We start from the raw sequence: 72,089 nt of genomic DNA on the forward strand, positions 1-72,089 counted from the left end.
CGTAAAATTTCTATAAATCGAACATTTGTCGTAAATTTTCTATAGATAGAAAATTTATTGTATATTTTCTATAAATCGAAATTCTATCGTAAATTTTCGATTTATCGAAATTTATCGTAAATTTTCTATAAATCGAAAATTTATCGTAAATTTTCTATAAATCGAAAATTTTCTATAAATCGAAAATTTATCGTAAATTTTCTATAAATCGAAAATTGTATCGTAAATTTTCTATAAATCGAACATTTGCCGTACATTTTCATAAAAATCGAAAATTTATCGTAAATTTTCTATAAAACAAAAATTTATTGTAAATTTTCTATAAATCAAAAATTTAACGTAAATTTTTTAAAAATCGAAAATTTGTCATGATTTTTTTAAAATTCAAAATTTAAGTAAATATTCTAAAAAATCTAAAATAAACTTAAATTTTCTAAAAATCGTATATCGTATTTTCTCCAATAATCAAAATTGTATCGTATATTTTAATCCTAATTTTAACGTAAACATTGTAAAATTGAAACTAATTAATTTAAAATTCAAAATTTATCTTTAAAAAAAATATCGTAAATTTTCTATAAATCGTAATTTCTTTTAAATTATAATATTCTATAATATTGTCTATAATGAATTTTATCGTTATTTTTTACCTAAATTTTATCGTAAATATTTTATAAATAAAAATGATTGTAAATTTTCTCAAAATCGAAAATGTTTCGCAAATTTTGCATAACTCGAAAATGTATCGTAAATTTTCTAATCGGAATTTTTGTAATTTTTATAGAAAATTACAAATTGAAATTTTACCGTATAAATCGAATTTTTTTTGAAATTTTTAATTTTTTATTAATTTTTATTATTATATAAATTAAAAATTTATCAACAATTTGCTGTAAAACGAAAATTAATCGTAAATTTCCTTTAAATATAACATTTTTCGTAGATTATATATAAATATAAAATTTATCGTAAATTGTTATAAGTTTATCGTAAATTTTCTATAAATGAAATTTTTTTTTTGCAAATTTTAGAAAATTTTATAAAAATTATAAATTTTTAAAATTTTCTAGAAATCATGAAATTTTTTTATTATACGTTAAAATATTTTAAAAATCTATAATTTTAAAAAAATCATGAATTTAATAGACACATAGTTTTTTGTAATTAAAAATATAATTTTTTTTCTTTTCAGACTAAGAATCTGCAGCTAATTTTGGTAAGTTATTAATTGAGGTATTTAAAAAAAATATTTATTATAAAATTCTATCGTAATCATACCCATAGTGAAGTACTGTATACAAATTTATTTACTCATTATTTATTAATTACAAATTATGTCTCCTCCAATTATACGTAAACAAATATTAAATTTATTTGTCACTTCTCTTTTCAAAGTTTTCGACTGTTACTTGCCTCTGGTATTTTATTGCTTTTTATTGTTCTTCTGTGTTTTTTTTTTTCATTTTTATTATTTGATTGTTGACGATCAGTTTTATTTTTGTTTTGTTTTTTATTATTATTTTTGTTTGTTATAAAATTTTTGTTTAATTTTAAAACTTCAAAATTCATTTTAATAAAAAAAGGTTTTTTTGATAAATAAAAATACGTACGCAAGAGCAGAAACAAATTAAAAGTGCAATAATTTATTCAATGATTTTTTTTTGTTGTAATTTAAAACATTTGACGGCGACTTAAAAAACAAGTTGGAATAACTTAAACAAAAAAAAAAAAATATTTCTTGGGCTTAATCCCATGATTTCGTCATATAAATTTGTTTCAAATCAATTAAAAATATTGGCCAAATATTTAAAATTAACGGCAGGCAAAGTTATTTGTTCTCTACTAAATAACGTAACAATTATAACAAGACGTCGTATTCTATAGAACAATGGCAGCACACGAGAGACCTTGTCTGCCTGGGGCCCAGAATTATAGGAAACTTTATCAAAATCTTAATGACCTCAAGTAAGTATGTATACACTCATCTTCAAAATTAGTTAATAATTCGCAGAAATTGCATATTGAAGCTAAAAATGACATAAAAATGTACAAATATTTATTGCAACAAAAAAATCCCCCGTTTCTTTAAAACAAAGTTTGTCCAAAAATAAAAATGTCATTGTTAACTTAAACCATTTGGAAGGTTACTTTGTATTTATAGCTCGACTTTTGACGTCACTCTGGTTTAATATTTAACTTTTCACTTTAAAACCCAAGTTCTGGCTTATTCACTGTGTCAACAAAAAAGCCGCCACTAATTTTGTATTTTTTGATTTCAAAAAAATACAATTCCCTCATTCAAATATGATCTAACGCATGTTCTGCGGTTAAATACGGTAAATTAAAAGTGTTAAGTAAAATTTTAAAGCCTAACAAAAGAGAGAGAGAAAAAAGGGGTGTTAGAGAGTTCAGAACAAACATCTGGTTTTATTTATTAAAAATGGCAGTGGATCTGTCTGACGATAAAATTGTATAATCAAATTGTTAGCACCTTTTTTGGTGTCTGTGGTCATGTTTAGAAATTATCTTAAATTCATACGAATCTGTTGGGAAAACCACAATTAGACTTCGTTTAAAGCAACTGTTTTTTTATGAATGAAAAGTGTTTTTTTTATTATTGTTATTAGCACTTTATTAAATAAGTTCTAAATATATCTAATGAATTGAGATGGTTAGTAATTCTAATGTGAGACACATAATGATTTATAACCAATAGTTTTTTTAAGGCATATTGGTTCAATAAACTTGGACTGTGAATGTTTTAAATGTCACGTACAATAGTAGAGCTAAGTCTATTAATCAGTTGTCTGTAAATAAAAAATGTTATGTTTTATGATTGGCTAGGAAAAGACTCTCAAAGATTGTGTGGGTAAATTGTTATTCATGCTAAATAATGAAATTATATGAATAACTAGCATACCCTGGGTGCTTCGCTACCCTAATTAAAATTAAATACATACAAAATTTTGTTTACTTTTACAGAAAATTAAAATTGATAAAATTTTTTTTAATGTTTTAGTTTTTTACGTTCAATGTCACGTGAATAAATTCGCATTCAGTAAGAAGTTGTATTTTTAGTTTCATGAAAAATTAAAAAGTACCAAAAGTCCCTTTCAGTAGATTCTCATTCACTAAGGTCCCTACATTTTAAATTTTATATTTCTATGTTCAATATCTTAAAAAAAAGCACCATCGGAAAAACGAAGAAGTGCAAAAATTTCTCTCAATAAATTCTCATTTAATAAGGACCGTGCGCATGTGTTCCGGTAACCATTATAGAGAATTCAAAAGGTACCATATGAAGAATGGAAAAGTACCAGAGTTCCCACTTACAGAATATTATTCAGTCAAGACCATATATGTTAAAATTTGTATTCCTAAGTTGAATATTTTAGAAAATTCAAAAAGTACTATTTATGAGATAAAAAGTACTAAAAAGTTCTCTCTTAAAGAATCTTATTTAATGACGACCGTGTATGTTTAATAATCATGTGCTTTTAATTAATTTTATAGAACATTCAAAGAATATCATTTGAAGAAAGAAAAAGTACCAAAAGTTGAATAAATTCTACCTTAGTGGAAAGTACTAATAAAAAGAGTACAATTTTTCTCCTTTTCGCTTAGAGATATACTTTTTCGAGAATTAAGTTTACAAAATGTTCCGTATTTAAATATATATATCACAGATACAACTCAAACGATTCAAATCTGCATTAATTTGCTTCAGAAAAATTGTGCTTTCAATAAGTACCAAACAATTTACAATTTACGAATTTGGCCCTATATATCCCTTAGTACCCGAATTCCAAAATAATATACCAACAGCTTATTTTGTGTGAGTAAATAAACTACTTTTTCAAATTTTATAAAAATTGGCTCAATGAGTTTGAATAAAATAAAATTTCCCGTTTTTACCCTTTTTGGTACCTTTTTCCCCAGTGAAATAACAAACATTTTTTTTTTCAATAAATATTACAGAATTAGTCTGTAATTTAATAGGAATACTTCAATAAATAGAAAAAGTTTTCACATTAGCTAAAAAAAGTACCAAAAATGCAGTTTTCTACCTTTTAAACCCAAAAAGGACTGAATTTTAAAAAAGTACGAAACGGGTGTCTCGTAATTTTGGGAGAAACATTCAAAATATTTACAAAAATGTTATTTTGTTTATTAGTTAACAAGTTATAAAAGGCCAAAAAAGGTACCAAAATCACCTTTGTTACACATTTTCACCCCTTAAAAGTACAAATTTCAAAAAAGTACCACACACCCATCTGATTTTAAGAGTATATACAGGTGCATTTAAAATTCTTCTTGTATCACTAATATTGGGTAAGATAATTAAGAAAACCTGTTTTACCAGTTTTTTCCCCCTTTTTACCACTAAATGTACAAATGTCCAAAAATTCCTCCTTAGTGGATCTACATAGCCAATAACACATCTACTGTCAAAATTTCATGATTCTAGATTCAGCCGTTTGGGCTGTGCGATGATGAATCAGTGTTTCAGTAACGCCCTTAAAGGAAATTATAGAAGCTTTCATTTGAGCAAAAAATGGAGTTTTTTTAAAAAAAAATATTTCAAAAAAATATTAAAAAAAAAATAAGAAAAATTAAACAAATTATTGTAAATAATGAAGAAATAACTATCTTAACCCCTTTGGACAATTTTTGCTAGGACCAATAGGTGAAAAGTTACACTCATTTGAGTAAAAATCTGTATGAGCAAAATGTCTATCTTTGGCCCCCTCTAAGTCTGGTAGTTTTGGACCGATAGAGTAAAAATTTGTTTCTGTCCTACTATCCAATAGTACTAACCTTGGTGCAAATTTCATCAAAATCGATTTTTTGAGTTGGGTCAAGATACGACAATTTTAACTGAGATCAAAATTTTCAGTCGCTAAGAGGGATCTGAAGTCCTTTTCAAAAAAATATTTTTGATTTTTCTCGTGTTCAATACATTAATACGCATCGATTGAGAGATATTTCTATTTGAGAGTGTTAAAGTGGCAGTTTCCTGGGACACTCTAATACCCCTCTAGCGAAAGTGGAGTCTTTACAAACTTCTTCAAAGAACATTTGTCAAACATGCTCTGTACAATAGATATTTGATGTAAATCGAGGTTTCAGTGTATTTCATTCACAAAAAAACACCATTTTTACAAAACGTCATAGAATTTATAGCAATTACCCAAACGTACGATTCGTGGAAGAACATAAAGAGGATATAGCAAGTTAAACAAAATTTTGTTTATTTTGTAATCACTTAAAATTTTTGAAAAAATTTAATATTTTCAACATAAAAACGATATGATGACACAATACATATTTATCTGCTAGACATTCCAAATGAATTTGTTTTTATTATAAAAATTCCGCATAATATTTTGATATTAAGACAAAGAAATGTAATAGACTTAAGATATCTTAATGCAAACAAATTTGATTTTAAAATAGATATTTTTTAGAAATATTCAAAATTAGAGAATCCTTAAAAAATTTTAACAATTTTTTTTGATTAGCGAACTACTTTATATCATTTCTTTTATGCATGAACCAAGATTAACAAATGATTCAGTGCAAAAGATTTTTTTGTTAGAGTTTTTGTAAAATGTATTTATTTGCTATTGTAAATAAACAAACTAATATTTATAATACAAAAAAGCAAAGTTATTCCCTAGCTATTAATACACTTATTAAAAATAATTGCTATTATTAGCGTTTCACACCTGTAAACAAATCTGTAGTCAAAATCTATTTTTAAAATATAAATATTCTAAAAATAACTATATATTCGCATAAATTCATTCATATTTCGTTAAAAATATTTTTTACTGCAGATTTATTAGTTTAGGAATAAACATTAAAACAATTACGTTTAAAAATTATAAAAATACGACGACTAGTATGACGTTATTGTTTTATGAGCAAAATTGTTTTTGTTTAGAAGCGAAATTATTTAACACATTTTATGATTTACAAACAAATTATATATTTTCACACATTAGAAAGAGGATGGAAATAATAAGTTGAAAATTTATTTGGTAAGTGATGAATTTGAGACACCCTGCTGAAATCTGGAATGGATAAAACTTATGAATCAAATACGGATTTTTTATAAAAAATTGGAAATTAAAATATTTAAGTTTAACTTGTTCTCTTTGATTTAAACTGAAATTTGTTAACCATAACTAAAGAAGTTGGTTGCTCTAACTATTCAGTTGTTATATCAAAAAAATTTTAAATTGATTTAGGTTTCAAATGGGAAGCTAAATATTTATGGACGAAGTTGGTTGCTCTAACTATTCAGATGTTATATCAAAACAATTTTAAATTGATTTAGGTTTAAAATGAGAATTAATTAATAAATGGACTTCATTAAGTTATAAAAAACCAATTACGTTGTATACCCAGCAAAAACTAAAAAATTAAGAAGTTAAAATGCTAAAAGTTATTTACACAATAGCATTTTAAATCATTATTTTAACACGGTGATGACATTGGAGGCATATATTTACAACGGTCGCTTACAAGTAGGGAGTTTGGTAAGTACTTACTATGATACGAATTAGTTTTGTTTTAGACAAAAAAAGCCTAGTTTTGACAAAAAAAATATTTTTATTAAAAATAACATTTGAAAACAAAACGTCAAGACTAGTAAGTAAGTACTTCTGAGCAATATAGGCTGTATGTAGTAGACATTGAAAAGTAAGTTCTTAAGTTCATTGCCATGTTTTAGCTTCGTAATTTACGAATCATTTCGATATGTTTCAAATCGTATGAAAAAATCAAGATAACTTCCAATCTAGTTAAATATATACGGCTATTTCTTCCCTCTTTTTCACACTAAAAACAATAGAAAAATACAAGAAAAAGCAAACAAAATTTTTGTGACGTCTTTGGTTCATACGTATCAATAATATGTGTAAGTGTTAAATTTACTAATTTTAAATATAACTAATTCATCATTATGTTATGACGATGACAATTATATGACGAATATACAAATAAGTATGTACTATTTATGTGCTCGCATGTATGAAAATATTGTATGAATGACTGAATGAATGAACAAATTAGCACCAATTATCCAAAAAAAAGGAAGAAGATAAAATAACAAAAACTACTAAAAATAACTAGGAAAGTGGGATTAAGTTAAATTAAGGTTATGGAATATTTTTGTGTAGACTTTTTCTAAATTTACTAATAAAAGTATTTTTTTTGTTACAAGAAACTAAAACTACAATTAATTGTTTATAAACAATAAATAAGTTAAAAAGAATATTGTTTATGCATAAATAATGCATTGTATGATTTCATGATTAATAACAAATTTTTCAGTAAAGTAAATAAAATTTTTCCCGTATTACCAAAGGCGTTCGTTATACATAGGCAGAGTAAGTAATCTTGCTAAAACATTCTCCGAAATGTGCAAACTTTCCAAGAATGCTGGGATCGCTTAAAATTATACAAAACAAAAAAAGAACCAACCACCTTCTCTAATACACGTCAGACATTTAATTGTCTCTTTTTAATGTTAAAAGTTCGGGGGAAAAATTGTAACGTCACAAACAATTATTTTCGATCAGGTGGTGGATGCTGATAGGTGCTTTTGCAACTCATGACCTACACCCATTTTTTTAGAGAACTTGATTTTAAAATGAAATGACATGACTGTATTATTTAGTATCGAAATGGGGAAATTTTAAAACAAAAAAATCATTATGAAATGTGTGTGTTGAGAGTGAATTCTAAAATTTTTAATACATATGTATGTATATGTTTATAAAGAATGTATGTATTGTTATAATATTACTGACCTACATTCTTTCCTTATTATTGTGGAGGGTTAAAAAATCCATGCAAATTTCTAAACATTATGAGTAATATATTATATATAAAAATAGTATTAAACCAGATAGTTGATATTATTCAGTTCAGTTCTAGTTCTAGTTCAATCAAATCTAGTTCAGTTCTAGTTAAGTTCTAGTTAAGTTCTAGTTCAGTTCTAGTTCAGTTTTAGTTCAGTTCTAGTTCAGTTCTAGTTCAGTTCTAGTTCAGTTCTAGTTCAGTTCTAGCAAATTTCTAGTTCAGTTCTAGTTCAGTTCTAGCAAATTTCTAAACATTATGAGTAATATAAAAATAGTATTAAACCAGATAGTTGATATTATTCAGTTCAGTTCTAGTTCTAGTTCAATCAATTCTAGTTCAGTTCTAGTCCAGTTCTAGTTCAGTTCTAGTTCAGTTCTAGTTCAGTTCTAGTTCAGTTCTAGCTCAGTTCTAGTTCAGTTCTAGTTCAGTTCTAGCAAATTTCTAAACATTATGAGTAATATAAAAATAGTATTAAACCAGATAGTTGATATTATTCAGTTCAGTTCTAGTTCTAGTTCAATCAATTCTAGTTCAGTTCTAGTTCAGTTCTAGTTCAGTTCTCAGTTCTAGTTCAGTTCTAGTTCAGTTCTAGTTCAGTTCTAGTTCAGTTCTAGTTCAGTTCTAGTTCAGTTCTAGTTCAGTTCTAGTTCAGTTCTAGTTCAGTTCTAGTTCAGTTCTAGTTCAGTTCTAGTTCAGTTCTAGTTCAGTTCTAGTTCAGTTCTAGTTCAGTTCTAGTTCAGTTTAGTTCAGTTCTAGTTCAGTTCTAGTTCAGTTCTAGTTCAGTTCTAGTTCAGTTCTAGTTCAGTTCTAGTTCAGTTCTAGTTCAGTTCTAGTTCAGTTCTAGTTCAGTTCTAGTTCAGTTCTAGTTCAGTTCTAGTTCAGTTCTAGTTCAGTTCTAGTTCAGTTCTAGTTCAGTTCTAGTTCAGTTCTAGTTCAGTTCTAGTTCAGTTCTAGTTCAGTTCTAGTTCAGTTCTAGTTCAGTTCTAGTTCAGTTCAGTTCAGTTCTAGTTCAGTTCTAGTTCAGTTCTAGTTCAGTTCTAGTTCAGTTCTAGTTCAGTTCTAGTTCAGTTCTAGTTCAGTTCTAGTTCAGTTTCTAGTTCAGTTCTAGTTCAGTTCTAGTTCAGTTCTAGTTCAGTTCTAGTTCAGTTCTAGTTCAGTTCTAGTTCAGTTCTAGTTCAGTTCTAGTTCGTTCTAGTTCATTTCTAGTTCAGTTCTAGTTCAGTTCTAGTTCAGTTCTAGTTCAGTTCTAGTTCAGTTCTAGTTTCAGTTCTAGTTCAGTTCTAGTTCAGTTCTAGTTCAGTTCTAGTTTCAGTTCTAGTTCAGTTCTAGTTCAGTTATTCAGTTAAGTTCAGTTCTAGTTCAGTTCTAGTTCAGTTCTAGTTCAGTTCTAGGTCAGTTCTAGTTCAGTTCTAGTCAGTTCTAGTTCAGTTTCTAGTTCAGTTCTAGTTCAGTTCTAGTTCAGTTCTAGTTCAGTTTCTAGTTCAGTTCTCTAGTTCAGTTCTAGTAGTTCTAGTTCAGTTCTAGTTCAGTTCTAGTTCAGTTCTAGTTCAGTTCTAGTTCAGTTCTAGTTCAGTCTAGTTCAGTTCTAGTTCAGTTCTAGTTCAGTTCTAGTTCAGTTCTAGTTCAGTCTAGTTCAGTTCTAGTTCAGTTCTAGTTCAGTTCTAGTTCAGTTCTAGTTCAGTTCTAGTTCAGTTCTAGTTCAGTTCTAGTTCAGTTCTAGTTCAGTTCTAGTTCAGTTCTAGTTCAGTTCTAGTTCAGTTCTAGTTCAGTTCTAGTTCAGTTCTAGTTCAGTTCTAGTTCAGTTCTAGTTCAGTTCTAGTTCAGTTCTAGTTCAGTTCTAGTTCAGTTCTAGTTCAGTTCTAGTTCAGTTCTAGTTCAGTTCTAGTTCAGTTCTAGTTCAGTTCTAGTTCAGTTCTAGTTCAGTTCTAGTTCAGTTCTAGTTCAGTTCTAGTTTCAGTTCTAGTTCAGTTCTAGTTCAGTTCTAGTTCAGTTCTAGTTCAGTTCTAGTTCAGTTCTAGTTCAGTTCTAGTTCAGTTCTAGTTCAGTTCTAGTTCAGTTCTAGTTCAGTTCTAGTTCTAGTTCAGTTCTAGTTCAGTTCTAGTTCAGTTCTAGTTCAGTTCTAGTTCAGTTCTAGTTCAGTTCTAGTTCATTTCTAGTTCATTTCTAGTTTAGTTCTAGTTAATTTTTGCGCCCCTATTTTAAAAACATGTCTAGCTAACTATAAACGAATAAAAAAAACTAATATCACATTGTTTACAAACAAAACCAAACCAGAAAATAAATCAAATTAAATAACAAAAAAATCTCTCATACACTTGTTCAGACTTTCTGCTAAACTTTCTGCTAAGCTTAGAAATAAACAAGTAAGAAATTATAGTCGGGCGTGGCCGACCATATGATACCCTACACCAGTTATGAATATTAAATGTGATTTATTTTTCATAATAAAGCATTTATCTTCAATATTCCCTTGTTCCGATACATTTAAGCAATTTATGGATGAAAAACTAATTTTCTGAAAGAGGCTTTATATGGGGGCTAGGGGCAAATATGGACCAAGCCCGATAAAATTTTGTGAATATATTTATATTGACATAATATTTTATTGTGCTGAATTTCATCGGGATATTTGTGTTTATAAGCTAATTTGGGACATTCAAGTAATTTTCTGAAGGGGACATTGTATGGGAGCTAGGGTCAAATGTGGCCCGATCTTTATGAAATTTGGCAGGGTCATCAAGACTTCTATAAAACTTAGTTGTGCCGTATTTTATCGATATATCTGTATATTTAACATAATTATGAGCTCAGAAGCCCTTTTCGGGGGTTCTGTTGTATGGGGGCTAGGTGAAATAATGGACCGATTTTAACCATTTTCAATAGGCTTCGTCCTTGGGTCAAATAAAACGTGCGTGCCAAATTTCATCCAATTATCTTGAAAATTGCGACCTGTACCTTGCGCACAAGGTTTACATGGACAGCCAGCCAGCCAGACGGACGGACGGACATAGCTTAATCGACTCAGAAAACGATTCTAAGCCGATTGGTATACTTTAAGGTGGGTCTAGGACGAATATTTTTGTATGTTACAAACATCAGCACAAATCCAATATACCCTCCCCACTAAAGTGGTGTAGGGTATAAAAATCCAACAATTAAACGTCATTTGATTACGATAAAAAACGTTTACATATTAAAAAATAAATTAAGTAACATAAAGCTTAGCTTGTTTAAACGATAAAATAATGAAAACAATTGATGAATGAAACAGAGGGAGTGAGTGATTGATTGATGATAAATTTATAAAACCGCGTGTAATAAGTAATTAAATTTATATTAATTTTAATGGTTAAATGATTTTATTAGAATTTATCTGTCATATGATTTCAAAGCAACAACAAGATACGATATTTATCTGTAAATAAATTTATCTTGAAAATGTTTTTTATATTATAAAGAAAAATGTAATGTTTTTCATATTAAATTCAAGAAAGTATTAATGATGATTGTGGTAGCGGTGTACATAAGTATGTATGTATGTATATTGGCTTGCGTTTGCTCCTATTATAGTATAATAAGTTGTTTGGTTTTATTAAGCTGACGATTTAGTTTTAAATATGGAATTTTTCATTTGGCTTTAAGCTCATTGGCATTTCATAATATTTAGTAATTGGAAATTTCTGTACAATGTTTCTGTAGTTTACTTTGCTTCATTGACGTCGGTACTTTACCACAAAAATAATATATGAAATTGTTTAAGAAAACCAAATGTATTAAGATTTATTTAATAAAGTTTTTAAATATATATTTCCCATATAAAATTATGCAACTTCAAGTGGAAATAAGTACAATTAGTGATTTTTTTTTTGTGTAGATATGGCTTTCAAATTTCCAAATAGATTTTAGGTTTATTGTCATTATAGTTGAATAACAATTTACAGCAACGATTTAATAATGTCAATTAGTTTGTCTAATAAAATTTTCTATTTACACTGATTTTAAATCAATATTAAATTAAGTGATCAAGAGTTATGAAAGTAATGAAAAGTTAAAAAATTTTTTTTGTTTATTATCTGACAAATGAGCAAATCTTTCGATAAATTTAATCAGTTATGTTTTTATACAATTTTCATACATATATTTGTTATATGATTAAATGTCTAAATACAATTATATACACAAAATGTTGCACATAACAAATGTGTATATAAATTATTAAAAACACAAATAAATATGATCAAATTAAAACTTCAATAGCGACTAAAAACGACACTACTTTTAAATTTAACTTAACAATACTTCAAAACTTAATAACGTTTACTATCATTATACAAACAACATCTGGACACCTGTCCACCAAACTTTGCGTACAATTGAAAATACCATTTATTTGTGGTATTCTATGGTATTGGTTGATTATTGAAACATTTGCATTAAACATTTTCATTAGCATTTTTTGCAACATTTTTACAAACATATGTAAATACTACATACATATAAATAAATGTATGTATGTACGTACGATTTAATGAGGAAGAAGAGTAAGAATTGGTAGGAAATGCAGAGTCGTCATGTTCGAGGTGCTTCAAAATTCTATAATATACAAAACGATTGTCAAGGTATGGCGGTAGTTGAAGTGTGCCTGTTGTGCGCTGGTTGCTCAATTAAAGTTGCAAGTTCTTTAACAATTTTAGTTTTACTTTGATGATCGTTTAAGAAAGGTGTTTAATAAAACTTACAACAATGTCTTCTATATTATACAAAAAGTGCATACATATATTACAAAGAAAAACTAAATAATTTCAAATCTCTAAAAAGAAATTAAGAAAAATTAATAATTAATAATTAAATAATCCACTTTATAGTAAAGTCATACAAAGTGTTTGATAAATATTATTCCAAAAAAAAATATTATGAAAATTTTATTAAAATGAAGATTAGTGTTTAAATTTTCTCTACAAAGTAAAAAAAATATATATTATATAAATTATGTATACAAATATGCAGAAAAAAAGTGTGAAAATGTCATTTGTTGTGCTGCTCTTCCTTGTTTTATGAATATTAATTTGTTTTGTTGAGAAACATCGATTAATCATGTTGTAAAGTTGTTGTAATTCTGTGTTTCTAATACCAAATATTTAACACTTTTCCCTTTCAACCTGTCTAACGATCTATCTTGTTAATGCCACACAAGAACTTGTAAATCATACGAATGAATTTAGAATGAGTTTTAAAGGAATGTAATCGTGGGCAATAATACAAAATAAAAAATATAACATATTAGAAGTCATTAAATTAAAAGTACGAAAATTATAGTAGTATATTTCAAATAGTCCACAATTAAAATCAAATGTAAAAAGTTATTCTGTAGATAGATTTTGAGAAAAATATTCAAAATTTGTGTTATGACAGTTGATTAATTGTTTTCAATATGATTAAGATGTAAACAATACTAAAACTTATCACTTATATATAATTATAATTTATAAAAACCCAAATTTATCAAAAAACCGTTGATTTCACAAAAAAGTTTAAAAATAAATTTTTATAAAGCTTAACCTGTTTAAACAAAAATATTGAATGAAACAGATATTTTTTTAAAACAAACCCGTGGGCTGGTAATAACGTTCAATTCCCACTAAATTTTAAATGCTTTCAAAAAGCATCATTTCTAAAGTATAAATACGCAATTTTCGCTTGTTTAACGTAGTTCAAATTAAACTTTTTTTGAGATATAAGGCCATAATAATAATTTTGTTTCCTTTCTCAATTTTTTTTGAAACACCCTGAAAGTTTAACAATTGTTTAGATTAACTGAAAATCTTGGTTTGAGAACCAAAAACTCTGTAGACTCAGACATATTACATTGGCATTGATATCCGATATGTTTATAACCAACATCAAGCATATTATGTTATTCTGTTTGAAACACATCGAAATATTGATCGTAGACCTAGTATATTATTAGGTATGTATGTATATGGGCAATTTCATATCAAGTGACCCAACTCAAAAAATCGAATTTGGCGAAATTTTCACCAAGGTTAGTACTATTGGATAGTAGGCCAGCGCTATCGGTCCAGAACTGCCGGACTTAGAGGGGGGTCAAAGTTGGAAATTTTGGTCATACAGGGTTTTATTCAAATGAGTGTAACTTTTCACCTATTGGTCCTAGCATAAATTGTCCAAAGGAGTTCAGATACCTATTTCTTCATTGTTTGAAAATTTAAGTGCCAAATATTGAAACAAATCTTATTCTTAAGTTAAAAATTAATTTTTTTGATAGATATCCTACTCGCATCCCATTATGGAACTATAAAGCCCTTAAAGGAAATTGTCTAAGAAATAGCTATCTGAATTTCTGAAAAGTTACACTCATTTGAATGAAACCCTGTATGATCAAAATGTTCAACTTTGAGTCCGGCAGTTCTTGACATATAGAACTGGTCTACTATCCAATAGTACTAACCTTAGTGCAAATTTCATCCAAATCGGAAGACATCGATTTTAAAAGTTGAGTCACTTGAAATTGCTTGTATGTATATTTTGGGTCCTTATTATAGATTCTGAGAAGATCCAAACATGTCCGTCGGTTAGACTGTATGTCTGTCTATTAAAAATAGGATAGAACCTAAACGAGTCGGACTTAAAATTTTCGGTCCAAATTTTGTCCCAGCCTTCCTCTTCGGAAAATGTCATTCACATTCATAGCTGGCTTACAAATACAAATAAAGCATATTTTTGTGAACCGAAATCAATCTACAATATTTCATATGGATCGGTCCATAAGTAACTCTACCCACCATATAACTCTTCTCGTTATTTTCCATAAATCATTTGAAGGTATTAAGAGAAAATCCACAAAAATTATATGTTATTTGAACTTTATCATGCTCTCTAAATCGGAAGAATTAATATAATTGACCCAAGTTACTATAAAGAGTCCTCTTCCGAAAACCCCCTTTTTGTTATTAAGTTTTGACTCATCAATAACTACTACTAGCCAAAAAGCACCACACAGATCGACATTCAAAAATCTGGCTCCAATACGATCCATATTTTGTCCATGCCCCTCATAAAAGGTTTTTTTTCAAAAATCATTCTGATGGTAATATTATTATAGATATAATAATGATAATACAAATAATAGAATAAATTCCAAAAGAATCGACCTATAATGATATATAAGGAAAATTTCCGAAATTCACTTTACGACACATGCTATGATGGTGGTTATAAAAGATTCGGCATATGTATATTAGAGTGTCCCGTGGATCATTAGGAATTATTTTTAAATTATACATGTTAGTATATTAAATACGAGAAAAATAAAAAAATATTTTTTTTGAAAGGGCCTCAGTTCTTGATCTCAGTTGGTGATAGTTTTTTCAACGATGTCTGGATTTTCAATCGCTGGTAGGGAACTAAGGACCCAAGAGAGTTTTTGGCTTTACAAAAGTTAGCAATTTAGACATGTTTTCTAAATTTTTCTAAAAATCAAATAACTACTTTACAAACTGCCGAAGAAGAATTTATGAATGAAATACTAAAGAAGGCCTCAAAGAAAAATTAAAAAAAAAACTATACTCATTGAGAAGTAAGATTGTAGATAATAATCATACATATGTACATTTCTACGTACATACGTACGAATGTCTGTTTGTCTATATGTAAGTACTCGTACATACAGACGGTTGTCGTAGCCGCAAAGGCGGCGGAGTTACTTCCGTTTTGTGAGTCTACTACAATGAGGTATAAACAACAAACAACCTGTTGCATGTACATTCGTACTCGTATAGAAAGAAACAAAAAAAAAAACATAACAAAATGTGCAAAATAAAATATGAATAAATAATACAAAAAGAAATACAATGCAAGAAAAAAAAAACAACAACAGACAAATAAAATGCAAAATAAAAATATAAAGAAATCAAAACAACAGCAAAAATCTAAATGCTTAAAAAATCGTATAAATATGTTAATAAAGAGAGCGAATTATATACTGATAAAAACAAAATAAATAAAATAAAATAAATTTATTTTTCTATAAAATAATCAAAATAATAATAACAAAAAAAAAAAACAACAAATGATATTTAAATATAAAAAGACACAGCAACAACAACAAATTTGTAAAACGTGAGAAGAAACGTGTGATCAGCACTACTCACCTGAAATGCGCAAACTCAACGTGTGTTAAACAGCACGCTCCATATAAACAAAAACATTTTTTACAACAAATTTCATTGATATTGATTTTGTTGTTGGCGTTGCTGTTTTTTATTTACTTTTTATTATTATTGTTGTTGTTAACTCTACATACGTCACATATTTGTTGTGGTTTAAATAAGCCGGTTTATTTATGTAAATTACCTTAAATAAATTTTAATATGAATTTATTTCTAAATTTAGGTTGATTCAGTTTCCAACAATTTGTGTTATTTTGTTTCTGTTTCTACTGTTCAAGTCCAGAGTCTAGACTAAATTATACATTCCAAACAAACTAGTATGTATTTATATGAAATTATGTTTATTTTGTTTTATTTTGTTTTGATTAGTGTTTTGTTGTTGTTGTTTTTGCTTATTTTTAATCACGTTTGATTTTAATTGTTGTGTAGTATTTTTAGTTAATTTTTTTTTTTTTGATATTACTTCAGCTATAATTTTTTGTTTTACATTATACATATTTGCTTGTTTCTGGGTATTTTTTGGAAATTCCCGACACAAATTCATAAATGACTTTTTTTGTTTTCTTGAGAGAACACCAAGGCTGTATGGCAGAGTTAGTAAATGATTCATCATTTACAGTTTCTTTTATTTTGTTCAAAACGAAATCATCATGATGATGATGATTTAAAATAAACAAAATCATGTGCAATTTTCCATACTTTTAGTTTGCTTAAATTAGTTTATAAGTTTTTTTTTTTAAATGAAGGTAACTTTCCATACATTCCAATATGTAGTAGGTGTCATCTTTGACAAAAAAAAATACCTCTGCAAACTATTTCCTAGTTATTAGCTTAGCAACTGTATTGTTATTTCAATCATTAGAAACCTTTTTAAATACATCTGGTACGTCATTCATGATCCGGTAACAAATATTGTGGTTTTGAAAACGTTTTTCGTGTTTATACCCTACACCACCATAGTGGTGGTAATATTGGTCCTTCACCCATCCTTAAGCATAGCGACCGACTCAGAATCACTTTCTGAGTCGATTAAGCCATGCCCGTCCGTCCGTCTGTCCGGATAGCTGGCTGTCCATGTAAACATTGTGCGCAACGTACAGGTCGCAATTTTCAAGATATTTTGATGAAATTTGGACCATACGTGTTTTTCGGCCCAAGGACGAAGCCTATTGAAAATACAACCCTACTCCCCGAAAAGGGCTTTTGAGTTCATAATTATGTTTAATATTGTACAAAAATCGACAAAACTTAGTTCTATATACATCTTAATAATACTACCGATTTTCGTAATTATCGGACTTTATTTGACCCTATCCCCCATACAAAGTCCCCTTCAGAAAATGACTTGAAGGTCAATAATTCACTAGTAAACACTAGTATCATGATGGAATCCAGCATACATAACTCTAATGTAAATGTAAAGCCATGTACCAAAATTTATAAGGATAGGCCCATATTTACCCTTGCCCCATATAACCCTTTTTTTAGAAAATCACTTTTTTCAACAAATTGTTAAAATATTTCGGAATTAAGGAAAACAACTTAAATGCTTTATTATTAAAAACAATTTACATTCATACTCAGTGGTTTTAGAATAAAAAAAAGTATTTTTATCGATTTTGATACTTAAGGATTACCTTAATATATAATTAATAATACTATTTTTGGGAGCAATAGAGTTATTTCTAAAAGAATCTGAGGGTTTATAAAGCAAATAATTATCTTATCCTAAAGAAATCCTAATAGTGAAGCTTTATATAAAGATTGTTTATGTTCAAGGTCATTTACTCGAACTTTATATAGAGTACCACATGACATCCCCGTATTCATACTCATTTATATATACCTTGGTAAGTTTTAAAATATTTGAATGAGGAAAATGTTAAAATAATTCCCAATAGGGAGACTCCTACAACTTAAATAACTAATGCCCAATTGTTAATTGTTCTATTACAAATTTATGGAGAATATTCTTAATTACCTGGTCAACAGACTAGTCTATAGATTTATGAAAAGTTTGGTCTAAAGCAGTCTGTAGATTAGTCCATTAGATTAATATGTATGTATGTTTTATAGTCCAACAAGCATTTTGATGATCGAAAATAGACAAGACCATTTAATAGTCCACAGACTAAACATCATAATAATGAAGAAAGCCAATAAACATGTCTATTGGCCCGTCTACAGATTAGTCGATAAATTAATCAGTAGACCAGCATATAAACAGAATAGTATACTAGTCAGAAGATTAATTAATAGACTATTCTATATAGTATGTATTAGTTAATATACTAGTCTAATCCAAAAACTAGTCCATAGACTAGTTCATTGGCTATTTAAAAGACTAGTCCATAGGAGAAACTAGTCTATATATTGCTCTACAAGCTATTCAATAGACTGATCCTAAAATATATAGACTAATCCATAATATAGTTAATAGTTTAGTTCATAGGCATTGTCAATAGACTAAACCATAGCCTAGTCAATATACTAGTTCGTAGGCTAGTCTGTCAACTGGTAAATAGAATACACGCACATGTAAATAGAATAGAATATAGTCCATAGACTCAACCATAAACTAGTCCATAGATTAATAGTTCATAGGTCATAGACTAGTCCAAAGACTAATCCATAATAGTCCAAAGACTAGTCAATAGACTAATGCTATATTCTATATATTAGCCAATAGAATTATCTATAGTCTATTATTTTCCCTTGTCAATAGACTAGGCCACAGAATAGTTTTCTAAAACTTCTAAAACTTTCCAATCTATGCTCCTTCGAGTTCAAAGAAGGACTATAAAACTTATAGGAGAATAAACTATTACCAAATTGAGTCTATTGAACATCGATAGGATGTGAATTTCTCGTTGCCATGGGCATCCAAATTGCCCCCATTAATGAAAGCAGCAGGGGGCACCATTTTTACCTGATTAGATAATCCTTCAGTTAACTTTATTGCATACAAATAGCCTCAATTTGCTACAATCTGAAGTCTGTTTGCAGTCACAATTCATATTGTTATTATAGACTTTTTTAAATTATTTTCAGTCTTAACATTTTGTGTTAAAAATCTTTGGAGAAATCCCTTCCTGTTTGATCAAACAAAAATACTAATTAAACATTTAAATAGCAAATAATGTTTAATTGATTTAAGAATTTACATAAAATGTACAAAGTGCAAAAGCTTTTATTAATTTGATTGTAGGTAAAACAATTTATAATCCATTAAATTAAAAATCTAATACAACCTATACATGGGAAAAGCCCTTTGCATCTGTTGAGAGAAAATAGTTTTTTTTTTTTTTTACTTTTTATTTCAATATGAGTGGAATTTCATCATAATTTTTTCTTTTTTGTTTGTGACAGTAAATAACATTCAACTTAGTAGATCTATAAAAGTTCAAAGACGAGTGCTAACTTTATCCTATCTCTCACCTAAATTCCTTCCATTAAATTTTCCATTTTCATATTTAATAGCCATTAGTCAAATGGAATATATTTAGTACTTTACATTCATATCCGTTGCTGTGTTTGTTCTACTTAAAATAAAACTTTTTCTCATATCTCCTAATGATTTAATTCCATCTAAAAAGATGTGACAAACACTTATACACAATAAACCAAATAAACAACAAGCCGGTAGACGTTCAAGCACGCGATCGTCAGTGACACGCTTCTCTTTTAAACAACGTCATAACTATTACTTAAATTTCATTCAAGTACTTATGAATGTATGGGTGTGTAGGGCGATCAAAACAAATAATACACTCTTTTCCAAAACGGTTGTAATAAGTACGACTAACACGAGGATTGATAATTTTAAAAGTACGATCAGCAAATTCAACTCTCTTCTCAAGTTCACAAATGAAATTTAATTGCACCATATTATTAAACAGCAACATCATCAACATCATTATTAAGTTTAAAGAAGAGACTGAGAAGAAAAAAAAACTGTAAAAATAAACAAACAAATTCGAATTAAAACTCTGAGAATGCGTGAGCACGGCGAATATTAAAATTAACAATATTTTACACTTGATCTTTCGTCGACAACAAAATAACAAACAAGTGAGCGTATGAGTAATTGTATTTGTGCAAATCCATGAATTTCTTTACATTCAAGCGCACAATGTTGTGAGTGTATGAGTGGGTTGTATGGCAAAAGCAATTTAATGATTGGTTATTGAGAAGATGTTGTTGTTGTTATTGTTTCCTCTTGCAATTATACACTCTGTAATGAGATATTTCTATATTTACACGTGTGTATTAACGTTTGGGTGAGAGTGTATTATTAATTTATCACATATAAATATATCTATACGATACAATATTATTAATGTAGCCGAAGTAACAGCAACAAAAACAACAACAACAATAAGAAAGAGCAGCAGCAATACGTTTAAACGATTAGTTTTGCCAACAACACTCATTAGCCGAAGACTTTTATAAGACTGGGTTTAGTAACACTTTTGTATTAATATCAATTTGGTTGTCAAACAATAAACACTTCAATACAAAAATAAAATAAAAGAAATTATAAAAGAAAAGTAGAAAAAAGTTAAGAAATTTTAAGAAAAAAAAAAAAACTAAGAAGTGATAAATAGTTAAAATTAATAATTAAAAGAAATAATTAAATGTAAAAAAAGCCAAGTTTTCAAATACAAACTAAGAATTAAGCAAACGTTAAAAGTATTTAACAAAAATTGTTAAACAGTATTATTTACAATAATATAAACAAAAACAAACAAGTATTACTTAAAAGTATTATATACAAATATAAACTATAAACGCACTTATATCCAAATTACACAAAAACACACAAAAAATGGAAGATATTTATCCTGAAATTGCATTAAAACAGCCAAAGGCTGATCCACGTACAGTGCTGTTAAATAAAAGAAATTTTATAGAATCCTCATCAGATCATATACAAGAGTACCATAGAAATTCTTTAAATAATACAACAACAACAACAGAAAATTGTGATAAATCAAAAAATATATTTAAAAATACCGCAGCCACAACAACAAATGCTCAAATATGCTCTACAGCAGCAGCAGCAACAGCATCATTAGTGTCAAAAACGCACTTAAAATCAGTATCAGCATCTTCAATATCCTCAACATCATTATCATCATCATCTGCATTATCGTCGTCGTCTCTATTATCCTCAACGGAGTCTTCGTCGTCGTCGTCCTCATCATCATTATTATCTACTATTTTAGTTAAATTTTCAAAATCCTGCCATTTTAATGCTAGTTTTAATAATAATACTACTTATTTATACAAAACACAAAAGACAACAAGTGAGTAAATTAACAATATTTTAACATTTTCTATTGTTTTATATTTTTCCAAATAAAAATTGTCTTAAATTTATCTTTAGTAAAGAAAAATTGTTAAAATTTTACTAAAGAATTTTTTAACCTTTTGGCCGTGTTTTTAAACAAATTTTAAATTTCTCTTTAACATTTAATTTTTACAATAATTTTGGTTTGTTTTGCTTCTAAATTTGTCTATTTTTAATTGATAAGACATAAACACAAACCCCGACATGTCATTACCTTTGTAAGCCTAAGCTCTAAAAGCAATTTTGTACTAAAAGGTTTGAAAAAAAATTTATTATTTTCAAAATTATTTCAAATCTATTATTTATAATCAAAAATCTTAAAAATATAGTTTTTTCCAAGTTTAGAAAATCAATTTTTTTTTGGAGTTTAACAATTTGGTTTCTAAAGCATTCCCTTAATCAAAGTTTTAGAAATTGGTCATTGGAATTAAAATTTTTATCCAAAAACCTTCAAAATGTGTCGTATATAATCCCAAATCTTAATAATATAGTTTAAGAGATCAAGATTAAAATTTTTTTTAGGGAATTACTTTATATAATTAACCAAGATCATTGTGCATTATTGTTCTTTGCTATTGATGATTGTTGTTTATTATTATAGAGAACATTTTTATAAGTATTTTAAAGTTCTCGTATAAACCTTAACTTAATATAGTCCAGGTTAGAGTTTCAACCCAAATGGGTTTTTCAGTTATTCGTTATTGGTTAGGTTTATTTTTAAATTGTTTTATTTAAAACATTATTTAAAATATTTAAACTAAATACACATGCATGGTCTTTGGAATAAATGAAATATTGTGGTTAGCCAATATACGTCACAATTATGTTTGCTTAAACAGATCAATTGTATTGATGTTATATGAAATATTTATCGTATATAACAGATCATTTTTACAAGATTCTTTTTTTTCTTTCGTTAAATTATTTTGCCAGAATGACTAAGTTGAGATAAGTTGAAGAATGAATCATTTTAAAACGGAAGCTATAAAAAAACATAATTATTACCTTTCACAAATATTCGATAGAATAGATTTTTTGAATAAAAACTAATAAAATTATTTTAGGTAGGATGTCCTGTAAACAATTTGTTATAATTTGTTTATAATTTCATTCTCTTATTTCGTTTAATTTTAGAATTTTGATTGACTGACACCTGTTAGAGAATTTTTTTAAATAAATATTTCTCCAATAAGTAGGAAAGTTTGAAAATTTTGCAAATTTCTTTACAAATAAAATATTTGCAACTCATTTTTGAACATATTAAAATAGAATGAAATGCAGGAAAGACATTCTATTAACTTATTCCCGACCTAATGGCCCCGAGATAACTCTTTAAAATGAAAAAGGATTTTGATGAAGAGATCATAAATTCTGAAACGAAAATGTTTAACTTAAGTGAACAATTATAGAGTTAACGGTGAGCTTAAAGCTTTCCTACATTAGATTGAATTTTTACCTATATAATGAACTTGAAGGTACGTTAACACCTATTAAATATATGACGAAACCTTTACAATTAGGTGAATTTTATTTTCACGCTTACAAGGTATTATACATGTAAGAGAAAAGCTTTTAAAAGCTTTCAAAAGTGTTATTACGAATTACGAAAGGCTTTGAAGCTTTTTGAGAAAAAAGACGGTTTAAAAATAAAAAAGCTTTTTAAAGTTTAAAGCTTTTAATTAGAAAAAGAAAGCTTCTACTTTCTCGTTTATAATTAAGCATTTATTAAAAACAAGGAAAAAGCTTTTTTACCATAAAATTGTTACAAAGAACATAAATTGACTCGCAAATACAAAAGGCTTTTACAGCTTTCTTTAAAAGCTTTTATTTAGAATTGTGGAAACAAATCATGAGTTTTTTGCTGGCTATCTTGGCTTCTACTTTTTCATTTACAATTAAGCATTTATTAAAAACAAATTGACTTGCAAATACCAAAGGCTTTTACGCTTTTTTCGAAAAACAGCTTTAAAAGCTATTATTTAGAATTGTGGACACAAATCTTGAGTTTTTTGCTAGCTATTTTGGCTTTATTTTCAGCCATGATTAGAACATACAAAAAAAGCTTTTTTTTAACAAAATAATAAGTTAAATATAACTATTTGAAGAAAAAGGGAATAGTTTAATAATAGTTTTGTTGTGTTTTTTTTTTCGTTGCAATTAAACGGAAAATAGGGAAAATCATTAATATAAACAGGTCATACGAAAGCAATTAAATAGAAATAGCAAAATTAAAAGATTTCCTGTGAGTGTTTTTCCTTTTCAATAACAGATAATGAGTGTAGAAATCTTCGTTGCTAGTGTTAACCCTTAAATAAAAGAAAAAAGAAAGTTTGTTTTAGAAAACAGTCAACACATATTCGTATCTTTTGTCATTCATCTTATAAAGTATTTTTCTATGGGTTGCGAAGCTAATTAAAAAAGAAAATCTAAAAGTATTTTTACCTAGTACAAACATACATAAATTTATTATTAATTATTATTATTTATTATTTATTGTAATGATTTTTAACACTTTCATAATTGATTTAACGCTACATTGACAAACCGTAGGTTGGTCTGTATACACATGCATACACATGAATACACATGTCCTTTTAACTAGATTTTTTAACAAACAGAAGAGCAAATGCTACAGTCATGGGTGTAGATTTATCTAATTTTAGTTAATTTTTTTTTTTAATATTTTCTATGAGGGTTTGTAACCCACCACTAAATGTCTCCTCCAAGTGTGTATGTGTAATATGTATTTATGTATTAGAAATCTTTAATAATCATACGCCTTGTTGTACAACATATATTTTTTTTCTAATATACAAAAGTATTTATTGTTATTTATGTATGTATCTATGAATTTTTGCTTTTAATTAGTTTGTTTTATTTCTTTTCTATAACTGTAATTCAATTTTGCCAACCTTTCTCTTAATAAACCCACCACACGCATACGCGTTTTTAAAAATTAACTCTTTAATTATTTATGTTATTTATTTAAGAATTTATGTATGTATATTAGTGCGTGTGTGTGTATCTGTGCAATGATGATGCTCTCCTGACCAGTTGCTTAGACAACGTTTTATATGTGGGTAATTAAGCGAATTTCTAATGTTCATCTTGTAAAATTTCATTTATGTAGACTTAAAGATATTTTTCAATAGCTTTTTTTTATGTTCGTTTCATTGGTCGGTTAGTGTGGTTGAATTTATAACGTTGCGGTAGGTTTGGTATGTAATGATCATGTAGTTGTTGTCAATGATAATTGTAACATCTTGTTTAGTTTATAAATATATATGATAGTTTCCATTATGAGTGGACGTTTTTAAAACGGAAAATTTTAAATAGAAAGTTTTATTACGATGGACATTTTTTTTTAAATTTTCCTTATTTTGTTAATTGAAGATATCCATGTAAAAGAGAAGTGATCTTAAATAAAGATCAATAAATTTTTACAATATTGCAAGATTATTCATTTTAAAAATATTCATGGAAATACCCATCTTGCTTTGATCAACTGAAAGAAAAATGTCCATTAAGCAAAACAAAATACACCTTGAACTTGTTTCACTGATTTTGTATTTACAGCTTTGAATGAGACTGTGAGGCATAAGAAGCAAATGTTGCAATCTTTGTTTTTATAGTTTTTTAGTAAAGAAACCATAAATTTCAAATAAATTAGAAAAATATTGAACAGAATTTTAATAATGGTTAAAAATTTTAATTAAATACTTAAATAAAACAAATACTTATTGTGATCAGTTAACGTTTGACTGATCACAGTTAAGTTGAATACCAAATAACATTATAGCTTTAGTTCATGTCAAATATTGAGTTAACTGCTTTTGCTTCTATACTTCTCAATTGAGGAAGCAGATACAAAAAACCATTATAAAGCCGGCCGGTAGCTAATTTATTTTAAACCATAATCTAAACAATACATGTGGCCCAATAAAACTATAGCTTAAGCCAGTAGCTGCCGCAACTGGACAACTGAATGAAAAATTAAAAAATTCTTAAAATACAACGTGTGCATTGCAGTTTTTTTCTTTTTGTTTGTTGTACTAATTACCGCATTTTACTTAATTAAAGTTGACTAAAACTAAAAAGAAATCATATAAAACGTAGAAAAGAAAAATGAAGATCATCAGTTCATTGATAATGAATGATGTGACGTGACAAATCAATTTCATTCAATGGCTGACAAATGGACCACACATAACAAGTTTAACAGTGTGGTAGGTTGGGAACAGAAAAATGTGAATAACTTAAAGTAATAGAGTCAAGGCGAATTTAAAATCACTTAAAAATGAGTTGAAAGTTAATACAATACTACTATAATATAAATATATATTATAATAAATATTTGTTAAATTTCACACTCAAATCACGCTATTAATAAGATCATTAAAATACGTTTAAGTTTAACTTGAATTAGCCAAAATAAAACTCTAACTACAGATTGGGAGAATTTTGTAAACACAGTATGAACAGTAATATTTTACAGACTCCCCAAAGTATGTTATTGTTTTCTATGAAAACTATACTATTTTCTAGGATATATTGCGATATAATATTGTAATTGTCTTTTAAATTGCAATAAACTAAAACTTATATCAATTTCTTCTTTTTCTTTTACAGAATTAATCTTTTTCCTATTACTTATTTGGTGTGCCATATTAATACAAACAACCCAAGCATTGCCTGCGCGTCGTGTTGCAACGTCCGGACGAAAACTTATATTACACACAAATGTCTACAGAGAACGTTATCATCAGAAGCTATTAGAAGAACAAAGACAACACAATCTGCAACAGCAAAAAATACAATTACAACTACTAGAACAGCAGCAACAGAGACAAAGACAACAGCAAACACTACCACTACATCCCCTTACAATACATCATCAACATCATCATCAACAGCAGCAGCAACAACAGCCTCAAGTACAAGTACAAAAAAATCATATATTTTCACCGGGTCAAAACTTAAGAAGACATCCTCAACCACAGCCCCATCATCGTCATCATTTACATCAACGTGCTGCACCGCCATCACATCACAAAATGAGTGTTTGCAAGGACGACGTTATCTATGAACAATTACACAGGCAAATGAATGCCTCCGTATCGTACATCAAAAATCTATGTGCCAGCTATGTAAGTTCATATATCTTATCTTTAATTTTTTTAAACTTAATTAAATGGGGATTTTTGTGTAACTAACTGAATAGACAAATCGAGTTTTGGGGGAATTTTTCTTCTTTAAATATTCATTTTTGTTCTGTAATTTACCTTTTCTAATTGCAACAGTTGGTACAGGTGAAAAAAGAAAATTTGTATTTATTAATTAATGACAACAACAACAAAATTTTTTAAAGTTTAGGATGTAGCTACAAAAAAAAAAAAACAACAGATATTTATACCCCACACCACTTTAGTGAGGAGGGTATTATGCGTTGGTGCTGATGTTTGTAAAACCCAAAAATATTGGTCCTACATCCACCTTAAAGTATACCAATCGAATCACTCAGAATCACTTTCTGAATCGACTTAGCTATGTCCGCCTGTCCGTCCGTCTGTGTGTCCATGTATACTTTGTGCGCACTTTACAATTTTCGCAATTTTCAAGATAATTTGATGAAATTTGGCACATACTCTTCTTTTGATCCAAGGACGAAGCCTATTGAAAATGGTTAAAATCGGTACCCCCAAATTAAGTTTTATATAAGTATTAATTATACTGCTGATTTTCGAAATGATCGGGACTCATTTGGCCCTATCCCTCATACAAAGTCCCCTTCAGAAAATGACTTGATGGTCAAAATTCACTTATAAACACATAACTGGTGTATTTTTTTCTTTTTTTATTGAATTTTTGTTAAAAAAATTAATTTTTTATTAATTATTTTTTCATCTTTCGTTTTACAGTTAAAAGAACGTGGCAATGAGACCTTTGAGGGTATGTCGGAAACATGGAAACTAATTAGTTTGGAAACCAGAAATCCCAATCGCAAAGCAGTTCCAGTTGAAAATAAGGTAAGTTTCAAAACAGTTAAAAGACTTATTCTATTAGAAGTTAATAGAATATTTTCGGTGTTTATTGCTTAATAAAACTGTTCAGCAATAAGCTGTTCAAGCTGCCAATTTTAAAGCTTATATTTGTATAATTAGCAAGCTTTTAAAAGAGCTTTTTTACTTAATATACTAAAAAGTTTCGAAAGCTTTTAGAAACAATGCAGCTTTGTTTTTTATTAAACTATTCGTATTGTTATTTTCAAACTTAATAGTGAAAGCAGCAATACTTTCTCTTAAGCAAATTAATATATAACATAGCTTTAAAGCTCTATTAGAAAGCATAATGTTTTACAAATGTTTAATCCCAAAAGCTTTAAAGCTCTAAGCAATATATAACGGTTTCTTAATATCAATCATATCAGATTCACAATTAGTAATAACACAAAGCTTTTAAAAACTATTGGAAACAATTCACGGCTTTAGTAATAGTCTTCAAATTGTTGTTAAACTTAATAGTGAATACAGCAACATAATTTCTCTTAAAATAAACTTTCAAAATTAGAAAGCTTTTTAACATACATATGAATAAATAATAAAGATTTTTAAATATATATTAAAAACAAAAAGCGGCAGTGTCAAAGCCAAATAGATTAAAAAATTTCGTATCAGCCATGAAATCACTTTTTTGTATAAAGCTTCGCAATGAGGAAGTTTTTAATATTAATAACTATTAGTCATACTCTTTGTAAAGCTTTATGCCTACTCCTTTCATTCATAAAGCTATCTGCTTTATCAGTCATGAAATCACTTTTATTATTCAAAGCTTCGAAATAAGTAAGCTTTTAATGTTAATAACTATTAGAGACAATACAGCTTTGTTTTTAGTTATACTTCTTGCAAAGCTTTATACCTACTCCTTTGATTCATAAAGCTACCTGCAGCTTACCATATTTACATTTCTTTCTACTCTTTTTCATTTTAGCTTCACAAAGAAATCGTTGAATTTTATCTCAATCTTCACAATTTTGATCAACTTATCGACTATGCATCGCAGGATACAAACAAAAACAAAACTAAAATTGAACATGGTGAAGAAATCAACATTGACAATATTACCAAATTCTTTGAGACAGTTAAAAACGAAATCAAATTCAATATGTTGGAAACCAATACCGTATTGGATATATTGCAAATAGAAAAACCAGATTTGGCAGACAATAAGGTGGAATTCAATTCGAATATTGGACGCAGAATACGTGATTTTCTTATAATTAAAAATTTAATTGAAGAATTTGAGCGTATTCTGCAATTGGTGCAAAATTATTGTGAAAATAATCGTTCGGAATAATTTGGAAAAACAGAGAGAAATCAACATAAATTTGGCAGTAAAACAGGGTAAAACAAGTAAATACCGAAGGCAAAACAAAAAATCAAACTAATGTTTGAGAAAGAAAATAATGGACACAAGTTTGAATTGGCCTAAAAAGTAAATAACTTATTAGATAAATCTCATTAATTTTTAAGAATGTTTGATGTTAAAGAATGTTTGAATTAAACAGACATACACACACTTGAAAACAAAAAAACAAACTCATAGCTACATACATACATACATATATGTTCATATAAATACTCATCTTAAAACTTATTATAAAACATTATTGACATGAATTTATTTAAATAAATATATTTATATTTATTAACTTATTTATACATTAACGCATTCATTACTCATCTGTTGCAAAAAATGAAAATAAATTTAAAAAAAAACATTTGTGTGTGTGTGTGTAGTATAATTAAGTATGCAGCCTGTTAGAATTTATTTATAAAAAATATATATATAAAAATACAAAAAATTTAAACAAATATTAATGGCAAGAAATTCTCCGCTTTTTAATCTTTTTTGTTTAAATAAGTGTACTTAATATTATTATTTATTTTTCATATAATTTCATAATTTACTATTTATTTATTACTTTTACTTAAGTTATTTGTTAACAACAATACAACAAATTTCATTTGTTATTATTTAAATCCCACCAGTTTCTTTGTATTTCTTTTTTTGTTTCCTTTTCATTCATTTCGTTATTTATTGATAAAAATTTTATTTATTTTTATTTTTTTTTTTTGTAAAAAATTCTTTTTTGATTTAAGTTTTATTTAATTTATTGGTATTATTATTTTAATTCCAAACATGTAAAATATTTACTTAATTTTAAATTATGTTAAAGTTATTTTTTAGTTATTTATTTGCTTATAGTTAAATAATTTTTTAAATTTCATGGACTTGAACATAAAATGAGGCCTGGCGCATTTACGCTGTAATAAAGATACCTTTTAATTGAAATTATTTGGTATTGTACTTGCAGTGTAAGAACCGCCTGTTGTTTTAATATACATACATATATTTTTTGCTTATTTCACAATAAAGAAAAAAAACTACAAAAACAAAAGTTGTAAAAAATTGAGTTTTTTTAAATATTTCAAATATTTCAATCTAAACTATAGCTAACGTTTATTAATTAATAATTAATAAAAAGCCACTATTTGTCTATTATTAAAAACAAAAACATGTAATAAAAAAAAGTAATATTAAAGCAAAGTATTATAAATAATAACAAAATTTTTACATTGTGTTTTATTTCTCTTACAACGGGAATTTTCCGATTTGTATGATTAGAACTTCAATTTTGTTTGCAACGACAAAACTTTGAATAAATGTTATAATCATCGAAAAAGTAATATAAAAACAAAATATTATAAGAATTATAAATAATAAGATAATTGTAAAAATAACATATCGAGGGACTATATTCAATAGTCTCTATCTAAAATAACACAAGTTTTCAGGAAAGCAAAAAAACTGTTTATTTAGCTAGTTCGTGAAGATTTTTGATTTTTTTCTTCTACAATATATTTTTAAGACCATATTCTAAATTGTTATATAAAAAGAATTTAAAATTTTGCATTATTTGCAGAATTATTCACAACTTTATATCAGATAGAGCTTTTTTTCTACGAAATTTTTTTTTACAACCTTCAGATAGACAGTTTTTCATAGAAATATAAATTTTTTTATTTGATTTAATATCAATTAATATTATATTTTATGCAATTTAATGAAGTAATATAAACCAAATTGTTGAAAAAGCAGCAGATTATAAGGTTTTGGTCCAAAATCAATGTTATATGGTTAAACACGGAATAAAATTGATCAAATTAGTATTATAATGTGCGATATTTCGAAAACTATTAAACCGATTTCAAATATTTTTGCGGATTTGTGTCCAGCATGTCCAAATTAGTAAAAGCACTTGTTATGCAATAGAAAATTATCCAAAATAATAGAGTTTGAAGCAATTTTTGGATAAGATAGAGAGTTTTGCATTCAGAATTTTTCTTTTTATAAGATAGAGAAATTTAAAAATTGCTATAAAATTGCCAAAAAATATTTTTTTCTTTTGAAATTTATGCCACTGATGCGGTATAGTTTGCTGGAAATTTTGCCATCAAAATCTTATTTTCATAAAAATGACAGATAGAGACTATTGAATATAGTCCCTCGATATACATACTATTGTTGATCCGACCAAAACAGTTATGTGAAAATTTTAAATTTTTTTTATTACTATTCAATGCCTCTATATCCTGTTTAGAAATTATCGTGGTATTTGATCATATATAGTACAAGGTTTTACGAACAAAATTTGTTATTTAATATAATTCGCGAAATTGCTAAATAAAACCGTTTTTTTACTCTTCTGAAAACCTAATGAAAAACACATAACTATTTTGGTCGGAGCGATTTATAATTTGTTCTAAATTAACTAGTTATAGAACGTTTGCACGGAATCTGATCACTTCAGATTCTTGAACAGAACTCAGATTATTTTCATCGAATTAGAAAAAATGCATTAAATCGTAATAAGAATTGAACTACGAATGTACCGAGAGTATTGAACATTATAAAATATCTTGTCCAGCAGTAAGAACCGTAAATCCTTCTATTCTTATATACATACATATATGTATGTTAGGCTTTACGCAATATTTTTGTGATAACATACCTTTTATGAACGTTTTTGGATCATCATTAATATTGGCGTATTATTTTGTTAAAATTTCAATTTTAAATTTGTGGCCAAAACACGGATTTTGGGCCTTATTTTTGATAGATCGAAAACTGCATCTTTGGATGATCCTAAATACACTTTTGATATCTCAAAATCGTAAAACATTTTGTTTTTTTGAAACGAAGCCTAATAGACATACATATGGGGAATTTCGTGTCAAGTGACCCAACTTTAAAAATCGATATCTTCCGATTTGGGACAATTTTTGCTAGGACCAATAGGTGAAAATTCTCATCACTCATTTGTATGACCAAAATGTCCAACTTTGACCTCCTCTAAGTCCGGCAGTTCTTGACCGATAGAGCTGAAAATTTGTGTCTGACCTATCTAATAGTACTAACTTTAGTGCAGATTTCGTCGAAATCGATTTTTTGGAGTTGGGTTATTTGACATGAATTTCCCCATATATAAGTGAGCCAATGATAATTCTGTCTCCCAAAATTAGTTTTAATATGTTCAAACACAAAACGCTGAAAAAAAACAACTAGTTCTAGAACTTTTCTAAAAGCTTCCCTAGTTCCGAGGGTGACAAATTCGAAAAGAAATCATTATTTAAAGTAATGGTTCCAGAACCGTTATGAAAGAATTTTCTGATTTATAGCACATTTTTGATAAACTATCAATTTATTGAGAATTTTCTATATAAGTAGAAACAAATAAAATTTTTTTTGATAATTGGATGCAACTACTTATCACAACCGCTTATAAGAAACACTAGTTTACAACGATTTTGCTCATGATATAAAACCTATATGGATTTCATTATTTTCCATAAAAAATATTTAAAAATCTAGAACGTAAAATTTTTGAATTATTCATAAAAAAGAAAATGCTAAAAAAGCGTTAAATTAGTAGGAAAAATTGAATGTTTAGAGTTGGAGTTTTTTCTTTATATAAAAAATTTTACTGATCTTCCTCACAACACTCTAACAATAGATGCCTGTCATAAAAATATTAAAAATTATGTTGCAATAATCTTAAATCTTGGTAAATAGATGCCATTTTTATCACCCACACTTTCAAGAGTTATTCGGAAAAAGTATAAATGAAAGAGTTTGTAATCAGGAATAAAATGTCAATCAAATTTTCGAAATTTATTATTTTTTTTAAATTTTAAAAAATCAATTCTCATTTTCAAATATTTTTCCAGCACTACTGAAGGAAGATGGTAAATGAAAAACCTATCTACCTATCTAATTAACCACCGGACATAGCCCTTTCCAAACATATACATATGTTTCATTCCATGAGCAAACAAAAAATATTAATTTGTAAACTTGTGTAATTAGAAAAAGTAGCCAATTTAAATAGTACGTGAAAACATATACAGTTTCTATAGCTTCACGGAGAAGATAACTAATGAATTAGAAAATATTTATATATGTAACACATTATTAATAAGACATTATTAGAATACTTATATGTAATCAGGACGATATTTAGTAGTCATTGTATGTTTCAAATATTCTCGTTTGATCGAAAAAATTCTGTTTCAGTGTTTAGTGATCTTATGATAAATTCCCAAGCCGTAGAAAGTTTTCAGTAAATGTTTGATTTATTCTCCAATTATAGAGAAATTTCGATAAAAACTAGATTTATCGAAGAATTGCCGGTTTATAAAAAAGTTTAACAAATCAAGGATTTATCAATGAATTCTCGGTTTTTAGAGAGTTTGCGATTTATAATAAATGTTTAAAAAATTGAAAAATTTATAGGAAATTTTCTTTGTTTTGTAGTGAATTTTAAATTAAATTTAAATTAAATTATACATAGATGGTAAAATTGTTGCGATGAATTGAAGATTTTCGAAAATTTCTTGACAAAAGAGAATTTTTTATATTAATTATGATATTAAGAAAATAATCGATAAATTCAAAGAATATTATGATTTCGGCATAGATGGCTTATCCATAATACATAGTATATGTCTTCAAAAACTGTATGATAATTTGGAGACTAAATATCTGTCTAAATGGAGTAACTAATAAGTTTGTTTTTTTTTTTTTTTATTCAAAAAAGTAGAATTTTTATCCAGCAAGGCATTATTCAAGGCTTAAAGACCATAAAAAGGAAATTTTCTAGCATTTAATCTTTATTGGAGTACAAATAAACCAAATCGCAAGAAATCGTTCGTAAAGTTCGGCCAACTAGTTGAATCAAATCCGAATATCCACGGTACCTATGCAATTCACTGTACTTGGTGGACCTCTATGGCTGAAATCATGTTCCAAAATCATTTAAAAATTATTTATGTTCAGACCTTGACCCATTTAACTACCAATTGTTTCAATAGAAACAGAACACTCTCCTTGGAATTTGCTTTAATTTAGAACAGGATATCTGAAATTGACTTGTTTCTTTTTATAAAGTTCAGCGTTGAAGGAAGTTTGAGGGATAATATCAGTATTTTTCAAGGAAATCGAGTCCAAAGTTTAGACTATCACAGTACCAATTAGCCTTTCGGGATAATCATACACATTTTATATTCAATGAAATTGTAGTCTTATCTCCGTTTTATAAAAGGATTTGTAATTTCTTAATTCCTTGCAAAAAGCAGAATGCTACTGCTATGATATGTATTATGCACATACATATATGAAAATAGCACTCGTGTTAGTATTAAACTTTAGGTGCTAAACACTAATAAGAAAATGTAATTGATACAGGATCTTTTTAGATTAAAATACAATACAAAAAATACACCAGCACGAGCATCATCACAAACGTGCGTGCGCCTTTCAATTTAAATTTTGTGAATTTATATTTAAGCGCCATTACTGTGAAAAACCCAAAAACCGTTATTATGATGATACCCGAGACAATGGCCGTTATCAAACCAATAAAATAAGACATAAAACACACTCTACAAAATGGTCATCTTAAATTACTCAACCTGTATGAATGTATCGAAATAAACAAAAGCAAAAAAATTATAAATAAAATATAGAGTTAATTACTTAAACAAACACTTGTTTGGCTTTAAACCGAAATAAGTGTCTGTCTGCTTGATCTGATCTGAGGTGTTGGTCATGTTCAAATGCCAAAATGAATTAAAATCATTTAAGGCCAACTTGTTTTATTCAAGCCACAATCACAGCAAAAAGTAAGTAGTACATTCAGTTAAAAATTAAACTTGCTAAAATAAAAATGCAATTGACGAAAATTACAACTTTAAACTAACAAAGTTTTATTTTGGGCGTGCTACGGAAATGCCTGTAGATGCTGCTGGCTGTGTGGCAAAAAAAATTATAAAAAAAATCATGTTAAATTATTTACTACTCATTACCAGTTAACTAGTCATAATGTCTTAATACAATTTAGTCAGTCACAAAGTAAAAGTATGTCAACATTCCTTAAACTATATGACAAATTTTATAACAAAAAAAAAAAATATGTCAAAGGTATTAATCACAAAGGGAATTTTACCGGAAAGATTTCCAGGCTTAATTTCATTGAAAAAAAGTTTGTTTTAAAAATTAACAAAAATAGCTAAATTAATATGCTCTTAAATTTTCTCTTAAATTATACAAATTATCTCTCTTTTATATTATATTAATTCTTATACACTCTCTTATACTTATGTTTAACATGGAGAACATTTCTACGAATCTTATGTACATTTGTATTTGTGTTAGTTGTACATACTTGAGTGAGTTTTGTATATAAGAATCGACCAATGGCGTACTTTGTATACACTAACACATATTTGAGTTAATGACATAAGGTAACGCCTTTTTGTTTATATATGTATATAGATTTTTTGTACATAAAACATAAACGAAAGAGAATTGAGAGTTTTAAAAGATTATAAGATATTGGGCATGTTTGAGATTTGTGTTCTTCGTAAGACATTGATGGCGTTTAAAAAGATGTCTTTCAAACATGTTTATTTAGTTTTAATAACTTGTAAAAATTAAAATTTACAGATAGGTTATTAATTTATAAAATTTTGTGTTATTTTTATTCTATCAGGATCAAAAGATATCAAAAATCTGCTTGAAAATTTTTTGGAAAAATTTATATTAAAAACCTAAATAGATATTAAAGGAAACAGTTTAAACAAAAATATACAAAATATGTATTTCACAACTCTTCTTGTTCGCCTGACATCAAATTTCGCATTGTCTGATCAGTAGAAGTATTTTAAAACATTTTTTGAACAATGCACTTCTTTAAAAAGGACGCAGGATCACAAAATGAAACACTAACAAGTAAGAAACTATAGTCGGGCGTGGCCGACATGATATGATACCCTACACCAATTGTGAATATTAAATGTGATACATTTTCAATAATAAAGCATTTATGTTGAATCTTATATATGTTATAAATAATGTCTGTTCATTTACGGTTGTATGCTGACTAGGAGTAAAAAAAGGTAGCATTCAATAATTTAAACAGGCTTTGTCATTGGATCCAGAGAAGAGTATGTGACAAATTTTATGAAATTATATTGAAAATTGCGAGCTGTAGCGTGTACACAAGGTTTACACGGTCACAAAGACGGACATAGCTTAATCGAATCAGAAAGTGATTCTGAACCGACAGGTATACATATGGACTATTTTTGCGTGTTACAAATATCAGTACATAGTGTGGATTTTTGGATAGATAGTAGTACATTAGACGTAGGTAAGAGAAATTGAGCCGATCTTTATACAATTTATTGTCGGGATTTATGTTTATATAAAACTTATTTGTGCCAAATTTTATCGTGATACTACTGTTTATAAGTGAATTGTGAACATTCATGTAATTTGCTGAAGCGGACTTTGTATGGGGGCTAGGGTCAAATAATGCCCGATCTTTACGAAAATTGCTGGAATTATTAAGACTTATATATAACTAAGTTTTGCCAATTTTTAATTATATAATAATTATTAGGTCAAAAGCCCTATTCGGGCGGTACGGTTGCATGGGGGCTAGGCGAAATAATGCACCGATTTCCACCATTTTCATCCTTGGACCAAAAGAAGCTCACGCTCCAAATTTCAACAAATTATCTCAGAAATTACGACATGTAGAGTGCGCACAAGGGTTTACATGGACACACAGACAGACGGACGGATGGACAGACGTACATAGCTTAATCGACTCAGGAAGTGAGTCTGAGCCGGTTGGTATACTTTAAGGCGGGTGTAGGTCCAATATTTTTGGGTCTTACAAACATTAGCACAAACGTATAATACCATCCCCACTATAGTGGTGTAGGGTATAAAAACGCAGTATTTCTCTATTAAATTTATAGAATATTTTCCTTTTTGTCGGACGGAAGGAAAAAATATTAAATTTAGAAAATTCAGTAAAATTTTCCAACAGATTTATACGACCATGTGGGCCTACGGTAAGTTAGTAGTTAGAGTTCTAGTCTGTCAAACCGTAGTTCGCGGATTCGACTCCCACTAGAAACACTGGTGTATTTCTTCGGATTTGATGTAACCCACTTTATTACTTTCAAACTATTCACATCCATGCTTCATATGTAGATTGAAAATGTCTTCAATACCATTGGATTATCCTTCGCAGAATGGCTTTTAATAAGTCAGATAATGGGATGGGATGACTTGAAATAAATATGTATTGCATTCAACGTTATTAGCAAGGAAACCAAAAATATTTATGCTCTGGAAACTAAAGCTAGCTTTACAAAAAATATTTTATGTAAAATAGAGTTTTAAAATTTTGCTACCGAGGAGATCAGATCCATCTAAAATATAACTATTGTTTATATAAAATTAAACATAAAGGCAATGTTCTGAAATCGCATTAGGTTTTTAATAAGTTCCTAAAAGATTTCTTTAGTGTATGTATAAAGAAAAACTCTGAGACAAACTCTGTTAATTTCGTCAGAAAATGTGTATTTTTTGCATGCAGTATGGCTATACGAAAAAATGGACTGATTTTAAGCCTTTTTAATAAGCTTCGTCCTTGGGTCAAAAGAGTATGTGCCAAATTTCATCAAATTATCTTGAAAATTGCGACCTGTAGAGTGCGCACAAGGTTTACAAAGACACACAGACGGACGGACAGACGGACATAGCTAAATCGAATAAGAAAATGATTCTGACCCGATTGGTATACTTTAAGGACCAATATTTTTGGATGTTACAAACATCAGCTCAAACGCATAGTACGCTCCCTACTATAGTGGTGTACAGTATAATAAAATAATTTTGGAATAGATTTAATCTCAATGTCTTAATATTGAACTCTTATAAATCAATATAAAACTGAAATTTCTTCCAAGATTGCTGATTATATAAATCTCATAGGTTTTACAAAAGCTGCAAATTTTTGTACTTTGTTTTAAAATCCAGATTTAACCTTCTATTGACTCTTTTTTGATTTTTTAAATTTAGACAAAAACTTTGCATTTCCAAATCTAACTACTTTTTACATCAATAAATACCTCATAAAATAATTACTTAGCTCGTTTACAACAAGAAAAAATACAACCATTTTGCCCTGCCAATAAACTAGTATTTAAAGTAAACACCTGAAACTCTGCAAGATCTTCCCTAATAAAACCATATATTGTCTTATTAACACATTGTAAGAACAATATTTACAAGTTTCGAAAAAAAAATCACATAAAAATAGAACAAATAAATAAAGCAACAGCACAGACCACATTCTGTGAGAAAAAAAAAAAAACATTGACTGACTGTAAACAAAATCCCAGCCAAATGATTGAATGACAACTAACAAACATTTTAATGTTCGTACTTCTAGATATAGTTGTCAGACACTGATTGCACAGAGTAATCAGCAGTCTTAGCAAAATATACAATTGAAGAATTGAAAAATGCTGAATTGCTACATTTGGCAATAATATTAAGTAAATTAAACAAATGCAAAAAAAAAATAGATAATGAGTTCACTATTTTGTTTGGTATGCAACACAGCAGGCCAAGGCAACAAAAAGGTCCTTTTTTTTGGCAGAGCACTGAGAACAAGAAAAAATTGTTTTCAAAATATTTTGGGTGGTCTTGAAATGTTGGTCGTTTAAACAACAGCAGGATATTGAGTTGTTTGGAATAGAAGAAAATTATTAAAAATCAATATCTATTTTTTAAAAATTTAGATAAGATAGTAAAAGAAAATTGTGAAAAATTAAACTTTATGTTTCAATTAGTTTTGACAGGTTGATTTAAAATAAGTTATGGTTTCTAGAAACCTTTTTATCTTTGATAAAGATGTTATAATAAATAATAAAATATAGCAAATATTTTATATAAAAATTTTATTAGTTTTAACTAACATCTGACTTTTTTCAATATATATAATATACATTATTTAGTTAAAGTACCGTTATAATCTGTTCATAAATAATCATCTTTATTGTAATATGTAATTTCTTTAAAAGTCAACAAAAAAAAAATACCTTCAAAATAAAAATCCTTTAATTTGCTTCTATTGTCCTTTAACAAACGGCAATACAATTGTAAATACAATAAGCTTATGATAAATGTTTGGAAAATATTTTATGGGATTTTCATTTTTGCTTCTTTCTTATACTTAGTTTATTCCTGTTAATTTTGCATAAAACCTTTTTAACTATTTTTATTTCTCTAAATGCCCATTGTCTTACAAAGTAAAAGGTTTCTTCAGTCAAACCAATATTTTGGTTTAGTCTCTGTGATACTCTTGTTTGGCTGGCCATATTGGCCAAAAACCAATAGCTATCTTTAAGAAAAGAATTGTAAGATATAAACACATACATACATACACAAATGCATAGTTTTTCTTTTTTTTTGCTTATGAACAGCAGGACATTTTGCTTGATATTGACCGCCAAGTAAGAATAGAAAATATCACCCACCAAAACATGTACGTAAGAAGGACAACAATTGTTAGGACAATTGCTTTAGCAATAGGAAACAACAACAACAACTATATGAAACCTATAATAAATTTTCATTTAGGGCCCTCTTTTTATGATTTTGCCAGACCCAAGAGACTTTGGAGGCTCACACGCACATCGAGATAAAACTCAATATAATTTCGCACCCAGTGACGTTGGACAGGACACAAACATTCAGCACTAACAACTCTATTAAGAAAGGGCCAAAGAACAGTGGTACGAAAGGCATATTTTGTAATCACTTTGAGAATAAGAGATGAAGATAATCAAGAGCATAGTTTGTTATGTTCGATTATATTGTTTCTCCTTTTTGGTAATCAATAGAGGATGAGCTCCTGACAGGATCTGTACATAACTCTCTTGGTAGTTATACAACATTTTGTTTCATGTTGTAAGAAATTCATGATCTTTCCATAAGAAAAAAGCATGGAAATCTAAGACAATGAAACTCCAACGATCTCGAAATTATTATTTCTTATAAATTGGTATCAATTGAGAATCGATTGAAATGCACTCTGAAATCAAATAATGATATATAGAATGAATAAGATTTCTTAATTCATTGTTTAATCCAGCCATCAGTAGAGAGTATAATCTATATACATGGATTTAAGTTGTCCCGTTCTATCATATTTGCCATTGAAATTGAACTGAGAACATTTTCAAATAATATAAAATATATGAAACATACAAATAAACAACACCCAAACCACTGTGCTTCACATAAAACTCAACTAAAAGTATGAAATGTTGTAAAAACAACAACACCTACAATGTTGATTACATTTGATTGAGCTCCTGCTGCTGTTGTCGGTATACAAAAAGTGCGCAAACTCCACACGATCTTCCAGCCAAAACAGCCTAGAAAATATTCTCTACATAGCAACAAACCAAAGAAAAATTAAAAAAAAGAGGTTTCCCTCTCACTAATACAAACACACTCTCATATACACCTATTTGCACAATTGTTGTAATGTCCTTCCTTAAAACAATTCGTTATGGACAAAATATTTTGGTAAAACATAGCAACACACAAAACAATCAACAACGCGCACCAACCAACAAAATAGAGTTGTCTTGAAACCTAGTACATACATACAAACACTGCACACAGAAATTGAGTGACAGACTTAGAACCTTTTAATGTTATATCCTTTTGTTCATTATTTGAATTAGTGCTATGTCATGTTTTTCTACTTTCTTTCTTTTAACATTTATTTTTTTTTTCATTCTTTCCATAAAATAGTTTTCTTTTTTCTTCTTGCCAGCAGCAACATTTGCTTGTTTTTCTCCCAGAGGAGTAACACAGCATTCGTTTGAAAGAAAAGATTGTTTACTGATAAGAAATTGGCGTAACTAATCGAATTGATTCGCTTGTAACTAATACCCGCTCGCCCTATCTGTTTTTGGCTTGCTGCTTTGCTTTGACTCACATCATTTTCCACATTTAGTTTTCTATTCATCTGTATCTCATCGATATTTTGCAACATCATCAAACCTCATTCACATCTCAATTATACCTTTAGATATAGCGATACTAGTATGGGTCTATGTAAAGAAAATGTGTAGTTGCATGTTTGCATTACACGCTTCTTTAGCTTGTTAGAGCGGAAAAAAGTGCAATTTATACAAAACAAAAAATTAACTTACCCAAAATATTATATCTCTTTTTAAAAGGCGTATAGGTGTTATATGTTAAAACAAGCGGCAAATCTGTAATAAAAACAAACAAATTAAGAAACTTAGTTTCACGGTTAATGCGCAAAATTACTTAAATATTAAAATTATTTCGATATTTTGTTGTAGTAGGCAGAACAAATTTTATTGTTTTTGGTAAATAACTCATTAGAAGCATGAAATTGTAGATTTCTTTGCTATAATTTAGATTTAAATGTAATTTTAGGTATTAAAGGCAGATATAATAGATTATATAGACCACATTTTTGTGAAATTATCTTAATGAATTTGCTAATTGAATTTCCTAAATAAAATTTAAGAAATATGGCCATGAAATACTTTCAGATATACATATGGGCAATTTCGTGACAAGTGACCCAACTCAAAAATTGATGTGGATGAAATTTGCACCAAGGTTAGTACTATTGGATAGTAGGCCACAAATTTTCAGCTCTATCAGTCAAGAACTGTCGGACTTAGAGGAGGTCAAAGTTGGACATTACACGCAGTCACACAGGCTTTTATTCAAATGAGTGTAACTTTTCACCTATTGGTCCTAGCAAAAATTGTCCAAAGGAGTTCAGATAGCTACTTTTTCACTGTTTTTATACCCACCATCAAAAAGGATTTAAATATTCGTCTAAGACCCTTAAAAATATATATATTCTGGATCCTTATAAGATTCTAAGACGATAGAGTCCAAACGGAATTAGCTAGAGAGCTGAAATTTTGCACAGATACTTTAAATTGACGGTATTGAAAATGGGCAATATCGGTCAACGATTTCACCTAGCCTCCATATAAGGCCCCCTTCAGAAAATTACTTTAACGCTTATAACTGACTAAAAGAAGCATCTATAACGATGAAATTCGACATAAACATATTTTAAAGGAACCTTAATATCTTTGTAAAATTTTATGAGGATCGGTTCATAATTAACCCTATCCCCCATATAAGGTCCCTTTCAGAAAATGACTTTAACGCTCATAACTGTCTAAAAGAAGCATCTATAGCGATGAAATTCGACATGAACATATTCTATAGATACCTAAATCGCTTTTAAATATTTTATAAAGATCGGTCCATAATTGACCCTACCCCCCATATAAGGTCCCCTTCAGAAAATTACTTAAACGCTCATAACTGTCCAAAAGATGCATCTATAGCGATGAAATTCGACATGAACATTTTTTATACAAACCTTAATATAATTGTACAATTTTATAAGGATCGGTACATAATTGACCCTATCCCCCATATAAGGTCCCCTTCAGAAAATGGCTTTAACGCTAATTACTAGCCTAAACTAAAATCGTTCTAGAAAATTTGATGAGGATCGGTCCATAATTGAACAAAAAACACTCCCCACTTCTCAGAAGAAAGCTTAGACCATTTCCTTTAAAAGCTTTGTGGACCTTGTTCAATTTCATAATGATCGGGCTGGAACCAAGGTAAAATTCGATGATTTTCGTCATAACCTATGTTATTGCTTGAGACCATATAATTATTTCCTCAGTATTAAAATCCAAAGTTTTAAGTAAAAATTGCATAAATTTAAATATATTAATATTTTTAAAATAATAAAGCTGTTAACAATTTCATAATGTTATATTATTTCATAATGTACTCGTCATTTAAAACTGAATTGACTACAAACCACAATATTACAAAATATCAAACAAAAGTAATATAGAAAGATCGTACGACTATAATACAGAAGAAATGATTTAATAATTAAAACTAAATTGAAATGAATTATTGAATTAATATAAAACTATTTATAAACAAAATTATTAAACAATTTTCTTAACATTAAGTCGAACGAACATCTTATAAATAATCTTAAAATAGTATATGATGTTTAACTATTTGGATATCATAGTTTATATATCTTGATATAATGCTGTTCTCTTGAATGAGTTTGAATGGAACTAATTATTTTTAATTCCTATGTACATCTACGGAATTAACAATTTAAATATTTTGGTAAAACTATGTATAAGAAATTAAGAATAGTACATAAATATTGTCCATTCATTTGATATTTATGCAAAATTTTATTTATTTCTCACTGAATTAGTACCAGTAAAACACCAACACTCTCGAAATTGTCCATCTGAGAGATTTGCATAAAATTACGATCAATTGAGAACCGATCATAATTGAAATTTCTCTAAATAAAATACGAATCGAATTTTATAAAACTTTTCCCCATTTGTAAGAGATTTGTGGGCATGAAATCGATTTTATATGCACATATGTACTTATATGAACCCTGTCAGAAGCTGCCAGTCGATGCTTGCTTTCAGTTGAATGCTGCTGTTACAAGGAACAGCTTTTGGAGATGAAGATAAATGCAATAGGGATTTGAGAGATTTTAATAAAATTTGGTTTAATTGAGAACCGATCTTCACCATCATTCAATAATGATGTGCAGAGTGAAGAAGACTAATTAATTCAGTGTTTAACCCTGATATCTCTCTATGGCTAGTTTGGTGTAAACTTACAAGCATGTGAAAGCAAGAGCGCTCATACGAGAAACTTTTTCCTCTCTCTGTTTAGAACATTTATAAGCAAATAGTTCTCTTGCACATATGAGTATACTCAAACTATTCATAAATGACCCATTAGAATTCCCGACTGTGGGTCACCAACTATGATTTTCGATAGATCTTTTGAGGTTGTTATACCGAATTATGGACTGATTAAACTTGGTGGCAAGATAAAGCTGATCAAGTTTGGTTCACAGAAGGGTCCAAACAAATAAACGGCGAAACTGAAGCGGGCATTTATGGCCTCAATTTCCAAAAGGCCATCCACCTTGGACACTATCCTTCAATATTTCAAGTAGAAATATATGTCATCTTTATTGCTAGGGAGTGCGTTAGAAGAAGAACTAAGGGATTAAGAATTTTTATAATGTCCGATAGCTAAGCATCACTCAAGGCCTTATTGTCATATGAGGTAAGGTCACTCGGGCAATGAAAGAGCAGACTGCCTGGCAAATAGGTTCGCTCGTCGCCAACTAATCGGCCCTGAGCCCTTTTTTGGCATTCCTCGAGGATACGCCAAAGCTAAATGTGACTCTTGGGTGAAATCTGAATTTATTTGCCATTGGGAAGCAATACCAAGGCTCAGACAAACAAAACGTTTCATTACACTGTCAAAGGGAAAATTCCAAAAGCTACTAACGCTAAATAAAAGCGATCTTGTAGTACTAACGAGATTACTTACAGGACATTGTGGTCTCAGATACCATCAATTCATTCTAGGCAACTCTTCAGCGAATCTATGCAGAAGATGAAACATCAGAACATATCTTATGTAATTGCCAAACATTAGGGTCTCGCAAAGCGAAGATCTTGGGTGCTGCCTTACTAACCCCAAAAGACATCTTCAACCTCTCACCAACTAAACCAGTTACCTTCGCGCGTGAACTAAAACTTTTATGGTGAACCAATGGGCTGCAGAAAACATCCACACATAGGTCGCAGAGCTTTGTGCCCCTTCAATCTAATCTAAAATAGTTCTCTTATTTTCTCACACAAACAGAAGCAGTCAGTCAGCTAATGTTTTACTCTCGTCTTATGGCTTCTTTAGGATAAGCTATGATCCGATCATGTCAGATTTTTTGCATTAAACATATTTTGAATTATATTGATTTTGTTATACTTAGTTCGCCTTGAATCAGCAATTTGATCCCTTCAAACTTTTTCATCTTTAATGTGAATAATCAACATATCTTTGGACAGATAGAAGAAGCTATTTGATAAATTATTATACGACATGAAAGAATGACATCCTATGTAATTAAATTCCACATTTTCTGTAAGAAACACCAATTTGCTTCTGATTTTATTTCGTATAAGATTCACAATGTATAATTTTTGTAATTAAAAACAAGTAAGAAGTCGGACATGGCCGACCATATGATACCCTACACCAGTGTGTTTGTTTAAAATGGGGTTTTTTAGTAATAAAGAATTTAATTTGTTTTTTACCTTAAATCTGAAATATTATAATAATTTGTTGACAAAAAATAGACGGACGGACATAGACAAATCGAGTCAAATAGTGATTCTGAGCCGATTGACATACTTTTAGGTGGGTGTAGGACCAATAGTTTTGGTTGTTACAATCATCAGCAAAAACGCATAATACCCTCAACACTATAGTGAAGTAGGGTATGATGATCAGAAATCGTTTTTAGCACAAAAAGATAAAAAGTTTTTAAAACTAAATAATAAATTTAAACCTTTGGTTTATAATTGATGATATAAAAAATTGTATCGCTACTTTGACTTTGTTTTTTTACTACAAACGGCGCCAAATGCTAGAACATTAAATTCTTTAGATATAAAACACAAATTATTAACTCCCGAAAAAGTATTTCCTTAATATGATGAAATTCCTATGACATTGATAAATTTATAATAATTATGCATTTATTTTTTCAAAACCCGAAAATAATGCCGCTAATAAGGAAATCCTACAAATAAATTCATTCATTCCTCAACATAACTTCAACATAAACTGTTTGCAATTTATCTTAATTTGCAAAAAGTTAAAAATTAATCCTAGAGATTTAAAACGCTAAGAAAAAAATGTATTGTATATGCGAATGTGTGCTAATCTTTTGCAAAATATTGCCATAACTAGCAAAATCCATCCAATAAAACACACATGTGACGGTAATAAAAAATATATGTATTAGCGCAAAAAAAAGACCGGTGTGTTTTGAAAGTCATAAACACAATCACACCTACAATAAAACTTTAAACCAAATTCAGATGCAGGTAAAATATCATAAAAAAGATGGATCTTTTACAAACACTCAAAAAAGGATCGCGCATACACAGGTAAAAGGGGACAATAATAAAAAATCTGCATATAAAAACACTAATTAAGAGCTTAAAATATATGTATGTATGTATTATTCTTAAGCAAAGGGCATAAGTATGTATGTTAGGTACAAACATCCACACATATGTATGTATATGACACATATTTAAATTTAAGATAAGAAAAATTGAGTCAAAAGAGATTTATTTTCTTTTACACTCAGGGGAAAATTGAGTAATTTAGCAGCCATTGGTCGACCCAGAGAGAATGAGAATTTTCAAAACTATTAAATGAAAACACAAACAAACTGTGACGTGTTAACAATGACGATTGTATTATTTGTTTTTATTGTAATTTGCTTTTGTTATGATTGTTGTTGTGGCTCATCGCGTGTATTTATTTAGAGTATGGACGACGTTGTATGAGTATGAAAATATTCATATTGTTCATACGTTTAAGTGTAAAAGAAAACATTGTGCATACAAAATTCTTGTTTACTTGTTGTTGTTGTTGGTATGGTTGCTGATGGCTGGCCTTACATTGACCATAATAGCAACAACAAGAACAATAAAAACGGAAACAATAAGAGCCTTTTCTGCTCTTATTGTTGGTGTTGTTGTTTGTGTTTGAGTAGTTTGTTAAGGTTTGTGAGAGAATGTGTATTGGCCTGGCTGTTTGCTTGCCTGCCTGCCTGCCTGCTTGACTGGCTAATGTATGTATGTTTACTGTTATTGTTGTTGTTGTTGCTGGTGTATTGTAGAGGTAGTGTAAGTGTATGTAGAGGAGGAGAATTACACACAGTTAACAGGCAGCAGATACTGCTACAGATGGAAAAAGAAAAACAGAAATTAAGTCTCAACGAAGAAAGGTAGTCAAAATTAATACAACACACAATTCAGTCTAGTTTTAAACTTTGACGTGCTCACAACACAATATTTTTTATTTTATTTTAAATTATTTTTTTCTTTTCTAAAAGATATAAAGAAATAAATGTTCTTTTTTTAATAAAAACAAAAATATTATTAACGGACTATAAATTAACGGATTTTTTACAATAACACAAAAAAGTTAATTAATAAAACAAACAATTAAAAACAGGGGATTAACAATAATAAATAGATAAAGTGTGTCTCAGTGTTTATAAAAAAAGCAAACAAAAACAATTGGATTATTAAAGTTTTTAGTGTAAAAAATCAAAACAATAATTTTGATAAAAAAAAAAAAATTATTTAATTTTAAACTTAAAAGTAACACATGTTGTTGGCAAATATTGTCACGTGTGTTGCAAATTTTATATAAATATAAACAAAACCAACAATAATAACAAAAAAATATATATACAGCCTACAAATGTATTCGCTAAATTATTTGATTATTATCATTAAACTATTAGTGATAATGGATGTAGATGCAGCTCCCACTTCTACTCTAACTAATAGTGTAATAAACAGTGCTAAAGATATAAATCAACAATTAATACAACTACAACAACAGCAACAACATACCGCCGCTTTATCTACTTCATCAACATCATCGACATCAGCAACAAATACTTTACGCTTGCGCAAACGCCATCGTAAACGTCATAGTATTTGGTCGGATTTTTATAATTATAATGAAAATTCTACCATGCTGGAGTGGTCAAATCCTTGTAACGGTGAATATCGCCCTAATGTTAAGCAGCAGAGGAGACCCACTCGTAAGGAGCAGAAAAAGGTAAGTTAAGGGAATATTTGGGTCCTTTGGATATTAAAAATAGAAAACTTTTATAAAATTTATTAATTTGAACCATTTAGTCTTCCAGTTTAGAATCAAAACTTGTAAAAAGTTCCATTTTGAATTGAAAATTTCTGAAAATTTTTAAGTTTATATTTTTGTTTTAAGAATTTGGAAATAGTTACTCTTTAATTTTTCAACTTTGTTTTTAAATAAAAAATCCAAAATATTTCCTAAAAATGTAAAGATAAAGTAATATTCAAAATTGTTTAAAAATTGATTTTAACAAAAAATTATAGTTTAAAATTTTTGGATAAAAGTCTTTTTAAGTTAATGCTAGATTTTAGGCTGCTTTTTTATAAAATTTTAACTAACTTTTCCCGCTTTTCTTAACTTTCTTTCTAGATTTACAACAATTTAAGACTCACGGCCTTAAATGATTTCAATTATTTAAATACCAGCGAGCAACAAGATATTGATATAAGCAATATTGAAATTTGGTGGCTGCACAATGGAACTTATAAATTTTTGCCCAAATTAAAAATGAACTCAAGTGTAAGTATCTTAACTTAATCGCAAATAAAAACTTTTCATATAAAAAAAAAAAATGAAAAATTTTTAATAAAAAAAGTATAAGTTGAAGCGGAAATTCCAATGAAGATGATTTGACATGCAATGAAAAAAAATCTCCCACAAGTGGACTTTGTAGCCCTGACAAATAAACAAATAAGTGTTAAGCATGGTTGAATAATGACAATAGTTAATTTTTTTAGTAATACATTCCATTACAATACAAATGTTTAGCTAAACAAATGATTAGTCATCAAAATTCGAGACAAACTAGAGAAATTATTCAAAATGAAAACTAAATAATTTAACTTAATTTAATGGGTTTTTAAATGTTAAGCATTATTTAACAAAATTCTATTCTAATTGTTATTTATATTTCAAATATTCCCCCCTACTCCCCTAAGCGGTGGGGGGAGAGGGTGTGTGTTGCAAAGCTTAAAGCATAAAGTTATCTTATCTTAACTGTTGTATTTCCTGTCAATTATTATACTTTAACATAATTATTGCTTTAATGAATCATTTTGCTTTAAAACAATATTTTAATTTATATAATTTTTTTTACTTTTTTACTTTTAGATCGCCCTTAAACGTTGGTATCGTAATATGCAAACCTATGTGGCCTCTTTTGCCTATTTGTATCGCATACAAATCAAATATGATCGTTTTAAATCGCAAAGAAAATCCAAAACTTCTAATGAACTCGAACAGCTATTGCAATCTTCTCGCACTATGTTGTGTGAATTAGAGACAGCGGTTAATAAAACTTATCCGGCCCGTAATAAACAAATACCTGAAATTACCCGTTTGGAAATGAATAAACGTTTGAAATTGCGCACCAAACAACGTTTCAGGGACAATGCAAATGTTTTGGCTGAAACCGATTCTATTGATTTGAAATTTGTAAAATTCCACTATTTTGAATATTTGAAAAGTATGTGGCAAATTTTAAGAAAATTCAATAAACGTAAAGGACAAATAGCTCTCCAAAATGGCTCACCTAAAAGACAACATCAACAGCAGCAGCAACAATTTAATGAAGTTGAGAAATCTTTAAACAAACAACAAACAAAACGTAATAAGAAAAGGAAAAACTCCAAAACTAAACATAGGTTAGCGTAATTATATAGAAAAACCCCATAAATTAAGTTAGTTTATAAGAAAAAAATCACCTTAAGTTATAACCCAAATCTAAAACTTCTTCATATATTCCCCTTCATGACCCACATTTCCTGACAATGTAAACTATTTATTTTGCCTACAAAACAAAAACATTTTTATATGATCTAGTCATTCCATTTTTAAAACAAAATTTTCTTTAAAATATCATTCCCATTTAAAAGAAAAAAAGAACTGCAAAGAAAATAATCTCTCTCTAAATATTTAAATATTTCTCAAATATGTATTATTTATACCAATAGTATTAATTTATATTATTTTTTATTTTATATATATATTTTTTTGTAAAATATTTGTGTATTTATAGCCAGGTTCCTATACTTAGTTATATTTTTAACTGTAGTTATACATTCCATTTATTAAAAACAAAAATAACTGTGATATTAGTTTAAAATAAAACAAAATATTTTTATAAGTGTTTTTATAATTAAGTTCTCCATTTGATTTTAAGTTTGTAATATAAGTTACTGATGATGATAATGATGGCGTGTAATTTATTATTGTTTAGTTAATAACTCTATTTGTAAGAATTTAATTTGTATTTAATTAATAAGTGTGACAATATACATTTATATGTGTGTACGTACTTATAACCTTTTATAAAGAATGCAACAAACAAACCATAATAATCAAACCACAAAAATCTTGAAAAAAACAAAAAATTAAATGACAATTATATATATAAAAAAACTTAATTATAAATCTTGTGTTTTTTTTTTATTTCCACACATAGGCACGCGATAATTTTCTTGGGTTTTGAAATAAACTAAATGGAATATTTTTAATTTCATGTATTTATGTACATGGTTTTTTTCAAAATAATCGTTTTTTCCAATAATATTTTTTTCCATTATATGCTGAGGTTTCTATGCGAAAAATAAAAACGATTTCTTTTTTTTTGCATATTTGCTAAAGTTGGCTTTTATTATTATCAATTGGAAATATATTTTTTTGCCAAACCACAGGTTTGTTTGTATTATTATGACTGTGGGTTAAATCCCACCTCTCAAGAAAGTGGGATTTTTAGTTATATATTACAAAATGTATATTGAAATATCGGTGACCCCTCACAACGATCAAACATTAAATTACCGCAGCAAAAACTCGTTAATGGGTTGTACTTACACAACCACTTATTTTTCAATGACTACTACTCAATAAAGTAGCTAAGCAGTGGTGCAGTGAGTAGAACATTTGATTAACAAATCTAAGTCCTTGGTTCGTATTCCCGCTGGCTCTTTTTATTATTAAAATAATAAAAAAAAACATCTTATTCAACAACTTCTTTGTAAGAGAAATTGCAAGTATTTCTTTAACTTTAACTCTTTTTGTAAGCGAGCGTGGAAGTAATTGCCTCCAATGACATCACCGTGTTAGTAGTGAAAAGAGGTTTTATTAGCATTTTAACTCATTACTTTGCAATTTAAGTTTTTCCTGGGACACAACATTTAATGTTTGCTCGATTTCAAATACTTTAACCAAGTTTTTGGATGATATACGTATCAAGCAAAAAGTAATGAATTTAAAAACTCATTATTAAAACACGTATCTTCCGTTGGACTACTTACCACGCTCGCTTATAAATAGGGAGTCATATATGTCATTACCACGCTCGTATTTTTATACCCACCATCAAAATAGATGGTGGTATATTGTTTTTGTCATTCCGTTTGTAACACATCGAAATATTCATCTAAGTATATATATTCTGTATCCTCGTTAGATTCTAAGGCGATCGAGCCATGTCCGTCTGTCTGTCTGTTGATATCACGATAGGGACCACACGGGAGGAGCAAGACAGTTGAAATTTTGAATAAATATTCTCTATTAGTAAGGTTTGTTTGGTATTGAAAATGGGCAATATCGGTCCTCGTTTTCGTATAGCTCCCATACAAGTGGACAGCTTTGATGTTCATAACTATTTTAAAAATACGAGTATAAGAATGAATTCGACATAAAGTTTCATGTAAGCAAACATAAATTACCCTCCCACCCATATAAGGTCCCCTTCAAAAAAATAAAAATTAAAAATACTAATATAGCACAGTAAGTTTTTCGCAAGCCAAAATCTCTCTCCAATTTGTTTAAGGATCGGCCCATAAATGACCCTAATTCCATATAAGGTTCGATTCAGGAAACGATTTTAACGCTCATTACTGGCTTAAAAGTACGAGTATAACGATGAAATTTGACATAAGTAAGTTTCTTACTAAGCAACACCTCTCTATTGATTTTTATGAAAATCGGCTCATAATTGACCCTACCGCCCTCTAAGGTCCCCTTCAGAAAATAACTTTAACGCTCATTACTAGCTTAAAAATACGGGTAAAGCGATGAAATTCGACACATATGTATAAGTTTTATACGAGCAAAAATCTCTCTACGAAATTTAATGAGGATCGATCCTACCCCCCATATAAAGTCCCCTTCAGAAAATTACTTAAACGATCAATATTGGCTTAAAAATACGAGTTATGAAATTCGACATAAGAAACTTTTATATGAACGTTAATCTTACTACTATTTTGTTCGGTCCATAATTGACTTAAGCCATATTCCAAATATCACCCCGATGTTTATACGGGAGCTATTCTTCAGGGCATAAGGTTTGATGCTGGGTATATGAAATTCGGTACAGCCAAATATAAAACTCTCACTTGTGTCATGTGTGAATATTACAGTGTTTTAAATCTGTATCTGTAAATATGTATCGAGATCAAGTTCCCTATTTTCAGCAAAACATTCTCCATTGTTATGCCGAGAGATCAGTGAAATGCATACCTGTGCTTTATTGAATCAATACATTTCAATACTATACTGTTCTGGCGAGAAACTTTAGGCGATTGAGTTACCTCAAAATACTTTTTTTTAATTCAGACAATAAAAGAAGGTTGTATGTAATAATTCTTCTTCCACTAATACTTCTCAAAGTATCTGATCAGAAAATATTATTTCCCTTCGAAAGATTTAGCTTTTCACCAGAATTTTGATTTTACTTTCTTCATCACGTCGAGTTTTTAAGAAATTTTTTGCTCAAAAAAACTAGACGAACAAGTGACTAAACTGTGGAATTTTAGTTTATTAATGAAAAATGTCACAGAGATACGTTTAAGGCGCTAAAGGTCACCACTAATCCTATGATCGCTAAGCGAGATATTGGGTTTCAAAGGTTAAAATAATCAGTTTTAGAAAATACTCGCTTGTTGTGATTCCTATGACTTCATATGCCTCTACTTTTGTGTAGACAATTAAATTTCCTATATTTTAGTTTAAGACTACATTAAAGTTATTTGTGCAAAATATCATTGTGATATTAGTACTTAGAAGTGAATTTTGATCATCAAGTCATTTTCTGAAAGGGTCTTTATATGCGGGATAGGATCAAATGAGGCCCGATCATTACGAAAACCAGCAGTATCATTAAGACTTATGTATATAAAACTAAGTTATACCGACCTTTGCAGTGATACAATTTAAATATTTATAAGCTGAAAACCCCTATTCGGAGGCTACGGCTGTATGGGGCTTTGCGAAATAATGGACCAAATGCCAAACTTCATCAAATTATTTTGAAAATTGAGACCTGTATCGTGTGCATAAGGTTTTCATGGGCGCACAAGCGACGCACATAGCTAAATCGGCTCAGAAAGTGATTGGTATACTTTAAGGTGAGAGTAGGACCAATTTTTGGGTGTTACAAACTTCAGCACAAACGCATAATAACTTCCACACTATTATGGTATAGGGTATAGAAGTTTGTTGTCATAATCGACTCATTTAGAATAATATTCCTAACAAATGTTATTAAAATCGGACTATAGCTTTATAAAAAATCAAAATCCTGATGTGATTGAGAATCTAAGGTCAGATTCGGTTTTAACGTAAATCAAACAATATGATTTGGTCTCTGGTTTTTGATATTTTGTTGGCCCGTATTATTATTATTAAAAATTCTCAAAGGCAAAGGTTAGGAGTCTGTTTTTTTCTTGATTAAAGTATTTTTTGGAAAACCCCAAAAGACAATTCAATAATATCTCATCAATTCTGTAACGTATTTAGTTAATAACTTCATTAAAGATTGCTTTCAAGCAAGTAAATGAATTAGAATACACAGTAAACATGTGTGTATAAACAATTTAATTTACAAATTCTCTTATTTTGTAATAACAGGCTTTAAACAACGATTAACCGGTTTAATAAAAATTATATAATTTTTGATTACTTGACACCCATGTTGTTCTTTGTTTTTTTATTAAAAAAATATTTTATTATTTTTTTTTAGAAGTTTATATACATATATTTTTTGTCAATGGTTCCCACAGACAATTGTACAAGTGTAGAGAGTTGTCGCATATAAAAGTGTCGTTGAACTACGGTTAACTTATTTAAACTAACTATATAGTTAGTATATATTAACTTATTTTTTTATGATCTTAAACTCTAAAACATAAACAATTATTTGGTTATGTGTGTTTAACTTTATTTATAATTTACCGGCAAATTTTTTTAATGTTTTTTTTTAGTTTTTCTTTTTTGGTAGATTCCTTTAAGTTTCTGTTTAGTAATTAAAACTAGTTGTCGCGGTAGTTTTAGTTTTTAATTACTCACAATGAACTTGAGATTTGTTCATAATTTTGTTTTTTTTTGTGGGATTTATATGTTTGTGTAATAGTTTTTTTTATCTAATACTTTTTATTTATAATAAAAATTGTAAAAAGTGCTATAAAAATAAAAATTATTATAAAGATGACTATTATAGTTGGTGTAGTTAGGTATGATTTAAAGTTTAATGTGTAAGTACGAGTCGACTTTTGGTTAAAGAACGTCTTAACTTTGTTCTAAAGATTAAAAGTAGTTGATTAAAGAATTTATTTCAATTGTTTATAAAATATAAACATAGTGTTTTTTTTTGTATTTTGACATTAGTAGTTAAAGGTTTTTTTTATTATTAGATTATTTTGATACACTAATTCTATATTTAGAAAAGAATTCTAAGTATTATTTTCTATTTTTGAGATGTAGAGATTTTAATCATAAAACTGCAGTTATCAGTGTGTAGTGTTTAAAATTCCCTAGGGAAAGCTATCGTTTTAATAACTGTCTTTAAACTTTTAAAGAAGTAAGAGTTTTACGTTTGTATATACCATATAAACTTCAACAAGTGTATTTTAAATATATAATTAAAACAAATTTTGAAATTTTAAAAATTTTCTATATTTTTTAAAATTTTTTTAATAATTATTTTATACCCATCATCATAATAGATGGGGGTGTAATGATTTTGTCATTGGGTTTGTAACTCATCGAAATATCGGTTTAAGACCCATAAAAGTATATTTACTCTGGGCCAATATTAGTCTTAGCGGAAGGACATTATTTTAATTGATGAAGTATGTCCACTATTTCACATAGCCTTAATACAAGGTCCTCTTCAGAAAATTATTACGCGCATAACTTCTTAAAAAGATCAGCACAGCAGCGAAATTTGATACAAATTAGTTTTATATGCTCCTAAATCTCTCTGTTGTATGTGGTCGGTAAAAAAATTTACTATATCCCTATTAAAGTCATCATTGACAAATGGCTTTAATATCCATAACAAACTCAAAACCACCAGTATGGCGATGACATTCGATATGAACAATTTTAGAGGCATTTAAATCGCCCTATACAGTTTGAAGATGATCGGCTCAAAATTGATCATAACCCCCATATAAGGAACCCTTCAGAAAATCATTTTAACTTGATTTAAAATGTCAGTACTACAAGGAAATTAAACATAAACTAACTAGTTTTAAAAACACTTAAATCTATCTGTAAAATATTATGTGGATCGATCTATAACTGACCTTAATTTCGATTTGATGGTGGGTATATAAATTTGGAAAAGTCGAATGTAACCCTCTTACTTGTTTTATAACTTTTAATTGTCTATAATATTTTCATTTTAAATTTGAAACTTTTTGAAGGATTTTTTTCTTTTATTTCAGAATTTTTCCCACATCTCCATTATTTACGAGAGGAAAAACTGGTCCAATGATATTTATCAAAACTTAGTAGCTAATCATCTATATTTAGCGGACTTAGCAAAAGGTATATTGATTCACTCAGGATTGGTAAGTAATGATTACAATTACTTCAATTAAAACTGTAATTGAAGTTCTATTAATTACAATTACATGCAATTGTAATTAGTACTACTTAAATTATAATTACAAGTAATTGTAATTCGTAAATTTATATTAAAAGTAATTGCAAAGCTTCAATTAGAATTACATGTAATTATAATTAGCATAACTTCAAGTACAATTACAAATAATTGTAAATGGTTATTGTGCAATTACATCTTGAAAGTAATTGTAATGGACCATGTAATGAATTACTGTGTGTAATCGTTACCTCCAAACCTGTAAGCACTAAATCTTCTTCTTAATATGAAATGAGTTCCACTAAAAGTAATTGGAAAACTTTAATTACAAGTAATTATTATTGGTTATTCGTCAATTACACATTACAAGTAATTGCAATTGACAATGTAATGAAATACTGTATGTAATCATTATTCGCAAGCCTGGATCCATTAGATCTAACAATGTGGGATGAGTTCCACTGCTTAATCTATATGTTTTACAATTTGGATCGAGAATACTTTAGCAATCCGATCCTAATGAATCGATACAAGTACTGTGAATAGGTTCATTAGTACTTCTTGAAAAAAAGATATTAAATAAAAGTGTGAAACAAATTCGAAAGTCACTGATATTTATTCTGACAAGATTTAATGATTCAAAATTCAAATCCCATGTCCTTAAACCAGTTCATCAGGAAACCTACTATTTAGAAAACAATTTAATTATGTCATTGTTTTCGACGACTACTTCATTATACATTACAAATTTTTCAATGACTTTTCTAAAAAATTTTCCAAAATACATTTATTTAACTTTATCATTTTTCAATTCATGCAATTCTGAATTACTCCAAAACATATTTATTATAGACACTTTTGCAATACAAATCATACTGTGATTATTTATTTAGGATTTGACATCATTGTCATTTAAATCTTAACATGATTTAAAACATAACACTGGCAGTTGTCAAAACATTTACTTATGACACTATTTAATCAGCAACTTGTTGCAAACAAAAGCGTCAAGTGTACAACAAAAGCAAACATATATTTCGTGCAAGCATTCATGCAACCGACTAAACAACTAAATCACAATGAAAAAAAAATAATGTCTAGACTTAAAACGAAACACAACACAAATTTTTGGCCAATTTAGTACCAGCAATGAAATGGAAACTGATTGATGATAAATCTTTTTGCTAATTGTATGATTAAAGCCAGTTTAGAGGAGCTCAAACAGCCAACTAAAATAATAATGAAAACAGACGGATTGTGTAAGTCCATAAGTTACTGATGTTTTGTATACAACGGCTTTAAATTTACTCCACAGCAGCAGCAGCAGTAGTAGTAGTAGTAGCGAACATAAGCTACTTGTTCAAAGAGATTTATGTAAATTTACTTTTTACCTTACAAATACGACCCAAACGAGTACAAACAATTAGATGAAATAGAGAAAAGCTGTGATAATACTTAAAAATCATATACACAGACACATTGTATGATTACATTAATAATAGAGAATAATGCAAAGATTTACAAATATTTCCAGGCATGGAGTAAGAAGTACAGCATAACGATTAGATGGAGAAAAACGAAAGAGCAAAAGAGATAGTTAATGAAGAGTTAAACCTTAGTTTAACAAGTGATAAGTTGCCATAATAAGAGTTTAAGTTTTCAAAGTACGTGCTACTACAGTACGAGGGATTTATTGTTATGTGGGGATTATCCAGGGTTAATATAGAGATAAAACATTGAGAGAGGTAGGGAGAAGAGAAAAGGATCTGCTTAGTGCTGGCAATAGTAAAACTGCGCAATTTCCAACGGTAAAAAAGGATGACAAAAGGATTAAACATGCAAAATCTAAACAATAACTTCTTGTCTGTACTTTTCAAAGGTGTAGACCTGTAGTTAGTGGTGATAAAAGCAAAACTGAGATTGAGACAGCAAAATAAACTATTGTATATGTTGGCATGTATTACAGGAAATGCTTTGGTTAGACATTTAAGCCCTTTATTGATTACAGTAGATTAATATCTTTACGAATGCCACAAACCTTTATTGCTACTCTTTACATCCAAGCCATCATACAAACGACATTACTCACTTAAAGATTTGGCCAATTTTTCAAAATTTTATGTTTTTTTGTATTACTCATTTTTAAGTATATACTTACATATATGTATATTTACCTGCAGAGTACTACTAGTACTACAAGTGTCAAGTGTCACTCAAATAATTTTTATTTTTTAAATAATAATACTGTTTGTTTCGTCTTCAACAACATTTTCAAATATTTGTATTTAATGTCTTAATCTTAAACAATTTTGAATTGTATTCTCCATTGACTAAAACTGATCGGCTTCAAATGTTTGAAATTTGAATATTGTATTTAGATGAAGTGCCTGCGTATTTTTAAAAGATTAGCAATATTTTTTAATAACTTATAATCTTTACTATTATCATCATTATCATTTTACTTGTCTACTTGAGGTGTCTTTATTGAAAATATTTATTTTTTTTGTTAGATTTTTGTTTGGGTATTTGTTTTTTTAAAGGTTTACAATCATACATAACTGTTAAGTCTTTTCGCATGAAATATGACTGGTGTAAATTTGGAGTTTAGTAAAAAAGGATATGTATGGTGATATAGAGAAGAAAGGATAATAGAAATATTTACTGTCAAGTAGATTTTAAGATACAGTCATACAATTTGAATATTTGTTGAAATTTACAGTAAATAACACAGGCAATTTTAAACCCAGTGATCCAGTGAGCAAAACTGGATCTGAATATGACATCAGAATTTTTCATCACATCTGGGATTTGAGATATCGTGTCCTGAAGTTTGAATAAACCGCTATTTTCGGTCCTTTTTGAGACGTTATAACAGCGCCAAGACAACATGGTTTATAAAATGATGTATGTCATCTGAAAGTACTTTCAATTAACTTTAAAATATAGGCTGACACATCTGCTTTCTTCATCGAGTTATCTTCATCTAAAGCTTTCGCCAATATTTTCCAAAAAAAAACTTATACATTCCAATTTTTCCAAAGTTTTTCTATGAAAATGCTTCTTGAATTGTTTAAAAATCTTCTGTAGTTTCTGAGATGTCAGACTTTGAAGTTGACGGACGGACAGACATCGTTAAGTCGAATCAAAAAGTGATTTGGAGTCGCACAGTGGTATAGGAAAAAAAAAAGAGGGAAATAATTCGGTAACTTCTAAACGGTTAATCCGATTTTAATGAAATTTGGTATGCACAAAGAGGAGGTGTTGTCGAGTTTAGGTTTTGAATTTGGACCTTATAGGCCAACCAGGGGCCCGGCGGGGGGTCCTCAAATTAGGACACCTCGGCTATGTTAAATTTTTAAAACGATCCTATTTCTTCATTTGAGTTCCGATTTAAAAAAAATTTCGTATATAGAATCTCCTCATCGAGCACTATAAAAAATGTTGTCATAGCAGTAAATTATCTCTTATAGTTTAGGAGATATTCGCATTTGAAAATTAAAATTTTAAAATTTTTACCGTCCTTACTTTAGTTTTTTTGATAATAGCAGGTCCAAATATTCCCGATTTTCGCCATTTTGTTTTATTTGCTTAACAACAAGTTTATATACCAAGCAGTGAAAGAATTATGTAAAAATCATGACTGAGTCCAAAGTTATAGGCATTTAAATTTAAAAAATTAAAAAAAGGCGGTTTTTTGTCATTTTTTTGGGAAAAAAGTATCTTTTTCTTTTTAAGTTATCTAAAAAGTTTCTAAGAAGATGTATATAGAATTTATACTTTTTGGAAAGCTGACTTTACATAAAATACGATAAATGAAACAAAACCTAAAAATTTTTGATACCGAGGGGACCAGGTCCATCCAAAAAAACCCTATTTTTTATGGAAAATTAAATTTTGAGCAAAAATTCTCAAATCGCATAGTCGATATCAAATTATAGTGACCTGTTTTATATGACCCAATAAGTTCTTAATCATTTTGTAACGGGTTTCGATAACCCCGCCCCTGGTATGGATATAATAGGCAAAAAACCAAAAAATCCCATTTTTGGGATTTTTTAAAACTTTTTTGGGAATTCCGGGATTTCTAATAAGAAAATTCGATTTCTAATAAGAATCTTCGCAAAAACTGAATAAAAAACATTTTTTAATTTTTTTTAAAAAAAGTATTCCGCGAATTTTTTAATTTTCAAAAATTATATACAGTTTTGAAAAATAGACAAAATTACCTTTCCATTGATATATAACATGCCTACCTAATGTTTTTTAAGTGACAAATTAATTAGGGAAAACTCAACATCTTTTAGAAAATTTACCTAGCACTATTATTTTCATCCATATATGTAACAAATTTAAGAGTTAACCTTATGGATGAAAATAATAGTGCTAGGCAAATTTTCTAAAAGATGTTGAGTTTTCCCTAATTAATTTGTCACTTAAAAAACATTAGGTAGGCATGTTATATATCAATGGAAAGGTAATTTTGTCTATTTTTCAAAACTGTATATAATTTTTGAAAATTAAAAAATTCGCGGAATACTTTTTTTAAAAAAAATTAAAAAATGTTTTTTATTCAGTTTTTGCGAAGATACAAATTTTTCTAATTGCAATAAAAATTTTATTTATGAATATTTTTTGATGAAATTTTACAGTTAGGTAGATTTTTTTACTTAAAATCCAAAATTAAATAAAAATTTCGAATTTTCTTATTAGAAATCCCGGAATTCCCAAAAAAGTTTTAAAAAATCCCAAAAATGGGATTTTTTGGTTTTTTGCCTATTATATCCATACCAGGGGCGGGGTTATCGAAACCCGTTACAAAATGATTAAGAACTTATTGGGTCATATAAAACAGGTAACTATAATTTGATATCGACTATGCGATTTGAGAATTTTTGCTCAAAATTTAATTTTCCATAAAAAATAGGGTTTTTTTGGATGGACCTGGTCCCCTCGGTATCAAAAATTTTTAGGTTTTGTTTCATTTATCGTATTTTATGTAAAGTCAGCTTTCCAAAAAGTATAAATTCTATATACATCTTCTTAGAAACTTTTTAGATAACTTAAAAAGAAAAAGATACTTTTTTCCCAAAAAAATGACAAAAAATCGCCTTTTTTTAATTTTTTAAATTTAAATGCCTATAACTTTGGACTAAGTCATGATTTTTACATAATTCTTTCACTGCTTGGTATATAAACTTGTTGTTAAGCAAATAAAACAAAATGGCGAAAATCGGGAATATTTGGACCTGCTATTATCAAAAAAAACTAAAGTAAGGACGGTAAAAATTTAAAAATTTTAATTTTCAAATGCGAATATCTCCTAAACTATAAGAGATAATTTACTGCTATGACAACATTTTTTATAGTGCTCGATGAGGAGATTCTATATACGAAATTTTTTTTAAATCGGAACTCAAATGAAGAAATAGGATCGTTTTAAAAATTTAACATAGCCGAGGTGTCCTAATTTGAGGACCCCCCGCCGGGCCCCTGGTTGGCCTATAAGGTCCAAATTCAAAACCTAAACTCGACAACACCTCCTCTTTGTGCATACCAAATTTCATTAAAATCGGATTAACCGTTTAGAAGTTACCGAATTATTTCCCTCTTTTTTTTTCCTATACCACTGTGAGTCGATTGGATCAATCTTAGATAGGTGTGGATCCAATATTTTTTTTCATTATAAACAATAATAAGACGGTTTTTTAAATTTACTTTTCGTCCATGAGCAATATTGTAAAAACATTGTTTAGATTGTATTAGATTTTGCTTAATTACGTAGGCCATAAAAGTAAAAACCCAGATTGTGTAACGCTGAATCCGAATCTCAGAATTTCTCAAGAACATAATGTTTTTGGCCATCTTTAAGACGTTTAGTTTGTTGTATCCCAGCAAACAATAGTTAACGATGTTCAATTGCAATTACTCACCTAACAACATACTTTTCAATAACTACTACATATCGTCTGGATTACATAGAAGTAGCCTAATAAGATCTTACTAATAATGTGTTATATAAATACTTTCAAATTCATTAGTCCACTTGCATTTGAGGGTATTGAAAATTTATATGTTTTTCGTGGGATTTACAAGTTCTATTTTTTTTAATTACTTGTGAGTGTTTGTGATAAGTACTTGTACCGTATTGAAAATAGTAACTAATTGCGTAAGTATTAAAGTTTTTGTTGGGATCCTATGAATGTTCAATCGAACTATAGTGTGATTGCGGGTTATAGACTATTATGTCCGTCTTTCCATAAAAACCTTTTTCTGCACTTTTATGGTACATATAATAATATGTATTACTTTTGTCAAGTGTATACATCACAAAAAAAATCTTAATATTTTTTTTTATTTATTTATAATATTCTTTCAAAAAATACCACACAACAAGAATATTTTATGATGCGTATGCTATCTGTCATATCTTTGAGAAAAATCAGAAGTTTAAAGGATTTCCGCTTTTTTCTCTTCATTTTTTTTGTATAGTTATTGCAAATGTTTGTTTCAATCATACCTTCATATATAGTATCATGATCAGTAATGTTGGTCACATATTAAATAATACTTGGACGTACATACTCCGATCGTCATCGTTATGGTCATCAACATTAACGTACTATAAGTAAGCGAACGTACAACGTATAATGCATCAAGTATTTGTAAGATTAATTTACTACTACAATTTTTGCGCTCAATTAAAGTATCGATATCATTCATTGCGTGTAATTAGTACGTAAATATTAACATTGTCGAGACTCATTAGCTGACAAGGAATAACTGCACGCACTTTGTCATACATTTTAATTTTTTCTCTTACTTTCCGTACAAAATTAAATGAAAAAAATAAAAAAAAAAAAAAACAAACGAAAGGAAAATAAACCGAAGAAAAATTAAATAAAACTTAAAGATACACAGATGTAGTTTTAATATGAGCCATATACATATTCATCGTATCTTACGATAAAAACGTACATATATGAACGAGTGCATTAGCAATTATGCTCATTATACTTAATTATAGTTAGTAGTAGCTGCAATAGCAGCAATAGTAGAAAGAAAACTTGACTTAACTGAAGTTAGTAGCCACAAACTAGGATCTTACAAGAAAACGAACGAAAAAAATTCAAAAACAAAAAGATTTCCTCAAGTACTTATGTATGGTTGATAGTTGGGGCATTGATGCATGTATCAACATTTTAAGATAGCTAGATAAATGGATGAATTGCTGGTTGTTTAGCTTGGAAAAATCGAGACTACTTTATAAAGTTGCATGGTAATATATGATTGCAGTCGTATAGACATTTTGCACTTAAATTTCCACAAGTAACTTTGCCAAGCAATGATGAATTACAAGTAGTAGTTTTAGCCTGACCGAGGATTTTACAGTCATACAATGAATTATTACAGTCTCATTATGTGCGATGAGTTATGTGCGGAGCATTACTTTTCGTCATAGAGCGTGTGCTCTTCCCCAAGACGAGTCTGTTAGTTGTATGTAACTAAAAAAAAAAAAACATTTGCACTTGCTTACTTGCAACAAATGCATTCATACATCCATGCAAACTATCAATTGTCATATGTACGCATGCGCTCACGTACTGAACTCTTCTACTGCCTTCATTGTGTTGTGAGCGCTACACTGCTTCGTAAACGTAAATACGGTCACCTAAATCGAGCACTTAACGAATGATTTACATTCCAAAAGACAGCAAATACACCGCTTTACTGTATGTGATGTTATGCTTTGCTATGCGCGAAAAGCCTTCATCATAATCATCAGCATTGTTGTTATCGTTGTCGTCATAGTCTTCGTCATTATGGACCAAACATCAACAACAACATCCACCACACAATGGAAAAGCATCATTCAACCATGTAACAAATCAACTATATCCATTCAGCCTGCGAATCAAGCAAATGCAACAACAATAAAACATCATTTCGTTTTTTGGTTTTGTTTCATGTATCATACACACGTCCATCACCAGACAATTCAAATGTTTTTAACCTTTTAAGAGACGGAGTGTTTTTGGGGGCATTTTAAAAAAAGATTTTTTAAAAGTCCGTAGTTTATCTCCCTGGGCTTTTACTTATATCGTGGTCTAAAACTAACTGCACTAGAACTGAACCAGAACTGAACTACAATTGAACTAGAACTGAACTAGAACCGAACTAGAACTGAACTAGAACTGAACTAGAACTGAACTAGAACTGAACTAGAACTGAACTAGAACTGAACTAGAACTGAACTAGAACTGAACTAGAACTGAACTAGAACTGAACTAGAACTGAACTAGAACTGAACTAGAACTGAAATAGAACTGAACTAGAACTGAACTAGAACTGAACTAGAACTGAACTAGAACTGAACTAGAACTGAACTAGAACTGAACTAGAACTGAACTAGAACTGAACTAGAACTGAACTAGAACTGAACTAGAACTGAACTAGAACTGAACTAGAACTGAACTAGAACTGAACTAGAACTGAACTAGAACTGAACTAGAACTGAACTAGAACTGAACTAGAACTAGAACTGAACTAGAACTGAACTAGAACTGAACTAGAACTGAACTAGAACTGAACTAGAACTGAACTAGAACTGAACTAGAACTAGAACTGAACTAGAACTGAACTAGAACTGAACTAGAACTGAACTAGAACTGAACTAGAAACTGAACTAGAACTGAACTAGAACTGAACTAGAAACTGAACTAGAACTGAACTAGAACTGAACTAGAACTGAACTAGAACTGAACTAGAACTGAACTAGAACTGAACTAGAACTGAACTAGAACTGAACTAGAACTGAACTAGAAACTGAACTAGAACTGAACTAGAACTAGAACTAAACTAGAACTGAACTAGAACTGAACTAGAAACTGAACTAGAACTGAACTAGAACTGAACTAGAACTGAACTAGAACTGAACTAGAACTGAAACTAGAACTAGAACTGAACTAGAACTGAACTAGAACTGAACTAGAACTGAACTAGAACTGAACTAGAACTGAACTAGAACTGAACTAGAACTGAACTAGAACTGAACTAGAACTGAACTAGAACTGAACTAGAACTGAACTAGAACTGAACTAGAACTGAACTAGAACTGAACTAGAGCTGAACTAAAACTGAACTAGAACTGAACTAGAACTGAACTAGAACTGAACTAGAACTGAACTAGAACTGAACTAGAACTAGAACTGAACTAGAACTGAACTAGAACTGAACTAGAACTGAACTAGAACTAGAACTGAACTAGAACTGAACTAGAACTGAACTAGAACTGAACTAGAACTGAACTAGAACTGAACTAGAACTGAACTAGAACTGAACTAGAACTGAACTAGAACTGAACTAGAACTGAACTAGAACTAGAACTGAACTAGAACTGAACTAGAACTGAACTAGAACTGAACTAGAACTAGAACTGAACTAGAACTGAAATAACGCAAAGATAAAACTATGTATCAAGTTGGGAACAGAATTGATTCTACGTTATTGTAAAATTCTGGAAAATCGTCATGATTTCTTTGGGATAGAAACTCGCACGTGAATAGGTTAATACTTTCTGTTATATTTGTTGTAGTTCTTGTTGCATGAAAACATACATATGTATATATATTGACTGCTAAAACGCTTCCTCGCATAAATATCGGCAGCAATTACTCAGTCATAAGTTTTGCCGCTCACAAATACTCAAAAGGCACAAACAAAGGAAAAATTGCAACAACATACACACAAACTCACGCAAAAAGGAAGAAACTTAAATTGTATGCCACATATGCGTCCATAACAAAATATGCCAGCTAGCCGCCTGGTAACATGACATGGTTTGCTTAGTTTTGCATGAACATTGTTATTTTTCTTATACGATTATTATGCTTTTTTTTTCTGTTTTAGCGTATTAATGCACATATGTATATGTTGGTATGTATGTGGCATATATTGTACTAAGTGTCATGCCGTTGGGCAAATTGTAACCTCATACTCTTACATACATATCAAAGTCTGTATGCAAGTCTGGGTTTCCATCTACTATTTCTTAAGTCGTTGTCCCAGCTTTTGTATGTTTGTCGCTATTGTATCTTTATGTTATTATTGCTGCTGTTGCTTACGACGATAGATGTCTAGCATGGTATGGTTCAGGAGAACGAAAATCATTTACTCACTCTTACATTCATTACGGCCGCCAGTCATATTTTGATACAACAAACACACACACACACTCATATAATCATGTATAAACTTATGAATATTTACATCATGGTGTAGCCATGTGTGCTGACTTTAGACATCCTTTGATGCCCCACTCACTTACTCATTCACTCACTGCCTGACTGCTCATAAAGCTGTGTGCTAACTAGTGATGCGTCTGGGCGGTAATTTGTTAAAGCTTCTTTACTTTTCAACACTCTACTTTAGCGGCAACCGTTTACTAACTTGTTACCTTATTTATCCTGTTATTGTTACTACTACTGCTGCTGTTGGAACACAGCAACTATTGCCAGTGATGTTTATTCGCATACTCATATACTAGTGTGTTATATTGCTGTTGATACCAACTTAATTGTTGCCCTTACTGTGCGCCATCTCTTTAGTTACATACATAAATTTTCCTGGTCATATGTGTCTACATATCCACCGAACTGAACGTACGATTCATATGCTTACATTGTACGTGGGGCAACAAACAGTTGTTGTCTGCTAAGCGAGTATGTTTGGTTAAACGTTGTGAAGATAGATGACGACTTGGGCCTGCCTGTATGATACATTTTATACAGTCTCGTCACATTCACATATTTGTGCTGATAAAATATGTTGTTTCGCCAGATTCATTGAGTGCTTCATGTCGCATTTGTTGTTGAGCTTTTTTTTTTTGGTTTTTGATATTTGTTGCTGCTGTGGGTCGTTACCAATAGCCCACAGTCATTCATAATTTTTCATTATTTTTGTCGAGTTTGTGGATAATGTGAATATTGTAAAAATAAAATCATTATTAAAACAAATCTTTTAAAATTTGTTTTAATAGCGAAAGTCAGTTTCAGGCCTGAACAACGTTTGCTGAAGTGTATGCCTGAATTGGCATCTAATTAATTATAAAAATCACTAATAATTTGCTTTAATTTCTGGAGGTCTTTTATTTTGTTAGAGTATTTATTCAGATGGTTGTCAATTTGTCATTGTTAGAAATGTCATCATAGCAATATGTTAGGTTGTCTTCTGTTAATCCCAAAATGCCTTAAGACAAGCGATAAGGAAGAATATTAAAAAAATAGTTGGATTTTGCAATTTATATCGTTATTTTACTTCTATTAGAATTTGAACATTATGATTTTGCGTTTTAAAAATAAATCTACAGGAAGATCAAATTGATTTAAAAGTTTGTTTGCTTCCCAAGTACATAACTGAGTTTTATGTAACCATTAAACCATAGCTTCAGTTAATTGATGAGAGAAAATGATCCTTTTGATGCCTTAAACCCCACGACTATTTCCTTGCCATTATTTTTAAATATTCGGACCAAGAACTTCTAAACGAAATAGAAACTTTACACGTCATGTCGTGAAACATGAGATGATTCTAAGTTCCGCTGAATCCGAATTTATAAACTTTAGGTTATAAAATTTTAAAGAAGGAACAGCTTAACCCTTGCAACAACGAATTGAAATTTAAAACATTGCATTATTAAAATATTTTAGCAGAAGCTAAACAATAGCAACAAACACTAAAGAAAACATACAAAAAAAAACTAACTTCTTTCAGTACTTTAGAAACGAAACTGAAACGAGCCAAAAACGTGGCGGTAAACATTTGACCGCATGCCAAAAACGCGTACGCGTTTAAAATAAAAATATAATCCCGCTGAGCATAACGAAGGTGACGACATCAACACCAACATCACCAGCAGTAAGAACAACAACACCAATGACTTTAACTATATCAACGAAGACGACATAATGAAAATGACTCTCTTTTAGACGCATAAGTTTGTACAGGAGATCATGCCGTGAATATTGTTAGTCAGCTGGAGGCCACAATGTGGCCAACAGTTACGCTTTAATTAAGCCAACGATTATCGTAACTAATTGCAATTACATGGTTGGCCGTCTTGTAAATATGTGACAGTTTATAGAAGAGCAAAATGTATAAGAGAGAGAGAACGAAAGATATATTGATCAGAGTGATCGTCGGAGGTGGCTTTTTTGGGCAAACGCAAAAACCTAGCGTGTGGTTTCACTGTGTGAAACTTAATAATAATAACAACAAAACATACACATAAAGAAACTGTTTGCAAAACTTAAGCCTTGAAAAGGGATTTCATGGCTTTTAACGGACAACAAACACCATGTCTTGAAGTAATAAAACAAATTTTAAGTCAATAACTTAACTAGTTAGCAGACTAGCATACTGCTGACACGAACTGATGGACTGCCAGACTTATCAAGCATGCCAATAGTGATGAAATGACCTTTTTCGCCAATTTCTTTAAATGTAAGTATTAATGAAATTGTCAAGTAAAACATCTGCAAAATTCACTTTGTCATGCTCATAAAATAATCACATGCAGTATTAGTATCAAATACACCTACTACACCTACAGGGTTAAGTTACAGCGGAGTACAACATAAGATGAAGGACAACAGAGACTAAGAATAAGATGAGAGCTACAAAAGGATCGATCGTTACACACTACTTGTATGCTAAAGGGCATGTCATTTTGTTTGTAAAATAAACTTGGAACGAATTAAAGCACCCATTGTCATTTAAACGCGTAAAACGTGTTACACACTTTGATCACGTTCTCTCGCTCATCCAAACGCTAACACATGAGGATCAGCTGTGTATGAGTAAGAAATGAAGCGTTGTTTGTCATTGCTTGTGGCTTGCTGATCGCTATTAAATATGCTTGTCGCGTTTAGACGACTAAAAAAATGTAAAGCACACGATTTGTTACAGGTATGTTAGTGTTGTATCTGTGTATTTGTTGTACGAGTAATGTGTATAGAAAGCAGTTAAGTAAGCATACATAGTGATCTTTAAGCAATAAATCAATTACCTTACTGTACCATCACCATCAGTACCCAAAGTTAGTTAGAGATATACATATATTTTTTTATTATTGTCATTGTTGTAGTAGTAGTTGGTTTGAGAAAATAAGAATATTTAGAGATTTGAGTAGTTGTGTACGTATGTAGTAGTTAAACAGGATGCTGCATGTGCGGCATATTTCCAAAAATGCAATTCTTGGAATGCAACAGCGCCTAAATGTTTTCTTCTTGTATTATTTTTTATTGTCTTTCTTTATATCATTCTTATTTTCTTTTTATTTTTGAATTTCTTAAGATTTAAAATTTTAGAAATAAATATTTTCGTTATAGTTTTGAAAGCAGACATTGTTTTGGTGTGTGAAAATTATAATTTTATTGCGTTGGTTGTTATATATATAGAATAGAGAGAGGGGCGCTAATGGTAGAGCCAAAAATATAGGCATTTTGCGTTAATAAAATCTGATACGAAATTTATCGTTTGCACATGCGCCAACTTAAGAAGTTATGTTTGTATGGGGGCTAGTGTGTAATGATCATTACGAAAATTGACAGTATCATTTAGACTTTATAAAACAAAGTTTTGGCGATATTTGTTGAGATACTAGAACATTTAACATAATTATGAGCTCAAAAGCCCTATTCGGGGGGTAAGGTTGTATGGTAGCTAGACGAAATAATTGACCAATATTAACCTTATTAATAGGGTTCATGGGTCAAAAGAAGAGCATGTGTCAAATTTCATAAAATTTTGTTGAAATTTGCGTACAGTGGCGTGAGCACATGCTTTACATGTACACACAGACAGTAGGACGGATATAGCTAAAGGTGATTCTGAGCCTATGTGTGTGTAAGACCAATATTTTTGGTTGTTACAAACATTGGCTCAAACGCATAATACTCTCCCCGCTACAGTGCTGTAGCGTATAGACATACTGAAGAAATATATTTATGTACTTTTGCTCGAGAAACTCAGATACCGAACTTCCTGGTTCCTTAGAATTTACTGTTCCTGAGGGATGTTATATCTGGAATGACAAGATATTTACAAAAAAGTATCCCAGAATTTCAAAGTCCCCTCCGACTAAATCCCTTCGTCCAATTTTGTACTCATTTTTAGGCTTCTTTCTTATCCTCTTTCCAATTCGATTGTGGGGGAACCGATATTTGTGGTTATACTCACCCAAGCGAGCAGTATGTAGTATATTTCTCTGATTTTTTAATGTATGTAGATTATTAGGCCCCTTTTAGTCTCCAAGTTTAGAGTATTTCATAAAGCAACGGTTTATATGGTTATTTGCTATAATAACATTCTGTCTTCCAATGTGTTCAGTATAATTTTGGTTAGTATGCCTGAGGTTTCGTGTCTGTGGTTCTCTTACATAGCGCCCAGCACCGATGTGTCTTTATAAGTTAAATTATCCTAGATCTGGTTGTCAGAGCAGAGTGCGAACTGCCATAACAGTTAAATCTATGAAGGCCTAAAAATATAACTTGGGAATTTCGAATACTAACGCAAGCATAAAACAAGAGCGTTACCTCGTCAGTACTTCAACATAAAAATTCGTATACCGAGAAACCTATCAATGACAAACATTTGAAAAAATAAATTTTTTCTGTTTTATTGCAATCTATTTATAATCTGGCTGTTGGGTAGGCCAAATCAGAATTCCGTAAATATAACTTGGTCTATTTTAGAGAATAAAGTCCGTTAGAATTAGTCGAAATCCAAAATTGTATATATACTTATATTACGAAGCCTGGTCATCTTCAATAGAGCAGAAAGGCAAACGTCAAATACTTTGAATATTATTTTTACAAGACAAACCTTTTTTCAATAAATACAACCAACTACTTAATCACTTGAACAATAAAACACGATACGTGCAAGTAAACCAAACCTGGGCCGCTATAAAACGATAAAGTCATTTTGTTGTACACATTTTATGATGCATCATAAAAGTGGCAGCCATATACATATATACAAACATATTGGTAGCACATCTTTCTAAATTCTTACTCACTACTGTAACTACTGAAACGCTGAGACAACAACAACAAGAAAACGATCGTGTTAGTGAGTGAATTTCACCCAACAGTTTGTATGCTTTGAATTGCGAATGCATGCAAATGTATCCCTTTTATATTGAGTGTGTTAGTATGTATCTGTTTACAACATGTCTGTTTAGTAAGTACAAACGTATTTTAGTAAGTGTAACCAATTTCAAATATGATCTGTCAATTGTTAAATTTATGACAGGTCATAAACACACTTCGTCTTCTACTTTTTTTTTTGCAAACGCGAATTGTTTGTTACTTTTACTGGGTTTCTTTTGTCTTTAATGTTTTTCTAATATTTTTCGCGACGTTGCGTTTTTTTTGTTCCTTTTGTAGGAGGCGTAACTCGCTCGTTTAGTTTTGGAACAATGTCAGTGGCTTAGTGTGTCAAAAAGGTTGTATTTATATTTTTATTGTGCCGTACTTAAGTATTTAGCGGGTTTTATTATGGTTAAATGACTGATTGAATTTTTGTCTTTCTTTCCCAAAAAAGTACTTAAATCCTTATATGACAATGATACTTTTTGCTGTTGACCTTGTACTTTTTTTGTGTATCATATTTGTATAACAATTATTTTGGTATACTTTTTCTTTTGTTTTTGTAATACTTCAGATTTTTGGGAAATTTTGTTAGAATTTATTCATATTCCTCAAATTTTTTATGATGTGAAAATATTGCAATTCCAGGAATATGGATTAGTAGAGTGTTATTTTCTAGAAAATGTCGCGAAAAGTAAGATTTTTTTCGTTTTAGTAATGGAAAATTTTTGAGTATTCTAGAAAAAATCCATAAAAAATTGAGAAAAGAGGACATTAGGACATTTTATTCTCAACAAAAGTTGTTTAGAAATTTTAACGAGATATATTAAGCGAGATAGTTGCCAGAAACTGATTTGACCTTTGACCTTTAGTATATCCCTTAGCACCTAGATAGGATCAACAAGGTACATCGGTGCTGGGCGATATGTAGGAGAACCATAGGCATGAAATGGGGTCTTAGTCCTACTATGACAAATTGGCTTTATAAAAGTGTAATTAGACCAATTCTAGCTTATGCTTCAATAATCTGGTGGACTGCTTTGGACAAAAGGTGTAATATCAAACTACTACAGGAAGTTCAGCGTACATGCTGCTTGGGTATAAGTGGTGCCATGTGTACTACTTCAACCAAGGCTCTGGAAACGTTGCTAGATATTCCACCCATTGAAACATATATAAGATATGAGGCAGCGCTTACAGCCGAACGGCTCTTTACTTTAGGCGAACTGGCCAAAAACGGTTATAGGACACGTCATCAATGTATACTGGACACATTGGAAGGTTATACACATTCATCGGACGTGCCTGGTCGCATACCAGACACAGAATATGTCGGAAACTTTGAAACGCTAATCCCAGATAGAATGTCTTGGTAAAGCGGAACATTGAAGCAA

The 72,089-nt window shown here is 29.2% G+C and overlaps 2 protein-coding genes across 2 annotated transcripts; both read left to right on the forward strand.

Moving 5' to 3' along the window:
- Positions 1 to 1,557: 1,557 nt before the first annotated feature.
- Positions 1,558 to 29,377, forward strand: LOC119600584 (vacuolar protein-sorting-associated protein 36-like). The gene is made up of 4 exons (XM_037950906.1): positions 1,558 to 1,965; positions 26,044 to 26,561; positions 27,333 to 27,440; positions 28,402 to 29,377. The coding sequence occupies exons 1-4, from the start codon at positions 1,956 to 1,958 to the stop codon at positions 28,765 to 28,767; spliced, it is 1,002 nt and encodes a 333-aa protein (XP_037806834.1). The 5' UTR covers positions 1,558 to 1,955; the 3' UTR covers positions 28,768 to 29,377.
- Positions 29,378 to 47,286: 17,909 nt separating this feature from the next.
- LOC119600586 lies at positions 47,287 to 49,351 on the forward strand. Its single transcript, XM_037950910.1, has 3 exons — positions 47,287 to 47,652; positions 48,058 to 48,207; positions 48,799 to 49,351. The coding sequence occupies exons 1-3, from the start codon at positions 47,287 to 47,289 to the stop codon at positions 49,339 to 49,341; spliced, it is 1,059 nt and encodes a 352-aa protein (XP_037806838.1). The 3' UTR covers positions 49,342 to 49,351.
- Positions 49,352 to 72,089: the final 22,738 nt, after the last annotated feature.

The sequence above is a fragment of the Lucilia sericata genome, unplaced genomic scaffold (assembly GCF_015586225.1).
Source record: "Lucilia sericata isolate MDLA Ls3-8-SP2 unplaced genomic scaffold, ASM1558622v1 Contig000117F_arrow, whole genome shotgun sequence".
Lineage (NCBI taxonomy): Eukaryota > Metazoa > Arthropoda > Insecta > Diptera > Calliphoridae > Lucilia > Lucilia sericata.

Coding starts and splice junctions, on each gene's coding strand:
- LOC119600584 (XM_037950906.1), top strand. Junction 26,562..27,332: donor AAAATCTATGTGCCAGCTAT/GTAAGTTCATAT, acceptor TTCGTTTTACAG/TTAAAAGAACGTGGCAATGA. Junction 27,441..28,401: donor CAGTTCCAGTTGAAAATAAG/GTAAGTTTCAAA, acceptor TTTTCATTTTAG/CTTCACAAAGAAATCGTTGA.
- LOC119600586 (XM_037950910.1), top strand. CDS start 47,287: ATGTATTCGCTAAATTATTTGATTATTATCATTAAACTATTAGTGATA. Junction 47,653..48,057: donor CTCGTAAGGAGCAGAAAAAG/GTAAGTTAAGGG, acceptor CTTTCTTTCTAG/ATTTACAACAATTTAAGACT. Junction 48,208..48,798: donor AATTAAAAATGAACTCAAGT/GTAAGTATCTTA, acceptor TTTTACTTTTAG/ATCGCCCTTAAACGTTGGTA.